The sequence below is a fragment of the Trifolium pratense genome, linkage group LG5 (genome assembly GCF_020283565.1).
Source record: "Trifolium pratense cultivar HEN17-A07 linkage group LG5, ARS_RC_1.1, whole genome shotgun sequence".
NCBI classification, from domain to species: domain Eukaryota; kingdom Viridiplantae; phylum Streptophyta; class Magnoliopsida; order Fabales; family Fabaceae; genus Trifolium; species Trifolium pratense.
Window position 1 is genome coordinate 55,640,383 of NC_060063.1, and position 70,738 is coordinate 55,711,120.

Below are 70,738 nucleotides of genomic sequence, written 5' to 3' on the forward strand. Positions count from 1 at the left end.
TACTAAGTTTTGTTCAGCATGACTTTGCTCTTGTTTCCCGTCAAGGTCAAGCAGCACGGCTTTACAAGTTTCAACATGCTCCTTAAGCCTTTCCAACTCATCCTTAAGACCATTAATCCGTGCAAATTCATGTAAGGCAGCAGATCCCAAGCTATATATATTGTAAAGAAAATTTTCAGCAAACCATATTATTATTATAATAAACAATTATGTATGATAATTTTAACTGAAAAAAGATAAAATAGATAAAAGGTTGAAAATGAAGTCACCTTTGAATGAGGCTTGAAGCAAATTCAGCCATCCTTCAACAAGAGAACACAAGGCAAGCAAGCAGATCGGAAGATTGAAAAATTTGCAGAGTTTGAGAGTGGTAGAAGTAAAGTAGAAAAGTATCCTTACATAATATAAGGACCGAGGGGAAGGACAAAAATATAATGAAATTCTACTTTTTCACTTTATCCTATCTACACGTTGCAACACAATTGTCCTATCTTTTGCGGAGTCCGGGGAACTCCGGAGTTCGGGGAACTCTGGAGAAACAATGAGCCAATGTTCCAGGTGTTGGGGTTGATTGTAATGTAAGTCTCACATTGCTAATGAAGGAAAAAAAAAAGTCAAGGAATTTGAGAAGTCTCAGATTGCTTAGAAAAGTGAAGAGTGGAGGAGCTCAATGCTATATAAAGAGATCTCAAGTTCCTTGTTCAATGCACCAAGTAGTAGCACTTGTAAACACTTTAAGTTTATATTTGTGTTGTTTTTCTTTTCTCTTATGCTCTTGTTTAAGAGTATTTGAGATGTAGTTCAAATATTTACTTTGGAGAGTGTGGGTGTACTAGGGTCATGGGGTGGTTAAGAGTGAAGTCTATGTGTTGTAACAATTTTCACATAGTGTTTATTCTCTGGTTGTCGGTTTAGACAACGGCCGTGGTTTTTTCTCCGGTTTTGGAGTTTCCACGTTATATTCTTGTGTTATGCTTGCATTCTTTTATTTTCTCTATGCCGGTTTTTCCCAACACCATGACCACACAAGAGAGGAAGATGCCACATCCCAACCCAAAACCTTAAAGTGTTAGGTTAATGGGTCATCTCTCTTGTAAATCCAACATTCTTCCCACACATAGTCGATGTGGGACTTAAACACTCACACTTGAAACCCAACACTATCTACACGTTTCAAAAATTTCTATTAGAATTCGAAAAACCTATACTCAACCACAAAAGCTAGCTTGAGAGTTGAGGTTTGCACTACATTTTATAAAGGCTATTTATGTCATATCTATAGTTAATTTGAGACTTCTAACACACCCCCTCACGTTCAGAACTGAACAAATCTATTACCAAAAAAAGAACCGAACAAATCAACAACAACGGGTGGTCCAAATATGTGAAGTCTCCACAACAAATGGATCTAGGATAAGCTCTGATAACTCAATGAATATTATCGATAATTATGTCAATGACCTAATTACATTATTTACATAATAAAATAGTATGACTACTTTGATATTTATAACCAAATGAATATAGTTAAATATAAATCTCTTAATCATAGAGCCTAAAATAACAAACTTAACCAAGTAAATATATTTAAATCTAAATCCCTTAATCATAAGGCTCAGAATAACAAACCTAATTATTGAGATGTTTTCTCAATGAATAATAACATAATATTTTATGCATATCTTAAAAGATATTTTCTATTCTAACAAGTTGAATATCGAATTTTGGTTTAAATATCATATCATCATTTAATATTGGTTTATTTAAGTGAATCACTTTAAATGATTTTGTATAGAAATATGAATTATTATTTTTTACAAAGAAATATGAATTATTTGAGAGTTGCATAATTTTGTATTATTGACTTAAAATATATATGAGGACATGAATATGGAGCACTTGTTAACTGTGTATGAAATTTAGAATGAGTTCCTTACAAAATATTCATTGGAGATACTCTAAAGAGATAAAACTACAATTAAAATTATATTTAATGTGCATTTTGTGTGAAAATATTACTAATGTGCTTTTTTCTAGGGACTTAGGTGCTTTTTTTTCTTTTTGCTATATAACCCAATGTGAACAAATATTCGTGACCACCAAAATATTATCCACATCTATGATACTTTATTATAAAGAAGAGAAGAAGACATCAGCACATGCAAAAAGATTGAAATAAATGTCCACCAAACAATTGTTTCCTTTTAACTTTTAAGACTACTAATTATTGTATTGTCAAAAAAAAAAGAGACTACTAATTATTGCACTCTATTCCTCATTATTGTACTTCATTCTCACTTTGAATGGTTTCGACTCTCAATACCATTTTTTTTAACTTCCAACAATTCATATCATTTTTTCTTTCTTTCACCTACTCATTCAAGGGGATTCTAGTGTGGGTAAGTGGATGATGTCTCCCACTGGTGAAGACTAATTTTCCACCACTAAATGTGTTGGAAATACAATGAATGGTGTGGATGATTTACAGGAAAATTGTTGCTACAGTGTATTAGTAGGTTTTTTTTTAATTTATCTTTTCTTTTATAAAATTTAAAAATTTAAAAAATTTAAAAAATTAAAAAATTTAAAAAATTACAAAATTTAAAAAATCGTCAATAAACCCTAAAATCGGCTGAAAATCCAAAAAATAGGCCGAAAAACCAAAAATCGACCGAAAACCCAAAAAATCGGCCGAAAACCTAAAATCGGCCAAAATCGAAAAAATTGACTATAAATCCTAAAATCGGCCGGAAACCCGAAAAATCGGCAAAATTTACTAATGTGCTTTTTTCTAGGGACTTAGGTGCTTTTTTTTCTTTTTGCTATATAACCCAATGTGAACAAATATTCGTGACCACCAAAATATTATCCACATCTATGATACTTTATATAAAGAAGAGAAGAAGACATCAGCACATGCAAAAAGATTGAAATAAATGTCCACCAAACAATTGTTTCCTTTTAACTTTTAAGACTGCTAATTATTGTATTGTCAAAAAAAAAAGAGACTACTAATTATTGCACTCCATTCCTCATTATTGTACTTCATTCTCACTTTGAATGGTCAACACCATTTTTTTAACTTCCAACAATCCACATCATTTTCTCTTTCTTCCACCTACTCATTCAATATTCATTCAACTTTTACCCTCTCCAATAGTTTTTTCATTCAACACTATACCCCAGCACTTTCTCTACACCACCACTTTTTATTTCATATTCTTATTTAAATTTTTATTTTTATTTTTATGATTACATAAAATTACAATTATCGATTAAAATTAAATTAAAATAATTAATATTTAATGATTTATCTTTTAGTTTTTTGTAATAAAAACAAAATTTATTTAAATAATTTATACGATACAAATCATCTTAATTTAATTTAAAATACAACACACAAGTAACGTAATTAGTACGATACAAATAATTTAAAATGCAATACAACACACAAGCAACGTAATTAGTACGATACAAATAATTTAAAATGCAATGCAACACAACGTAATTGTTGAGATTTTGATAATTGTTGGGATAATTAGAAGAATTTTGGCTGTTGAAATGATTATTGGGATCCATTTCACCAAAAAAAAGACTAATACTTCAAGATTAACACTAGTAGGAAGATAATAATAAAAGGACAAAACTTACATGCATTTCCTTACATGCATTTCTTACTTTTCCTCTCACAAAGAGGTAGTTTTTTTTATTAAAAATAATTTTCTTTTATTTTTTCAAAATGAAAAAACACAAATAACCACCTCTTTGTGAGTGGAAAAGTAAGAAATGCATGTATGGAAATGCATGTAAGTTTTGTCCATAATAAAATTAATATAGTGAAAAAATCAATTATTTTTTTTCTTTGTCCGAATCAAATGAACCAAGTCTCTATTTATAGACAAAAAAATTATGAATTTTGGTAAAAAAATAAAAAATTATTTCGCGATGAAATAATTGAGTTCAAAGTATTAAATGGATAAAAATCCAGCCACCCAATCGCAGCCAGCCACGTGGCTAGATCTTATCAAAAGTTCTTTCTCTCTCCGCGTGAAGAACCAGAACACGCACCTCTCCGCGCGTGTATTACACACGCCAAGATTAAGCCAAACAGAACGCGCCAAGTATCCCCCTATGTCAGTTTCAATTATGTTGAGTTTTCTCAACACTTATCTCAACAACCATTGGACCCCTTTTTCATTGTTGAGTTCAAACTCAACACTCTCGTTACTCTTAGTCTTAGAAGTTAGAACAATCGATTTGGGTCCACCCGAGTCACATGCAAATTTGAGCCACAAAATTACATCTCTTTACTTAGGAGGAATATTTGTCTAGCCACAACACTAAAATAAAACATGTTTATTATGCAACATATATTATTTTAAAAATTAAAAGATAAAAAGAATAATTAATATTAAATTATGTGATTAAATGATTTAATTTTTTTTATGTGTGCGCGTCCAAATATATTTTATTTAGAATTGTATACATGTAAAAAGTGCTCCATTATAGAGTTTGATAATTATTTGTCACTAACTTAATTAAAAGCTACATCGACAATTAATTAAACACTTAAATAGCGAAAAATAAATTTGGGTCGTTACACCGCCTCGTCAGGCTAATGTCGAGTATTATTATCACCGCCTCTTCAGGCCGACCTTCTTCGCAATCTCCGTGAACTCTCTATCTTCGAGGCACCGGATAACAACACTCCATGTTTTATCCATCATCTCGAACATTAAAATTGTTTTCATCTTCACTTTCCACAATTTCAAATTGCTTTCGGAAAGGCCCTCGATATCCCACTTATAAATCATGGTGCTCACTTCAAATTGTTCCTATTGCTCCACCGTGGACGCCAATTGTTGAATTCGTCAATTAAATCACACCAATGAAAACTTGATGTGTGAAGCAATAGAACGACAACCAATAATTAATCAGAATAAACAATAATAATAACAACACCGATAAATAATATAAAGGAGAAGAAAGAACGCAATGTTTGTTTACCTAGTTCAGTACAACAATGACCTAGTCTAGGGAGAGAGCAGCCCCTCTGTTCCACTAAATCAAAGAGTAATTTTACAAAAGAAATTCGGTTACAAGGAATTAATCTTAATTCTACCCAAAACCCGAATCTCTTCATGTGGCTAAGAGACTCAATTTGATAAGTGTTTCTCAAGGTTTAATCAAATTCCCTTTGCTCAACCCTAGAATCAACCCGAGAGATAACCTCTCTTGTTTCTCTCCAAAACTCTAGCCTTATGTCGGCGATAAATCCTAATTGATTCCCTACATTTCTACTTTTCTTGAGTTGCTCTATTGTTTTTCTATGAATAAAGCACTCCCTATTTATAGAAAAAAATATATGCCAAAAATTAGTAACAAATCTATTTTAAAACAAAACAAATCCAAGTCAAAGTGTCCTCCAAGAAAAGATTTTTTTTTTCTCAAAAAATCAACAAACCCGCATAATTTTGCCTGGGGCACAGAAAATTCCGTCTGGGGCAATAAAACAGAAATTTTTTATTTTCCTGCACACAAATTTCGCCTGGGGCGAAAATACAGCACCTTGAGAAAAAAACTCATGACTTCTTGTTATCGAGATTTCAAAACATATCCGACAGTACATTTATATCCTTTATTTATTTAAAAATTATAGCAATGGACACTTTCAAAATCTTCACGACAATATGACCGTATATAATACAAGTGATGACCGTATATAATCTTCACAACAATATGACCAATATAATAGAATCATAGTCCAATTACACAAGGATTAACGAAGGATCTTTAATCGTTTGGCAATGTATTCTTATTTCTGTTAAATAAAACACATCTTTTTATGGTATCAAGGGTTCAACAACTTGAAATATACTTGAGAGGAGTACTTATGAAATAAAACTAATTTATTAGGGTTACAATCTTAAATGTAGGGGTACCATTAACAATGTTCTGAAGAATAAAAGCCAAAACAGCATATGCTCAAGGCCAATCAACTAGGTTCGACGCCAAATAATTTTTTAAAATATGAGTAATTAGCTACAGTAAAAAGTATATCTACTCTTCCCTGTCATTGAGCAAATAATTACAAGATTTTTCACAAAATTGGAAATAATAATAATAGCAATCCAAGGAAAATTTTACATAAAAAGTCACAGGACACGCTGACTATAATTCTATTGAACTACTAATCTCTGTAAATGATCCAGGAAGACCTCAAAGCTAACATCATCCGTAAAGATAATATCCCCTCCGGGGAGGGAAGCTTCGGTGTTATATGTTGCAGAAGGATTTAACTTTGCTAGTAGAAATCGAGCCTGCACATTGTGCATGAACGCCAAACATATCAGATGTCGAAGAAAAAAAATGGACAAAGTCATCTTAAGCAAAAATAATATGCAAAACACAAATTCAAAGTATATGAATGTAACCTGGGATCCATGCTGATCACAAACAACCAGGCGAGGCACAGGAAATCTCTCTTTCATTATTAAATCTGAATCATCATGAGGAGCTCGTAGCAAGTGAGCAAATGCCTGCAAAATATTTGACTCAAATTAACTAAATTGGCAATGTGAAGATAATAAGATCATTACTCATTAGCAATGTTGTTAATAAAAGATGGCCACAATATTTGTTTTTTTACTGTAACTAGCAGAGACTATTTGATTTTACTAGCAGAAAAATTATACTCCCACAGAAAAATTCTGATCAGAAATAACTATTAGACACGATATTTGTTTTTTTACTGGAACTACCAGACACAATTTTTATTTTTACTGTAACTAGCAGACACAATATTAGATTAGCAACAACATGTCCGAAGGATATTAGATTAGCAATAACATGTACGAAGAATACCTGATGTTCTGGTTCATTATGATATCCAGCCTTGCGCCATTGGGCAATGGTTGAACCATGAAAAATAACGACTGTGAAAAACGAATCCAAAAGCAGCACTCTGTCGGCCGCAATGGCTGCGACATCGAGAAGAGCAGGCTCAGGACCAGAATGGAACGAATACGAAATCAATGAAGGCTGAACCATGACAACAGAATTGGTAACATTTTCCCGGTTTAGAATCATTCTAAAGTAAGCAGTCTCATCTGGGCTGTTGTTAAAGACCTGCAATAATATAATTAATGAAAAAAATTAAACAATGTTGAAGCAATAACAAACATTATTACAGGTCTGAAAAGTGAAAACGTGAAATGCATACCTGAACAAACTGAGAACGTCGTAAATGAAACATAAACTGTGGGAATATTGACAACCTGGGAGACAAACTAAATGAAGATGGGGTGTCTTTTTGAAAATCTCCGAACCGGGAACACAAATTTATCAATGCCTTATCCAACCATCTGATAGGATCAAATTCAGCCTGATACAAAAGTTGCATTGTCGCAGGATGTCAAAACAACGACATATTACATAAGCAGACAGAAAACCATATCAAGCTAATCAGCGAGAAGGAGAAAAGTATGTCCACAGTATGTGATATGCGATAAACAAACTGCCAAAGACTACTTATGTGTCAATGTACTTGTCAACAAAGTGTAATGGGTTTTGATTCCTTTTTTCTTTTTCATGAATGGAATAAAAAAACGGAAACCCTGTGCCACTATAAATGTTGTAATATTTCCATTTCTTTTGAAAAATCTCATGCTCCACTGGAATAATCAATTTACAGAACTATAATACATAATAATTAAGTAAAGCATGTTAGAGAAATGGTCCAGAAAACGTGTGTTTTTTAGGGACTAAAGCAAAATTCGAACCGCGGCCTTTCTAAAACTGATAATAATATTGTATCTTTCTTTATTATTAAATTTTATAATTTTTAAAACACTAATTATAATGTCATCTCATGATATTGTGTTTTTTGTTACATCTTGTGATATTGTTAATCAAATAAGTGTTGCTGGCCAATTTTTTAATAGCACCTGTGGAAAACAGGAAAGAATAAAAATAACAAAATGAACAAAGTAGGATTCAAACCATATAACCTCCATTCCTTTTTGATAGAACTATTACACGATTGAGCCATTGATAATTCTTTTTTATTTTTTGTGGATATATATATTATGAAACCAATTTGGAGGGCTAATTTAAAGGCACAAAAATTGAGGCTGAGATTATATCCAGCTAAAAACTACAATATACATGTGGAACAGGCTTAAGATACAATAATCTAAAATACAATTTCAAAAGGTGCAGAAAATATACAGAACACACCTCCGTTTCCATTTTGAAAGACACTTGGCGTGCCATGACTATAGCAGCTGCTTCTTGGTCAAATCCAGAAATCAAGTCCTACAAAATTTTACACATAACTGGTATAAAACAACGATGAATTTCAGAAAATGACTTAAGTGATGAATTTTTAACAAACAATTCGGAAATAATTGTAACTCCGGCAATGAATATAGAGTACTCAATTTACTCGATAGAGCAATGCGAGGAACACTCACTTATTGGGTGAAAAGAGTGTTCCTAGCACTCCTTTACTTGATAAAATCATATCATGAAATATTAAATCACTATAAGCCCTGCTGTAAAATGTCAGAGAGAAAAGGCGAAATATAAAATTCATGACAATTTTTATAAGAAATTATAATATCAACCCCAATAAAACTTTCACTACCATCAGATCATCAGGAATTAATGAAGTTTTAGATAGACAAAGATTCAAGGCTTCCCCAACATCCCAAGAAAACCAGCTAAAAGTTCCCACATTTTCTCCCATTACAACAAAAGCACATCTCCAAACACAGGTCAAACTAATAACATGTTATCATTAGCTAATTGTAAATGCTAATGAATATAAAACCAGCATTAATCATTATCCTGATAAGAACTCCAGTTCAGCAAGGACGAGTAAAATAAGAAAGGGTAATTAAAGAAAAATTGTGTATAAATTAATCCAAAACAAGCTCATAAAATGATGTCTCCATCATTTGCCCTGCTAAATATGCAAGGGAAGAAATAGAATGGTAAATTGGTAATCAAGAGAAGTCTTTGTTTTGCACGTTAATTCCTTATTTATAATGAAATGTGTGTATATCATTCTCAAGACCATTTTTTTATAATAAATTTTACAATATGACAAACCCAAATGATTTACTTTGTGGTATTAATAACGGATATCAAAATAATTAAATTTAGAGAATCAAAGGGTGGTAGATGAAAGCTTACCTGTATGCTTCCTGGTCCAGCAACCCATCTACGTGAAAGGGTTGTAACCCGAAATCTCATTTGTCCACTGTTATTCTGATAACTGAAGTAAAAAATCTGTGATGAGTGAGAAATATTTCAACCACATTACCACAACAGACAACAGATTACTCAAAAATGCACTAAGATGGTTTTCATACTAAGTCAAGAATTGGAAGTAAAATTGATTGCTTGTGGATTGCATTGTAGCGTCAGGAGTTTCCTTCCTCACGATGTCAAAAAACAGACAGAGTGATGTTGATTTGTCAAGGCCACACATCTTCCATGCACTAGTACCCCCTTGACCAATAACAATATCTGAGCATAATGGGCTTTTCTGCATATACAAAGAAGAAGCTAAACATTTTTTTTCTGATGGGGGAGTCTATAGAAAATTTAACATGCAAAAAAGGATAGAACAAAGCTTCTAGAGTAGATATACCTTTTCAAGAGAAGCACAAGGGCCAATAATCCCTTGGACTTTAATGTCCTTGGAGCAGTTTATCTCAAATATTCCACTGCACAAAGAAGATAAAATAAGGTTAAGTGTCAATCAACTCCCTCAGCTCGTTGATTTCTTTTTCCCGGTCAGAAAACATGTGTCTGGCTGGAATCAGAAGCCACAGGATATGATTCTGTTTCTGGGTAGAGGGACCTTTCAGATTTGGACAAAAGGTACTATGTAACCTATTAAACTTAGTTTATTCATAGCCAGAAATCATGTTTCTGAATCCAGATGCCACAGAATTACTTGTATTAATCCAGCAACTGTGGTTTGGGTACTCCCAATCTGTTAGTGACTATTTGCCACTGTGTTTACTATGGTATACTCCTCAAATTCCAAAATTGTTGTTATAAATGGTATCATAAAATTAATGTTGTTGTCAATATCATTATTTTATTATTTTTGGTTTGTTATCCTATCAATGTAAACAGGATATAGAATCCTCCAGTAATTGTTAATAGTATCCATTTATAATGGTTATCAACTAGTCGCTCAGTGTATAGGCCATTAAAATGGTTTCAACTTCTAGACCACCTTTGAGAATTTTCAAAAATTAAGTGCAATCATCAACTTCAAAAAATTATAGTTCGCCGCCTTTCTCTCTTTTCCTCATTCCTTAACCCTAAAACTTGTTGTCTCAGCAAGAATCAACTTGTACAGCGAGAAAGAAAAGATGCTTAGTAAAGATAAGATACTCCAATAAATGGAGGCTGGTGAGAGGATCAAGATTCAAGAACACAGTCTTTGATACAAGAAAAGCTGACTACAATGGAATTGTGGCACTGGGGAGGCCATGGACAGCAGAGGACAACGCCAAAACAGTCTGAATATTGAGCAGCAGAGAAAAGGGGAGCAAGAATGGTGGGGTTACCTAACACTTAACTACAAAAGCAAGAAATGAGAAATTCATGGCAATCGTTATCATAGAAAAATTAAAATCTTTTATGACTTACTTTGATGCTAGGCCCAGATCATAATCACCCGATTGGAAAACACGCTTAAGTGAATCCTTGAACACTGGATGGCCAAAACTTTCGGTAAGTACAACAAGGCCCCCAGTCCTTTCAACAGCAGTTTTAAGCTCAGCAATGCCAACCTGGAATGTGATTACAAATATTTGAAGCAATTAAACAATAAAACATGTCACCCTACAGACCACCTAAAAACTAAAAGCCAAGCATAACACAATTTCAATAGAAACAAAATCAAGTAGGACAGTTAACAAAATGCTCAACATTTTTAATTTCTAATCTCCTTGAAATTAGCCAAGGATTTCAAACAAGAGGAATTATGAAGTTGGACAGTCAAGTTATTTATAGTAGGAGGCGTCATTCCAGGATACCTCAAGATATAAAACAACACTTAAGCTTAATGAAAACATTATTGAAACATTATTGATAAAAAAATATAAAAAATGATTGAAACAATTTTTCCAATAAAATTACAATCTTATAATAGATGATGAGAAGGTTACAAGCAAGGAAGCTCAAGAATCCCTTTAAAACAAAGAAAACAGTTGGGAAAAAAAACATGTTCATGGAAAAGAAATTGTAATTTGTAAACATTATTATACTCAGGTGTTTCAAATTCTCTCTGTTTGGTAAACACTTTTGGTGGTTATAAAACGAGTGAACTGGTTTAAAGGTCATCTATATGGAATCCCTTTTTTAATTGAGTTGAGAGCGGCAAATAATGGTTCGTCTTTAAGCATGATTCATGATAAGGCATCATGATGTCGCTTGATTCATATGCACAACCCCGAAACAGGTTTCTGTTGTTATAGTTGTTGTTCTTGAGAGCACTTAAAGACTGAAGAACAGCAGAAGATGAAAAGATTTTGGCAGTAAAGGGAGTCTTTCAGAGCTACTATTTCCTGCATTGTTCTGTAATCTGGTGTTGTTTCTTTGTGGAATACATTGCCTTTCTTCTAACACTAGGTGTCCCCATCTCCTTGGACCAATTCTTGGTTACTAAATATAAACACTAGTGATTTCGGTGGACACGACGAGGCTAGCTTTTTATGCAACGTGCAACTCCTGTTACTATTTGGAGCATTTGGTTACACAGTCATACTATGGTCAATAAATTTTAATCCAGCCGCTATTATTGAATAAAAAGATGTGAGGCCAAGGATTTTACTAAGTTAGTGAATGAAGATTAGGTATGCATAAGAAATTTCAACATAAAATACTTTGAAAAACTTAGAAAAATTTAAGAGTATGGAAACAACTGAAGAAGAGAATTAGAATTTAAACCATTATCACAAATTCTTGATTACACTGAATGTACTCAGAATATAAACTCTCATCTAAATATTATGTGCTCAAAAGAAGTGGAAAGGTGAAGAGTTCTCTAGGTGGAAAACAGATACATTCAGTCACCAGCTTACAAACAAGCATAATGATGGATACCAACCAGAAAAGGGCAATTGAAAAAAGAGAAAATTTTACCTGATCAAGAGCACAAGCAAAGAGATCTAGCACATGACCTTGATGTACAAGCTGCTTCGAAAGCCCATCATAGAATTTCACACATTTATGGTAATGTGGCACAGAATCTTTATCCAGATCTTTGTGGGAGCGAATTGGTTCCGAAAGTTGTCTGGATACAATCTACAGTATACAGGAGTTCGTAAGAACAGAAACAATTGAGTGTCGCCAACCAACCAAATGAGATGGAAATCATTTTTGTCCATGGCATCAGTAAAAGTAAATGAAATATCTAAAACTATGTTCCTAAACAATCAAATACCACCTCCTTGATATAGGCAATGATAAAATAGAGGCCAATCATTATCATACACACTACTGTCAAAATGCCAAGAGAACAAGGGCCCGTTTGGATTGGCTTAGTTTTGAGCTTATGCGAAACAGCTTATGCAAATAAATAAGTTTTTATGTATTTTTGACATTGAAAACTTATGAATCAACATAAAAGTTTATTTATTTGCATAAGCTATTTTCATAAGCTCAAAAATAAGTCAAATCCAAATGGGCCCCAAATGCCTCCATAACATATTTTTGTCTTGATAAAGATGAATTTCTGAAGACGAAGGGAAAAACTACAAGAGATGGTACTCCGAAAGAAACAACAAAAGGACAAAACTGAGGAAGAAAAAACCCACTCAAGAAACCACAAAATTCTCTAAAATCATAAGATGAAATGTAAATAGAGCTACAACAGTTTCCATCCACTCAAAAGGATTTAGATTCTCTACATTAAAAAAATCTACATTCACTTACATTTAGTTTACTTTTAAGGTCAATTTTGTCATTACCATCTACTATACTATCTCTCTCCATTCTCTCTCCTAGCATTTTTGCACTAAACTTAAGTGAATGTATGGTTTTGAATGTAGAGAATCCATATCCCACTCGAACTAGATAACTTTGTCAGAAATAACTTAAAAGTAAAAAGGTAGATTCTAATAAGTAAATAAAGCCTAAAATAATTTTACCTTAACCTCTAAAACAAAGGCCACAAAACTACTTGTTCTTGTTTAAAGTCAATAACTAATCGTATATGTATGTTACATGTAGTACATTAAGATGCAGATTCGGAAGCTTATACATACTGCACAACACACACATACAGAACTTTTCAAATGAGAGCGCATATTCATGTTGGAAGAATTAAGCTTTACCTTACAACACGAATAGATGTCAAGTAAAATTTGCCTCGAATAGATATAAGTATAGAATAAATAAATAAACGGATTAGTTTCTAAAAGATAAATATTTTCCTGAATAACATTTCAGTCCTCCAATGTGCAATCTTTTAGTGAATTAGTTACAAAAATATTCTAACCTGAGGTCGTTAGGACTAATTTAACCAACGAAATACGCATTCAAGTACGGGCACAGTGTGTGTAATTTCAAATTTCAATTATTTATGGACTAATACCATGAATGATGATATATCATTCGCAATTAATTTGACTGTATAGTATGTGTTTGGATTTCAATGCACGCGTTTTCCAATGCATTTGAACAAAAGCTACTCTCTAATCTCTACTTCAATAGCTAGACACAAGTAAACCTACACTATATACTTCTATTGGCCAAACATACCTTCATGTCCAACACACTATCAAACTAATTACACTGTCACCCTGTAAGTAAGAAGAGAAACACTTACAGAAGCAGGTCCTTCGGTTGCTGGTCCCCCAATAAACGCCATTATTCTTGCAGCAGAACCAGGAACACACGCCCCCAACAAACTAGCCGCAATACTCAGCGCCGTGCTGGTGCACCTCGCCTCCCGCTGATCACCAGGCACCGGCCAGGGATCCCTCTGCAACTCATCTAAAACCTGCAAAAACAAACCAAACCACAATTCATACACAATTCATCAATACCAATGTTGTGAAATTGCGGCTACAGCATAGCAAAATTTAAACAAATCACCATTGCTACGCGAGTACAACGTTGTCAACCACAGATTGTAGAAAATAGCAGTTTGTTCAAATTCCGCTACACAACAATATCATAGCGCCACACCACTATAGCACCTATTTGGCAACATTTTATAATAAATAGTGTATCATGGAACAGTTGCAATTTGTTCAAATTCTACTATACTATACAGCTATATCACATTACTATAGCTACTATTTAACAACACTGCTATATTATCACGGAGTGTTGTTAAATAGTGGTTATAGCAGCGCTGCTATATCGCCGGAATTTGAACAGAACAAAACAAACCAAACCACTGTTTTCCGCAATCTGACACCGACAACTCTGATCAACACACAAACAAACTTTTCAACACAGACTAAAGTCACTAAACCAAGCAAATTACCGAATTAAGTGTGAATTCACACTCGGACGCCGGAAGCAAAAACCTAGAAATACTCTCGGACGAAAGTCCATCCCTTGCACCAGCAACAACACCAACCGCCGGCTTCGGTTTCTTTGCAAAAAAACTCATCTGTTCCAACAACTGCTCCTTAGAAATATCTTTAGATCCTCTAAACACATAAGTTTTCGGAACAATACCAAATCCAAGCTCATGAACATGAACAAAAGTTCCAAAAGTAATAAGTCCAACAAGAGAATTATCAGGTAAAAGCTCAACCGCTTGCGAAATCGCCGATCGTAGAAAACCTATTTCTTCTTCAATAACACACGTATCAACAACGAATAGAAACACAGGAGGCACGTGCGGTGAAGTATCACCTGGTGAATCATATTCAACGGTTGTATATTGCGGAAAAAGCTCAGCCGGAAGATTATCATCGGAGATTGAAGCGTAATGTGGTGGAAAATGATTCCGTTGGAAACAGAATGGACAGATCCAGATCTTGGCGGCGAAATCGACGATACAGAATGGATTGAGAATTGAACGGCAAGTGCGACAACGGAGAGGTGAGTAAGGGAGAAGTGGCATGGAAGGGAAGTGTTTGATTGGAGTGTAGATTGCGGAAACAGGAACGACGACGTTTGTTGATTCTTGTTTTGAGCCGGGGATTACGTTCCATGGCATTCGAACGCCGTCTTGAGATTCGAGATCGATGAATTCCGCCATTGATGATTTGGAATCGGAGTTGTGATGATCGGAGAATTTTGGTTTTTGAAGAACGGAAATAATGAAATTTGTTTTGTTTGGGTGTTACGTTGTGACGCACCTAGAAAAAGGACTCAATGCTGAAATAAAAATTAGACTAATGTTTTAATTTTATTTACTTAAGTTTACTAGATTTTATTTAAGTTTATGAGTAGCTTTTATTTTTATTTTATTTTTTGGTACATGAGTAGCTTTTATTTTATTGACAAAGCTAGCTTTTTTTATTTAGACATACATTAATTTTCTATATGAAGAATCCAAATAGTACTATTTTTTTAATGGTGAAATTAGCACAATTTTAGTGTTAAAATTGGAAAATTATTTATGAGTTTAAACTCGATGCTTATGAATTATGATCGAGTTGATCCTATTTCATGAAGTCGAGGATTGCTGCAAGGCAATCATCTTTTTCCTTATTTATTTATTTTGGCGGTAGAGCCATTAATTTCTCAAATTCACCAGGCTGTTGGGTGGGATGACATTCATGGTGTGAGAATTCGTCGTGGAACTCAAGAGGTCTTTCATCTTTTATTTGCATATGATTGTTTCTTATTTTGTAGGGTTAATGTAGCTGAGATGAATGAACTTATGATGATCTTACATGCTTATGAACAAACTTCAAGTCAGGAAATTAATTTAGTAAAGTCTAAAGTTTTATTAGTCGTACTATGTCTCAAGCAACTAAAGAAGACCTATCTTGCATTCTTGGTGTCAAACACGTTTTGGGTACTTGTATATATCTTGGGTTGTTGTCCATGATCGGAAGAAGCCATAAAGCAACATTTTCCTACATTAAGGATCATATTTGGGAGAGAATGAATTCTTGGAGACGGTGTGCACTGTCAAAGGGTAAGAAAATAATTATAAAGTCGGTGCTTCAGGCGATACCTTCCTATATTATGAGTATGTTTACTCTTCCCTTCTCACTTGTTGATGATATTGAAAAATTGATAAATGTTTTTTTTTTGTGGAGTGGCATTTGCCCAAACAGAGCCATAATGTCTACTAAGAATAGAAAGACTTTAATGTATATATTTGTGAAATTTGTTGAATAATTGTTAAGTTCTCTTGAGACTCGTGAGAAGAGAGATTCATGATCATCAAGAAGAGAAATGAGGTGAATGTTAAGTCAAAACTAGTAGAAAGAATGGTAGACAACATTCAAAAATAAGAAAGACAAAGGAAATTGGAAAGGTGACAAAGTTGCTGACTCATCAAAACGATCATGTTCATATACTAAACACGAGAGAAAAGGAGAATATTCAAACAATAGATAAATGAGGTTTTCTCTCAAAGCAAGAGAGGAAAAGAAATTCAATGATATAACTACATTATATATAAGTAGATTTTGCATAGGAACCAAAAAAGTAACTAAGGAGAAAATCGATGAAACTACTTATTTTTCACTTTCTTTTCTTCTTATTAAAATAGTAAATAAGTAAAAAATTGTGTTTGACCCAACTTCTCCTTATTTTCTACTTATTTACTTTATTTCTCTAATTTTAAGGAGAAATTGAGTCAAATACAATTTTCTACTTCTCTATTTCTTTTAAGAAAAAGTAGAAAAGTAGAAAATAAATAGGATCAAACGGGGCCGAAACCTACCATACAAGAGATAACGTACATATCCAATTTATTTAAGTTTTTAACAATTTATGTGAATTTTTTAAGTTGATAATGAAAGCATTTTTTTAGGATTAACCAAAAAAAATCCTTTCATTGATAACTTAAAAGGAATGTTGTATTTGTTGTTACATTTTTCATTCATTATTTTTCGAATATAAAAAAAAGTAATGATTCTTAGCCAAATATGTTTCGTTAAATACAGGCTGAACTAAATTACGTGGTGAAGATTGCTTTTTTCGCCCCCGTATTCCTCTTAAACCCCCCAAAAATTCCAAAATAACCTTGAACTTGGGGGTTCAGGATGATATGGATTCTAGAATCCGAAATACATTAGGACAAGCAAATTACAGGTTTGGATTGTACGGTCCGAAATGGACAAGCAAATTACAAGTTTGGATCATGCGAACCGAAATGGACAAACAAATTAACATGTTTGGATTGTACAGTCCGAAATCATGTTTTATGCAGAAAATTATAAAATGAACAATTTACAAAATTTTAAAAAAACTGCCCAGTTTGGCATGTAGGATCCGAAATAGTTTCGGATTGTGTGATCCAAAGGCGAATGCAATCATAAAACCATGAAAATTGAAAAAATTAACGGTTTAAAGGGCATACCTCTTGTATGACCTCGATTGAGTATTGCGACCCTCTTTGAGTGAATAAACGTTGCTTTCAAGCCTTTGATACACCAAAAAATTGCCCTAGTTCCAAAGCTCCCGATTGAGTGTCCAAGTGGTTATGAAAGTGCAACTTCTGTCATATAGGCTATATAGACTCTATTCGGATCCTACGAACTGAATATCAGCGTTTCCGGTTGGTAGAATCCGAAATGATGCAAAATTTTAAAAAGCAAAGCATTTCGGATTGTACAGTCCAAAGTCATGTTTTCCTGGGCAAACCATCAACGATGTACAAGTCAGGCATAGCCAGTGGCTGGCTTGTTTAAATTGGTTTCGGATTGTATGGTCCATATCAAACAAGTTTCGGATTCTATTCTCCAAACACATTAAAAATAAGGACGTTCGGATTGTACAGTCCAAACCCAGGTTTTTCTGGGCAAAACATCACGTACAACGCAGGCATAACCAGTCAATTGCTTGTTTAAACTGATTTCGGATTGTATGGTCCATAACAAACAAATTTCGGATTCTAGAGTCCAAACACATTTAAAGGGTCAAAATGATCACTTTGGGGGGGGGGGGGGGGGCTTGGAGGAAACAATGGGGGTGAAAAAAGCAATTTTCGATTTTAAGAAGGAGATATGTTGGTGTATTTCTTTAATGGACACGGGTTAAAAATTGGTAAAGATCGATGTATGGATCCTGGTCTTACTTTGAATATTTAAAGGAGAATGTTAACATGTGCATATATGGCACATGTTAAGGTAGTAAAAATAGAAATTATGCCTTAGAATTTGTGCATTTTAACTTTTCAAACATTAAATGTCTTGTATCATTATTAAATGTTAAATTTCTATATTAAGATACTTTATCATGTGCCCTATATACACATGTTAACAAGACCCATATTTAAATTATTTATTCATTAGCCGAAGTGCTCTTTTATTGTTTGGACTGATAGTTTACTTTTATTTTGTGAAGTAAAATGAAGTCATTCCATATCATTTAATATAAGATTCTTTCATTTTGCGTCCCCTGAGCCTCACACACGTCCCCTGACCTTCCAATCCTATACCCCTCGTAACGATAGAATGCAAGTGTGTAAATAACAAAAATTGAAAAAAAAATTAGATTAGCTTGCATTGTTAGATGCGAACAATTTTTTTTTCTTCTAGATCTTCCACCCCTGAGTTTGTTACTTAAATTCGTTCATATGATTTCTAAAATTCCAAACATGATTGAAGAAGAACCATACCTCAACAAATGCTTGTCATTCGTCCCTTATTTCTTTTGTTACTTCTACCTTGTATCCATGCTCAGTTTAATTTTATTTGTTTTTGGACTAAAATATAATTATAGTTATATTCTTTATTATCGAGCATGTCTCGATTAATATTAAATTAATTCCAACATTATATTTATATATGAGTTTAATTGTTGTGCACTATCGGTGTAAAAGTTTTTTACACATATATCCAATGACGCGTTGCCACATCACTTAATGAATATGACACATCATGTGTTTTTAATTACCATACATGATGTGTCGTAATATTATTGGACGAATGTGCAAAATAACTTTACACTAACGGAGCATATAAATACAAAATTCTAATGTATCAAAAATAATATAAAATTGAAAGACCAAAATTGACCCAAAAAATGAAAAATATGAAATTCAAAATTCCCTAAAAACCAAAATGAAAATGCAGTAAAAGAAATGTGAAATTCAAAATTAAAATTCACCCCGCTTAATTCAAATAAAGAATTTTTATTTTTGAAATACTTAAGGAAAAAAATGTTAACTTCCTCAAATAGTGGGTGAAAATAATAATTAAACTTCCATATATAACTGACTTTAGAGATACTAATGACAACATTAGCGGGAAACAAAAAACATCAAACACTTATGTCAAAAAAAAAAAACATCAAACACTTGTCGGTCAAGACTCAAGACTCCATCTTTTATCAGGATCACAAGGGTTGGTTTTTTCTTCTTCTTCTTTCTGATACTATTATTAATTAATTAATTCTTTTGTGAATTTATTTTTCAATTGTATATATTTAACAATATATTATTAGAATACTTGAATATGTGTGTCAGTTTTATTGATCTCTTTCAAGTTTACGTGATGCATGAAAATGACTAGGGTTAAATTCTAGCTATCATCTAGGTCTTCAGATCATTTTTTTTTTTGGTTTTCACACCAGTTGAATCTGGTTCGGAGGTCAGTATTTGAGATTTTTTTTATTCACTGAAAATTTGATTTTTTTGTATGTAAATGTGAACAAAGTTTGCTACACCGTAACATACTGTAACATACCATATTATAGGATAAGTATTGTTTTCCTTAATTTTAGGTTTGTTTGGTTAAAGAGAAAATATTATTTATTTATTTATTATTATTTTCTTTGCTTTCACCATCAGTTTAATTTGATTCAGTTCTGACATAAGTGGTTCCAGCCCCATCCGATCACAGTTGCGGAGATCGAATCGTGTTCCTCCCTATCAAGTTTAACATAAATCACTACGGAATCGGTTAACTATTGGTAGACTATTAATCATCCATTATTGATTAGTATAAAATCAGTGGTAAATAATTAAAATCAATTTTTTTATTCTTTTTATTAGGTAATAATAGATTTAAAATCATTTTATTTTTTCTTGATTGAAATTTAAGATTCCATGTGTTGCATTTTTTGTGAAAAAGACTTTTTTTTTTTTATATAAAATAGTTATTTTTCTTGCCAAAATAAAAATAAAATTTATTTTTAAAAGTTCCTTGTTTGTTTGATATTTTTAAAAAAACCAACAATTCGGAAAAATAAAAATATTGTTTCATGTTGTGTGTTAACTGTGAGTTAGAAGTCTCCTATTGAATAAATACTAAGTGAAAGGATCGTGTACTTAATTTTTTAAGATTTTTGGGGTAATATTTAATTTTCTTAAATTATTATCGGTTTCAATGTGTCGGTATCTTTGTCATGTCTGGTGCGTGTCTGTGGTTCATAGTTCATATTTATCATTACTAAATTTTCTCTGCTCAATAATCCATTTTTTTTACCTGAATTTCTGCAGAACATTGATCTTCCTTGGATACAACCAAATCAAGCATTGAGTTTGGTGAACTGATGCAATTGGAGTATGTATTTTTAATTTATGTAACTGAGGTTGTAATATTCAATCTTGATGCACATGAAAAATACTACTATTACTTTTCAAATTACATAATAGTTGGTCTATAGGTGTTGTTTGGATAAACAACTTATTTTACAGCTTGTATAGCATAAGCTCTTATCATAGCAAACACTTACGTATAAGCCATTTTTATAAAAAATTATAAAATAGTTAAGTTGTTTTGGTATATGCGCTATAAGCTGTTTTCATAAGTTATCTTGGAGAGTTTATGAAAATAAGCTGAAAACAGCTTACAAACATGTCATAATAAGTTGTTTTCATAAGTTCTCCTAAGAAGTCTCACAAGTACTTATGTCGGTAGATAACTTCAAATAAGTCAATCTAAACAGGACCATAATCCTTCCGGTAAATTAAGACTATGTTCAATGCACTTCCACTATTTTTTGAGAAAAATGGATTATCAGCTTTCTCAAATTGAGGAATTTTCTAAGCAATGAAGGGATAAGAGCAGAATTAAAAACTGAACTAACTCATTAGGAAAGTTCAATATGAAAATGTGATAATTTTTATAGGATAATCACTCTGAGTTTGATCCAATAAGTTGTTGCCTTTTTCCCCAATAAGCAATAATCTGTACATAGCAACAATTCTCAAACTTATATGAAAAATTATTTTCTAAAAATTGTGAAGTTTTTCAAGATTACATTAATTATTTTTCTCTCATTTATACTCTTATGTGTTTTTTATCAATACTTGAATAATGAGATGTTTAAAATGTCATTATTAATCAAACTATTTATTGATTGTATATATAACAATTGAAAAATTGAGGGTGTAATCAATAGTTTTTAAGTGTATTTTCACCTTACTTGTCGAAGAAGGTACCTTGCATAATAATCTTGATGTATTCTCTTACACATTTTGTATTTTGTGCTTAACTACCACAGTTACTTTGCAACACTTGATTTTTAGAAGTAAGATTTTAGCAAAATGGCTACACAGAAAAAACACATTGAAGAGATAAGAAGAAAAAAGTTCTCAATTGGTGGCAATCAAAACCCTTTGACTGAGGACCTTCATCATGCTGTCAAGAATCTCTCAGATGAACTTTATACCAAAGATGTTCATTTCCTCATGGAGCTCATTCAGGTACCTTACCTAGTCCAACGTTGCAATTATATTGTCAAATTATAGTGGTGATACTCATTATCGTAAAATTTTGGTTCACTTATACAGAATGCTGAAGATAACCACTATAATGAAGGAGTGAGTCCAACGTTGGAGTTCATCATAACTTCAAAGGACATAACAGCTACCGGTGCTCCAGCTACGTTACTTATTTTCAACAATGAAAAGGGTTTCTCCCCACAAAACATTGAGTCTATCTGCAGTGTTGGACGATCAACAAAGAAAGGCAATAGGAGCAGCGGTTACATAGGCGAAAAAGGTATATTGTCGGTTGTCACATTTAAATGTCTCTTAATTTATTTTGTACTTTTTCCTTGAGAAGGAATTTTATGGTTGAATTTCTTCTATGGTTGAATCTCAGGAATTGGTTTCAAGAGTGTCTTTCTGGTTACTGCTCAGCCTTATATTTTTAGCAACGGATATCAGATAAGGTTCAGTGAGAGGCCATGTCCACATTGCAGTCTCGGGTATATAGTTCCTGAATGGGTTGAGGAGAAGCCAACCCTTCATGACATAGAGCAGATATACGGTGCTGGTAAAGATTCCCTTCCAACTACAGTAATTGTCTTGCCTCTGAAGCCGGACAAGATTGAACCTGTGAAAAAGCAGCTCTCAAGCATTCACCCGGAAGTTTTACTTTTCCTTTCGAAAATCAGAAACCTTTCTGTCAGAGAAGATAACGAGAATCCCAAAAAGAACACTGTAACTGCTGTGTCTATTTCAAGTGAGATCAACTTTGTGACAAGGAAAAACATGAATGCTGAGTCTTACACAATCAATCTATCTGCGGGAGAAAATAGAAGTGATGAAAAGCAATGCAGCTACTACATGTGGAAACAAAGGTTTCCTGTCAAGTTGGAAAATGTGGTGGAAAGAAGAATGGATGTGGAAGAGTGTGTTGTAACATTGGCCTTCCCATTTGAGGAGAGGCTTCACATTCACAAGGTTAAAAGGCTTCGCACGGATAAGAGCTCTCCTGGGGTTTATGCATTTCTTCCTACAGATATGGTTACTAATTTGCCCTTCATAATTCAAGCAGATTTTGTCCTTTCCTCATCAAGGGAGACAATTCTCTTGGATGATAAGTGGAATCAAGGGATACTTGAATATGTTCCATCAGCTTTTGTAGATGCGTTCAACACACTTGTCACAGGATCAGATGCAGCTCCGGTGTCCAACTTGCCTATTATGTTCAAATTCCTTCCAATTCATCATACTCCTTTAGAGAATTTCAGTCGCGTGTGTGAAAAAATCAAAGAAAAACTGCTTGAAGAAAAAATTATTCCTATTGAGACATTCACAGATCAGAAGCACTTCTGTAAACCTAGTGAAGTACGCAGGCTACTACCTAAGTTTTGGAATATTTTGACAATGGCCAAAGAGGAAGAAGTGTACTTGCTTGACCTATCTTCTCATGATGGGAGGAAAATCTTGAATTCTTCATTTGATAAAAGAAAGTATGGTGCAATACTCAATTTCTTAGGGGTGAAACTAGTGGAGGTTGATTGGTATGCAAACTGTATACAGAATTGTAATCTTGTCGATGGAGTATCAGATAATCTCTATCTTGAGATTTTAATGTTTTTTACTAAAACTTGGTCTATTAAAAAGTTGAATAACTCCAATATCATTAATATCCCATTGATTAAATATGTTTCTTCTGATGGGACTCCGTCTTTTTTCACTATCGAAGAATGCAGACAGAAAGAAGCAGGTGCCAAGCGAGTAATACTAGCAGACTCAAGTCAGACTTCTTTTTTGATCAATTGGAACAAAACATTTGGAAATGCAGCAAACCAGTTTTTCATGCCAGAAAGCACACAGCAAGCTATCTCGAAGAAGAAGGATTTGTTAGATTGGCTTGCAGATAATGTTAATGTTGACAGGCTGAATTGGTACATTTTTGCAAATGGCCTCTCCAGTTCGATTAAAAGTAACCGCAAGCTTGCCATTGCATTTGCTCATTTCTTATACCACTCTTTGTCAGCGGGTTATTTGTCAAGTCAGGAGGTTGATGATTTATGTAGTTCTATGCCACTTGTGGACAAGCAAGGACGTGTAAAAAAAAGCAGAAACGGAGTTCTTCTGCCTGCAAATGTTAGCAAATGGGCAGACTTAATGGTTTCTAATCCATGGATAAATGAAGGTTATGTTGAACTAGGAAAGGCGTACCTAAACGCATCTTATGCAGGCCAAACTACAGATTCTGAGAAGTTTATTGAATTCCTCAAAACTCATGTTGGAGCTTCTGACATACCTCATCTATCTCCTCCAAATGCTGGATTTTCAGCTGCGGATACACGACTTACCAAAGACAATGCTTTTTTACTTTTGGATTGGATTCGGGATCTGAAGCATAAGAGAGTTCCCCTACCGGAGAAGTTCTTAGAATGCATAAAAGAAGGAAACTGGCTTAAAGTTACAGGCAATGAATACATGTCTCCTTCAAAGTCATTCTTAATTGGCTCATTGGGAAAATTTTGGCAAAGTGGTTCAGTTCTTGTTGACATTCCCTTTATTGACGAGAGTTTCTATGGGGATAGAATAAATGAATACAAAGAAGAGTTGAAAACAATTGGAGTGATGTTCAATTGTGAGGAAGCATGTGCATTCATCGGAAAAGAACTAATGACTCGTGCAGCTTCTATCTCTTTAACCAGGAGTCATGTTCTTATGATGCTTAACTTCATCCAATATCTCTGGAGAAATCATCTTCCTTTGGACGATTTTGTCAATAAAATCAAAGAGGGAAGTTGGCTAAAGACATCTTATGGTCTTAGATCACCTGAGGGATCGGTATTGAATGATTCAGAATGGGAAGTTGCATCGCAAATTAGCGATATCCCTTTCATTGATCATTCTTATTATGGTAAGGAAATATTTAGTTACAAAGAGGAGCTCAAGTTGTTGGGGGTGATTATTAACTTACATGGGAATTACCAAGTTGTCATTCAGCATTTAAAGTCACAATCCAACTTGGCCTCTTTGACAGCTGAGGCTGTTTATCTGATAATGGAATGCATCAAATGCTCAAATGTTCCGATCGGAGTCTTAAATTCAATAAAGGGAGTGAGCTGCATGAAGACAAACATGGGTTTCAAAATACCAAGTGAATGTTTTTTGTATGACCAAGTGTGGGGCTGCATTTTGTATGTATTCAATGATCTTCCTGTTATCGATCATAAATTTTACGGGGAGAAGATTTTCTCATACAAAGATGAACTAAGGAAAATCGGGGTGGTGGTTGATTTTGAGAATGCTATAAAACTATTTGCTTTTCTCTTCAAAAAAAAGGCATTGGAAATTTCAATTAACCAAGAACATGTTATTTCATTTCTCAAATGTTACAGGCAGCTGGAAGGAATGTTTCCTTCTGATTTCTTAACCATCATACGTACAACGAAGTGGTTGCATACTAGTGTTGGTGGTTTTAGGTGGCCGAGAAATTGCATTTTAAATGGTCCGGAGTGGGAATCTATATCTCCTATAACCCGTCTCCCTTTCATCGGTTACAGTGACAAATGTTATGGTTACATGAAAGAGCTGAAGAGCATCGGTGTTGTTACTGAATTGAAAGATGGATTAAAGTTTGTGTCTGATTGTCTGAATTTTCCTTCAGATCCCTCCACCATTAGTCCTCAAAGTGTGTTTTCGTTGCTTGAATGCATCCAACTTCTAATGCAAGAAAATGAGCTTGGATTAACTTATGTTTTCAGAGAAATATTGTCCGGAAATTGGTTGAAGACACATGCTGGTAAGTACCGAGAATTTTTCTTAACGTTTTCTTCACTCTCACGATTCTTTTATTTCCATCATCAATTTGTTGTTAGAAATCAGTTTTTGTTTATGAAATTATGAGAGTACAAAAAATATATTCTAGGACTACTATCCTATTTTCTTATGAATCTCTCCAACGTAACATACCTTATTATAAGTTTAGCAAATGAGAACTCAAAAAAGGTGTTTGCTGCATTCTAATTGTTTTCATTATTTACAAACAAAACTCTCTTTTTAGGCATAGTAGTTCGTTAGTTAACATTTCAAAAAATTCGGATGTTACAGGTTATAGGCCTCCAGCGAAGTGTTTATTGTTTGATTCCAAGTGGAGTTCTTACTTGAATCCAACTGATGGACCTTTTATTGATGAGGATTTTTATGGACCTAAAATTGCATCTTTCCAAAAAGAACTCAATGCAATAGGGGTCATTAGTGAAGTTGGGAAAGGGTGCTCTTTACTTGCCAGTCACGCTGAGTCTCTCTCTGATCACGATAACATCGTGAAAATATATTTGTACTTATATAAACACACCTGGAAACCTCATGAGAAAGCTGCGAGCAAGATTTGGATTCCAGATGGAAATAAAGGTGGTAAGTGGGTTGATTCTAAAGAATGCATCATACAAGACCCTTCTAAACTTTTTAGTTCAAAGTTTTATGTTCTAGAAGATATCTATGATCATGATAGCAGTATTGTTCCTTTTTTCGACTTTATAATGAAAGTCAAGAATAAGCCCTCCGTAGAAGATTATGTTGATCTATGGAATGATTGGGGGAGTTCAATGAAGCAGTTGCAATATGATGATTGCTACAAGTTTTGGACATCTATCTCAAAACATTTGAGCGCATATGAAGAGAAAAAACTTGCCGCGGAGAGTTTGATGAAACTACCTGCAACATCAGGAAATAATGAAATATTTCTGGTAGATAAGAAAGATGCTTTTATTCCTGATAATCTTCACATGAAGAAGCTTTTTGAGCAGGAGAAAGTTTTTGTATGGTATCCTCAGTATAACATGACACCATCGTCCAAGTCTGATAACAATGCACCATTGTCCAAGTCTAAACTATCCGACATTTACAGAAATATTGGTGTTAAAAATATCTCTGAATCACTATGCAAAGATGAATCATCCTTGGTGAATGATGGTGATAAACTGAACTGTGTTGATCCAAATGACATTTTCAACTTAAAGGGGTTGGTTAGGCTTATTCTTGGTTTTCTTGCATTACCTAAACTGAAAATGGAACCAAAAAAGAGACACGAAGCTGTTCAAAGTCTTACCAACTTGAGTTTCTACGAGACAATGGAGCCAATCAATGTAAGCTATAGTTTATCATTATCATCAGGAGACATCATTACAAAGAAAGCAAACAAAAGGGCGCGTTTGGAAAGTCGAAGGTTTATCATCCAGAAGATGAATGAAGTTCCCGGTGATGAATTGAAATCTGCTATAAGTTTCTCTGAAGCGGTATCTGAAGGCATTTTGCGTGAGAAACCTGATCATGTTGCTGCACTTTCTGAACTAATCACATTAGGTTTTGTTGTGAAATTTAAAAAAGAAGAAATTGATGTTCTAATGGAATCCAAGAATCTGCAGATTGAGCACGAGGATGAGGAGTTTCTCCGTTCCGCGTTTCCTTCTGGCTAAGTCTATTGCCACTGCTTATGTTTTCCTCTCAGTTTGTATGTCATTATGTTTGTTGAGCCTTGATAACTCTTCATAGCTCTTTAGCTAACTCATTCGAGTCGTAGATTTTCGTACTTTGTAATATTCCAGGCTCTATTAGTATTTGTTTCATTATTTTTATCAGCATTTAATTAGGACTTCAAATACTTAGATCTTTGTATTCTTGTTCCATCTGTGAGGAAAAAAGTTTATCATTGTGTATTTGGTTTCTTTCTTGTTCATCTTGGCCTCTCAATTGTCATGTTAAGAATTTGTTTTGTATGGATTATGTTACTGCTTGTGTTTCAAGTATCTCTTATAATTTATTAATCAACAGAAATGCTATTTAAAAACATTTTCCTACACCTAATAGGCTAATGCCTATATACCTAGGGGTGGTAAAACAGGTCTGGTCTGCTGTGCCGATCAGTTTTTACGGGTTGAATCGGAGTTTTGAACCCGATTATTCTGGTTGATCCGTCCAGCTTAATCCACTAAAAAAATAGGACGGCGCGAGCAGCCCACGAGTTTTATTAACGCTATCAATTTTTTATTTATTTTTTGTTCAGTGATGCATGTTGTTATGGGGGTTCTAGTTCATGTTATGGCTGGCTCAAAAAATTCTTATGCGTTGGAGTAGAAATCCAATCTGGCCGTAAAAATAACTTTTTAGTGGGATGACCGGGGTTCGAGCCCAAACCCAGCATATATAATGCAATGTCCTGCAGAAAATAATTTTATTTATTACATATTAATTTGTGATTGACCACATTAATTTGTTAATCAATGGCTAATATAATTTTGTTACTCCAATAATTTTGAGCACATTAATGTCCCAAATTCCTCACTACACTAGCGCTCTTTCTTTAACGGACACCATGAATCCCTGATACGTGATACGATACGACACCGATACGGAAAATTTTTCAAAATTCTAGATATGATATGTCCGGAATACGTTATTTAAAAATTAAATTTAAAATTAAATATATAAATGCACAATATATAAACATAACTAACATCGATAATGATAAAAATTAACATTCAAATTACTCAAAATAAAAAAAAAAAGTGACAATTACATATATTAAGTTAAGTACTACCCAAAAAGGGGGTGAGATGGGTAGCTCAACTGGTTAAGCTAGTTGAGTTAAGCATTAAGGAGTTGGAGGTCCAGAGCTCAAGTCATGATAAGGAGAAAAACTAATAAAGACATAGTTGGTAATATCATACTCTAACATTCAATACTTAAGAGAAAATACGAATTGAATCAGTCTCCTCTCGTACGTTTCCATCATCAAAGAGTATTAATTTTCCGATACTTTTTTTATCGATACACGTATCAGAGAAGTATCCGACAAGTATTGGTTATATTTTATTTTAGAAAATAATATTAATTGATGATATTTCTCCGATACGATACTTCTTCGATACGTGTATCGAAAAATATCGGACGAGTATACGTATCAGACACGATACTTTGCCATTTTTTGAATATCGGGGCTTCACAGACGTACACGCATTAATTAATTAATTAATTATTACTCCAATAAATAATAATTGTAATGACAACAAAAAATATACTACTGCTATCATCCAATAAGCAATAACAAACTTTATAACTTTCTCTACCAATTTTGCCAAAATAAAAAAAGAAACTTTTTCATTGTATAAAACAAAACTTCAAAACTTTTTCCCTAAAGAAAATATCTTTATAACTTTTCTTCTAGAGCAAGTATCCAATTTTCAATTTTGTCAAAAAAAAATCCAATTGTTAAAGTGCACAAATCCTAGCTCAACTGGTAGAAATGCCGAACTTGTTAGTGTCGGACGTTAGTGCCAGGGTTCGAACTCCAGTCATTTCACTTTGTGTGTGTGAGTTTTCAATGGTTTTGTCATTTCGTCTGTAGAAAAAAAAAAGAAAAGATACATGTTAAAAATTTTAAAAAATTTGCATTTTTATAGGTATACTCGTACATGTTAAGAGTTCAAAAATTTGCATTAAAAAAGTAAAATTAAAAACTTTTAAAAATTGAATGTATAACTTTTACTAAGAATATTTCTAAAATGAGTTTTTTTTTTTTTTGTTTTACAATGGAGTTGGAGAGGAGCTAAGACCTCCTGAATATTACCCAAATCTCTACCACTAGATCAAATCTAATGACTTCATGAGTTTGTTAACATAACTTAGAATTATAGAAAAATAAAAGTATAAAAAAAATCTAATATGAATGACTTCTTCAAGTGGTTTATGTGGACCGGTATTTAAAAAATATTTAAAATATTATCGATAATATAAGTTCATGTTTGAAAGTATAATTTAATGGTTATTTACATTTTCATGATTGATAATGACTTAATTAACATCGGTTTGATTAAAATAATATATAATAAAGATGTAACTCGTATTGAATTGACGTTAATAATTTCATTTTTTTAGCCGTAAAAATAAGAATTATCGACAGTGGTTAGAATTTCTAATAATTTTTAGCATTGGTCCAGCCTCTCATTTGGTCTTTAGCAAATTGTTCGCAAACCAATTCAATTTCAACAAAAAACAGATGAATTCTTCGGTACATATTATGTGATATGCACTTGTACATTTGTTAAAGTGAGTGATTCTAATTGGTTTACAAATAAAATTTATTAATTTTTCTATATTAAATACTATTTATTAACCAATCACAATCATTCACCTAAACCGTGTATCGATAGATATAAAAAAAATAATACACTAACAATACCGAAAAATAATACTAACAAATTAGTCTTTTTCATCAAACGACGGATTGGAGCGCGAAACAAATTGTGAGAGTTTCTCTCTTGTAACAGAAAAACAAAAAAAAAAAAAAAACAAATTGTGAGAGATTAAAGTTAGATATTTAGGGTCCGTTTGACCTAGATTTTTTTGAGCTTATGCAAATAGATTATGCAATATAAATTAAGTTTGAGTTTAATTGATATGCACCGACGGTGTAAAATAGTTTTACACGATCGTCTAATAAACAACCACTATTTTACCATGTCATATCAAGAAAGTGGGGTGAAGTGGCGGAAAATGTGGTTGATATTGATTGACGGCGTAAAATTATTTTACACCGTCAATGTATTTGAATTAAATCCATTAAGTTTTATGTTATTTTATAAGTTCACACCAGTGAAAATTGTAATTTTATAAGCTATTTTATGATAAACTATCTTGAAAAACTTATAATAATATATAAAAAATGCATAAGTGATTTGCATAAGCTCTAAATAAGAGGAAAAAAAGTCAGGCCAAACTATACCTTAATCTTCTTTAATTAAAAAAAAAAAAACTTTATAACCCACCTTACAGTTACTTCTCCAAGAAAGAGTCTTTTCAAGTAAACCAAACAAACACACTTTTGCTTTCTTCACTCATAACAAGATCATCAATGGCTACTCCGAAAGAACACATTGAAGAGATAAGAACAACAAAGTTTTCTATTGGCGGGAAACCTAATCCTTTGACTGAAGATCTTCATCATGCTGTCAAAAATCTTTCTGCTGAACTTTATGCAAAAGATGTTCATTTTCTTATGGAACTCATTCAAGTACATTTACCATTTTCATCTTTTTCTGTTTAATGTCTTTTCTTTGTTAGTATAATCATAAAAAATAATATTGTTTGTTAAAAAAATGTTTTTTTTTCTTCATTGTTTTGAACTTTTGATAGAATGCATGCATGTGTTACCGATTTCCATGGGCAAGTTGCGCTTCATGAACCCAACTTAGAGTCCACATCGGAAGTAATGATCCCGGTGTGAGGGTTTATATAGGATTGGACAATCCTCCCATTTGACCATGGTTTTGAGGTGGAGTTAGGTTCAATCCGTATCAGCATGATTGAGATAACATGTAAAGGAGTGACTTTCTATATGTAGAATTATGCAATCATGGTGTTTTTTATTTTTTTACGAAGCAATCATGGTGTTAAATGAGGGGTTTTATTTGATTTTTTTTTAGTATATATGTTTAGTAAAAAACCTAACATCTTATTATGCTGTATAAAAATTCAATATTTAGTATATATGTTTGGTTTTGTGGCGACAAAAATTGTGATTCTGAATGTGAATTTGGTAAAAAAAAATTGGTTTTAGTTAAAAGTGGGTTGAATGTGAAGTTAACTATGTTTGGATACATATTTGTAAAAGTGAGTTGAACAATAACTTTGAGTGTAAAAATCACATTCGGAGTCAAAAACTACAAATACTATATTCAAGTTAGAATCAATTCTACTGAAAAAAATCCAAACATGTCAAAGTCAATTCCACTGAAAAACATCCAAACATGTCAAAGTCAATTCTACACTTCTAAAATTACATGTTTAGGAGAAATAGAAAAGTAATAAAAGTCAAAATATAGTTGACTTTGATTATAGTTGTTGAAACTAATCTCCACAAAAATTATTGTCAACTTGAACAGAATGCTGAAGATAACAACTATCATGAAGGAGTGAGTCCAACACTTGAGTTTGTCATAACTTCTGATGACATTACTGGTACTGGTGCTCCAGCCACATTGCTTATTTTCAACAATGAAAAGGGTTTCTCTCCGAAAAACATCGATTCCATTTGCAGTGTTGGAAGGTCAACAAAGAAAGGCAACAGGAGCAGTGGTTACATAGGAGAGAAAGGTACACCACATTCTCACATTTAAATTTTTCTTGAAGTGGTCTGTACTTTTGACTTAAGAAGGACTTGTGCTAGTATGGTTATTTACCTTTGACAAATATGGTTGAATGCATTTAATGAATTCAATATCATTTTATCTGTTTTGTAAAATTTAAACATGTTTTACTTTTCAATAGACAACTTTATCTCTTTTGGAAATTTTGTAATTCATGGAATATAGTATTATGATTTACTATGTATATCTATTAGAGTGGCCAAATAGAAGATGATGCAAATAATTGACAGAATCTTTCTTATGTTTTAATTTCAGGAATTGGTTTCAAGAGTGTGTTTCTGGTTACTGCTAAGCCTTACATTTTTAGCAATGGATATCAGATAAGGTTCAATGAGAAGCCTTGTCCACATTGCAGCCTTGGCTATATAGTTCCTGAATGGGTTGAGAAGCCAACCCTTATTGACATAACACAGATATATGGTAAAGATTCTCTTCCAACTACTACGACAATCGTCTTGCCCCTGAAGCCAGATAAGGTCAAACCTGTTAAACAGCAGCTCTCAAGCGTTCATCCAGAAGTCCTTTTGTTTCTAACCAAAATCAGACACCTTTCTGTCAGAGAAGTTAATGAGAATCCTGAGCAGAACACTGTGACTGCTGTATCTATTTTAAGTGAGATTAACTTTGTGACTAGGAAAAACATGAATGCCGAGTCTTACACACTCCATCTCTCTGCAGAGGAGAATACTGATGCTGAGAAGGAATGCAGCTACTATATGTGGAAGCAAAAGTTTCCAGTCAGGTCGGAAAATGTGGTCGAAAGGAGAACTGATGTGGAAGAATGGGTTGTGACACTGGCCTTCCCTAATCAAGAGAGGCTTCATAGAGGCAAAAGCTCACCAGGGGTCTATGCTTTTCTTCCTACAGAGATGGTCACTAATTTTCCTTTCATTATTCAAGCCGATTTTGTCCTTGCCTCATCAAGGGAGACAATTCTCTTGGATAATAAATGGAACCAAGGGATACTTGAATGTGTTCCATCAGCCTTTATGGATGCACTCAGAACACTTGTCATAGGATCAGATGAAGCTCCAGTATCCAGTTTGGTGCGTATGTTCAAGTTCCTTCCAATTGAAAGTTCTCCATTTGAGAAGTTTAATTATGTGAGGGACAAAATCAAAGCCAAATTGGTTGACGAAAATATTGTCCCTATTGAAACATACACAAAGCAGAAGCACTTCTATAAGCCTGGTGAAGTTAATAGGCTGCTACCTGGATTCTGGAAAGTTTTAACTAAAGCCCGGGACAAAGGAGTGTACTTGCTTAACCTATCTTCTCATGATGGGAGGAAAATCTTGAATTCTTCATTTGATAAAAGTGAGTATGATCAAGTGCTCAATTTTTTAGGGGTAAAATCAGTGTCCGTTGATTGGTATGCAAAGTGCATCCAGAGTTCTAATCTTGTGGATGGAGTATCAGAAGATCTCTATCTTCAGCTTTTACTTTTTGTTGCAAAAAACTGGTCTTCAAGATTTAAGGGCACAAACATTAAGAGGATTCCATTGATTAAATATGTGGCTTCTGATGGTACTCTAGCCTCTTTCAGTCTTGATGAATGTGCACAGCCCCATCCATTTTCTAAGCGAGTAGTACTAACTGACTCAAGTGAGTCCAATGCTTGCTCTTGGCTGATCAATTGGAACAAGGAATTTTCATTTGCAGCAAACCAGTTTTTTATGCCTGAAAGCATACAAAATGCTATATTGTGTTTTGCCCATAAACAGACTTTGATGGAATGGCTTGCAAATGAAGTTTATGTTACTAATTTGAGCGTGTACACTTTTGCCAACGTCTTCTGTAGTTCTGCTAAAAATAACAACAAACTTGCCATTGCATATGCTCATTTCCTATACCACTCTTTGTTAAAAGGTTATTTGTCAAAGCGGGAGGTTGATAGTCTATGTAATTCTCTGCCACTTGTTGACAACTATGGCTGCGTCACACAAAGAAGAAAAGGGGTTCTCTTGCCTGCAAATGTGAGCAAATGGGCAGACTTAATTGTTTCTAATCCTTGGAGGAATGAAAATTATGTTGAGCTTGGAAACGTTTACCTAAATGCATCATCTTATGCTGGTCAATTTACAGCTTCCGAGATGCTTATTAATTTCCTCACAACTCATGTTGGAGCTTCTGACATACCTTATATATCTCCTCCGAATGCTGGGTTTTCCGCCGTTAATACACCACTTACAAAAGACAATGCCTTTTTGCTTTTGGATTGGATTCGGAATCTGAAGTACAAGGGAGTACACCTACCAGAGAGGTTTTTGAAATGTATAAAAGATGGAAGCTGGCTTAAAGTTACCATCAATGGATACAGGCCTCCTTCAAAGTCGTTCTTAATTCGCTCACCATTGGGGAAAATTTTGCAAAGTGGTTCAGTTCTTGTTGATATACCTCTGATTGATGAGAGCTTCTATGGGGATAGAATAAATAAGTATGAAGAGGAGTTGAAGACAATTGGAGTGATGTCCAGCTGTGAGGATGCATGCAATTTCATTGGAAGAGAACTGATGTCTCGTGCGTCTTCCTTTACTTTAAGTAAGAATCATGTTCTTTTGATGCTTAACTTCGTCCAATATCTCAGGAGAAGTGTTCTTCCTCTGGAAAAATTTGTAAACAGCATCAGAGATGAGCCTTGGCTAAAGACATCTTGGGGTCTTAGGTCTCCTGTGGGAACTGTATTGTATGATTCCGGATGGCAAGTGGCATCACAAATTAGTAATATCCCCTTTATCGATCAATCTTATTATGGTGAGGAAATATCTAATTACAAAGAGGACCTAAAGTTGCTAGGCGTGATAGTTGAATTATCTGGAAATCACCAAATTGTCATTGAGCATTTAAAATCACCCTCAAATTTGGCCTCTTTGACAGCTGAGGCTGTTCTTTTGATAATAAAATGCATCAGATTCTTGAATGCCCCTACGAAGCTGTTAAGTTCACTGAAGGAAGCAAGCTGCCTTAAGACAAATTTGGGTTACAAACTACCGATTGAATGTTTCTTGTATGACCAGGTATGGGGCTGCATTTTGGATGTATTCAACGGTCTTCCTGTGATTGATCATAAATTCTATGGAGAGAAGATTTTTGATTACAAAGACGAACTGAGGAAAATCGGTGTGGTGGTTGATTTTGGAGATGCTATAAAAATATTTGCTTCTCTCTTCAATCAGAAGGCATCACAAACTTCATTTAACCCAGAAAATGTCATGTCTTTTCTTTCTTGTTGCAAGCAGCTTAAGGGAACTGTATATAAATTTCCTTCTGATTTCTCAACCATTATACATAATCAGAAGTGGCTATATACTAAGGTTGGTTGTTATGTGTGCCCAAGAAAATGTATTTTATATGGTCCTGAGTGGAAATCTATTTCTTCAATTACTTGTCTCCCTTTCATTGACGACAGTGACAAATTTTATGGTGCGACAATACATGAGTACAAAGAAGAGCTGAAGAACATTGGAGTTGTTACTGAATTGAAACATGGAGTGAGGTTTGTGCCTGAATGTATGAATTTTCCTTCAGATAGCTCCACCATTACTCCTGAAAGTGTGTTTTCTTTGATGGAATGCATCCGAAGTCTATTGCAAGAGCATAAGCTTTCCATCGAAGATGACTTCAAAAAGCAATTATCGAGAAATTGGTTAAAGACACATGCTGGTTATAGGCCTCCAGAGATGTGTTTGTTGTTTGATGCCAAGTGGAGGACTTTCTTCAATCCAACTGATGGGCCTTTTATTGATGGAAATTTTTATGGACCTAAAATGGCATCTTTCCAGAAAGAACTCATAGCAATAGGAGTCACTGTTGACCTAGAGAATGGGTGCGCCTTACTTGCCAGTCACCTTGACTCTCTCTGTAACACTGATAATATTGTGAAAATATACAGGTACTTAATTTATACAACTACATGATTTTTCTCTCTTTATGCTTCGTTCTTGCCAGTTACCTTAAGATTCTGACTTTGATAATATTGTGAAAATACATAGGTACTTATCCGAATACAATTGGAAACCAGAGGAGGAAGCTGACAAGAAAATTTGGATTCCGAATGGAACTGAAGGTGGAAAGTGGGTCAACTCTGAAGAATGCATCATACATGACCCAGATAAGATTTTTAGCTTAAAATTTTATGTTCTTGAAGATATCTATGATAGGAAGATTCTTCCCTTCTTTACCTTTGCCATGGAAGTCAGGAGTAAGCCCTCACTTGATGATTATGTTGATGTTTGGAATGATTGGGAGAGATCATCAGAAGAATTGTCATATGATAAGTGCTCGAAATTCTGGATGTTTATCCTGAAACACTTGGGCACAAATACAGAGAAGAAACTTTCTGAGAGGCTGATCAAACTACCTGTAACAACAGGCAGCAATGAAATATTTCTGTTGGATAAAGAAGATGTGTTTATTCCTGATAACCTTCATCTGAAGAAACTTTTTGAGCAGGAGAATTTTTTTGTGTGGTATCCTCAGCAGAACTTTGGGCCATTGTCCATTTCCAAGATATACGACATCTACCGAAAAATCGGTGCTCGAAATATCTCTGAATCACTATGCATGGAAGAATCATCCGTAGTTGATGATGATGGTGTTGAACTGGTGCAAGTGGATCATAATAGTATTTTCAATTTAAAAGGTTTGGTTAAGCTCATTCTTGGTTTCCTTTCTTGTTCTAGCCTGAAAATGGAACCAGATAAGAGGCATGATGCTGTTCAAGGTCTTCTCAACCTGAGTTTCCTTGAGACAATGGTGCCGGTCACGGTCAGCTATAGTTTATCACTGTCATCAGGGAACATCATTACCAAGAAAGATGACAAAATGGTACGCTGGGAAAGGCAAAATGCCAAGTTTTTCATCCAGAAGACGGATGACTCTCATAGAAATACACTGAAGTATGCAACATATTTCTCTGAAGCAATATCAGAAGGTGTCTTGTGTGAGAATCATGATTTTGTTCCTGCTCTCTCAGAATTGATCACGTTGGGTTTTGTGCTGAAATTCAAGAATGGAGATATTGAATTTCTGATGGAGACCAAGAATTTACAGATTTTCTGCGAGGATGAGAAGTTCCTCAGTTCTGCATTCCCTTCTGACTAAGTATTCTGCTTAGGTTTACTTGCTATATGTCTGCCTCTTTACAATATGTTTTAAGTATTCTCGTTCACTTAACTTTGGTCTATTTTCAGTGTGGTTTGTGTGACTTTGTTAAGAAACCTTTATATTATTGTATCACTATATTAGTTACGAGTATCTGCCAACAATATTTTGCTTCCTTCATTTCTATTTGATGTCATTTCTATTTACCACATGACATACTAACGAAATTTATCGACCGATACAAATAAAGACCCTAAAAAACTGTGTTGTGCAAGCATAATTTGTCACGAATATCGAGGCCTAACTGATCCTTACAAAACCGGCTTGTAAGGTGAGGATTGCCTCCTCTTTATAAACTATTCTCAAGAGTCCTATCTATCCGATGTGGGACTAAATCCCACCGAGTGTTGGCCGCTAACACACCCCCTCACGCTTCAGCCCAGCCCAAATGAGCCTGAAGCGTGAATGATGTCGGAAGCCCAACGATAGACCCGATAGGCTCTGATACCATGTTCACGCTTCAGGCCCATTGGGCCGGGCTGAAGCGTGAGGGGGTGTGTTAGCGGCCAACACTCGGTGGGATTTAGTCCCACATCGGATAGATAGGATTCTTGAGAAGAGTTTATAAAGAGGAAGCAATCCTCACCTTACAAGCCGGTTTTGTAAGGATGAGTTAGGCCTCGATATTCGTGACATAATTAATGATATTAATTTGGATTTTTCATATAGTACATCCTTTTACCTGTAATTGCGTACTTTATGGAAATATCAATGCATGATACTTATTTGATTTGGTCAAGTGAACCATGATGTCTTATAGTAGCAACTTTCTTTCTGCCAAATGGGAAATACTGTACCATCATAATAAGCTCTGGTGGAACTAAAATTAATTTCTTTAAATTATATAATTTTTTAACAGTACTTTATTGGGATTATCAAATAAATAATATGAAAGAGTACTTATGTTTTTGTGATTCAAAACAAATACAAGAAGAAACTCTTTCATTAGTCTAGCATCTATTGAGACTTGTATCGATATCATTCACTTTGATTACAATTCTTGGATTTAGACAATTAAGAAGGCCAAATATTATATTCTATTTTCTCAAATAGAGAGTCCCCACACAAAATATAACAATTTGGCTAGTTTGCTAGTTTTGTGTTGTTATATTGCTGGAAATTACAAAACTATGTGGCCATGACAGTGCTACCAAGTGGTCTTGCCGAAAAAGATTGGGTATGTAATGAGGGAAAGAAAGAATGTGGCAGAATCTGAGTTTGAATGTAAACATCCTATGAAACAATGGTATATACACGGACACCAGAAACGTGGACACCAGTAACAAGGCCCAACTTTAATTTGAAGTGTCGGTGCCATTCAAGGAGAGCAAGAAAATTTCAGCAACATAGTGCATATGGTAATTGATTTACTTGCCCCTTAATTTTCTTGCATTCTAATCTGATGCAGTGTACAATCAACCTAAGGAAGAATACAGTCCTAAAAAATCAAAGCGGAAAATTTACATCATCTCTGCAGAATAGTTTACTGGTTCTGCGAGACAAACTTTTCATTCAGTGATTAATGGATCTCTACATGGAAAACCTCAGGTCCATCAACTTAGAGAAAATCACAAGCAGTGAATTTTGACATCTATGTTTCTTGAGATGAGACATTTACCCCAGAAAATTGAATATACCATGATTTTACTATCATCAGAAGAATAATTACCTCAACAAAGTTGTAGAAGCTTTGACTCATTCAAAGGGATACTTGTTGTCCCACAGTAGTAACCACACAATAGAAAGATGGTTCAGAGAAAACTTAAGTCATCAACAATTTCATATGCCTCAAATCATATATGGTAAAAGAGCTTGATATGATTTGTATGAAAATGTTTTAGTTAATTGGTTTCCTTGTTAGTCAAGTTAGTTTTACAGCTCAATTGTTTGAAAAATTGTATTATTTGAACTCAGTTAAAAATTTGGAGTTCTCTCTCTTTAACACAAAGGAAAGAGTTATAATATGTCACACATCAACAATACTCTTTCTTTCCAAATTTTTGTGATTTTTATGAATTAATTAGTTTTGTAATCGATCGATGACCCATTAATGTCATTACAGAAATTCAAATAAAATATAGTAAAATTTGTCGTGTTCCGATTAGTCATACATTCAGATAGAGAATCACATCCAACCAATAGACTAGCAACAGTAATTTATACTCATCTTTACTTTTCTAAAGTATAATAATAAATAGAGATTTTACAATAATTGATGTGTGTAGTGCTGGGTAGGTCCACCTATGCTTTAACTACACCAATGCTTTTCCTGCATTCTTTTTCACTCTCAAACTCTTCAACTTTTCAATCTGCTCTTTTGAAGGATGGCTGAACAAATTCCATATGGCCTTGCTGAAGGCCTCATTAAAAGGTGAACAACTTTTCAACTTTTGCATACATAATTTTATTTTATTTTTTAATATCATTTATAATAAATATAAGAGAAGTGTCAAAATAGAAAAAGTATAAGAGAAGTGTCAAAATAGAAAAAGTTTAGTTGCTGTACTGAAATTTTTCTTTTGACAGGCTGGCTTCTGCAGCCTTTCATGAAATTGGACGGATTTATGGTGTAAGGGATGAACTAGAAAGGCTTAAAAATACAGTTGAATCCATCAAAGCTGTGCTCCTTGATGCTGAGGAGAAGCAAGAACAAAACCATGCTGTTCAAAATTGGATTACAAGACTCAATGACGTGCTTCATCCTGCCAATGACTTGCTAGATGAATTTTTTATTGAAGATATGAGACAGAAAATCAAACAACATAAGAATAACAAAGTGTCAAAGGTACTGCATTCCTTATCTCCAAATAGAATTGCTTTTCGCTGTAAAATGGCTCATGAGATTGAAAAAATAAGAAAAAGTTTTAATGATGTAGTGGACGAAATGTATAAGTTGAATTTGAGCCAAAATGTTGTGGTGGTTAAGCAATGTGACAATATAAGGAGAGAAACTGGTTCTTTTGTATTAGAATCAGATATCATTGGTAGAGAAGATAATAAAAAAGAGATAATAAATTTGTTGAGGAAACCACATAGAGACCACAATGTATCCTTGATTGCTATTGCCGGTATTGGCGGTTTAGGCAAGACAGCTCTTGCTCAACTGGTATATAATGATGAGGAAGTGCAAAAGTTTTTTGAAAAGAAGATGTGGGTATGTGTCTCTGAAAACTTCGATGTCAAAACTATTTTGAAGAACATATTAGAGTCATTATTAAATGGAAAAGTTGATGAAAACTTATCATTAGACAATTTGCAAAATAACCTCCGTGAAAATTTATCTGAAAGAAAATACTTGTTAGTCCTAGATGACATTTGGAATGAAAGTCATCAAAAATGGATTGATTTGAGAACTTACTTAATGTGTGGTGCTAAAGACAGTAAGATTTTAGTGACGACTTGTAGTAAAACTGTGGCACATACAATGGGTGTAGGTGACCCCTATGTTTTGAATGGTTTGACTCCAGAAGAATCATGGGGTTTGTTAAAGAGCATCATTACATATGGGAATGAGGCCGAAGGAGTGAACCAAACTCTTGAATCAATTGGTAAGAAGATAGCAGAAAAATGTAGTGGAGTTCCACTAGCTATCAGAACACTAGGAGGCCTGTTACAAAGTAAAAGTGAAGAGAGTGAATGGAACAATGTTTTACAAGGTGACTTTTGGAGATTATGCAAAGACGAAAATAGCATCATGCCGGTTCTGAAACTGAGTTACCAAAATTTGTCGCCTCAGCAACGACAGTGTTTTGCATACTGCTCAGTATATCCTAAGGATTGGGAAGTGCTGAAAGATGAGTGGATTCAGATGTGCATGGCACAAGGTTATCTCGAGTGTTCACCTGAAACTAAGGTCATCGAAGATGTTGGTAACAAATTCGTGAAGATTTTCTTGACAAAGTCATTTTTCCAAGACGCGAGAATGGATGAAGATGGTGATATATATAGTTTCAAAATGCATGATTTAATGCATGATCTCGCAATGCAAGTTGCTGGCAAAAATTGTTGTTTCTTAGATGGCGAGGTGAAAGAACCAGTAGGAAGGCCTGTGCATGTATCTTTTCAACGCAATGCCATTGGTTTGTTGGAATCTTTGGATGCAAGCAGGTTGAGAACTTTGGTTTTGTTGTCCTCGTGTCCCCAGTGGACAGGATTGGATGGGGAGGAATCGTCGGTTGTTTCAAATTTCAAATACTTGCGCGTCTTGAATCTGTCAGATTCTTCTTTAACCAAGCTATCTGGTTCAATTGGAAAGTTAAAGCATTTAAAATGCCTTAACTTATATGATTGCAGGGCTTCAATAGATATTTTCAAAGCCATAAGCAACCTTGTTTGCCTAAAAACATTGAAACTGCAATTGCGTGAAACCACTCCTTGGGAATTTAAAGCATATAGGATTAATAATTCAAAATGGCTTTCTTCACTAACAAATATTGTTCAAATCTCTATCACTTATTGTGGAACTTTGCGGTTTCTCCCCCCGCTGGAACGTCTCCCATTCCTTAAATCTCTTCATATAAGTCACCTAGGTTTTCTAGAATACATACATTATGAAAAACCTATTTTGTCTGAAAAATTCTTCCCATCATTGGAGATCCTCAGGTTGGAGTATTGCCGACAGTTAAAGGGATGGTGTAGGATAGGAGGTTATATTCACTCTTCGCAATCACATCATCCATCCTTCCCTCCCTTTCCTCTTCTATCTCAACTATCAATCACAGGATGTAAGAACTTGATTCGCATGTCTACTTTCCCAAAACTTAAGAGATTGGAGTTAAATGGTAGTCCAGTGGAGGCATTGAATTCAACACTAAACAATCAGAGTCCCTCATTGCCTCCTCTTTCACTGCTCAAATCCCTGTGTATTGGCGGACACGAACTTTATGTCTATAGCATCCCAGTAAATTGGATGCAAAATCTTACATCTCTCAAACACCTTCAAATTGAATACTTTTCAAGGCTACAGTTTCAGAAAATTGCTAGTTGGTTTAATGACAGCTTCAACTATCTTCCTTCTCTACAAAAAATCACCTTACAACATTGTGATGACCTAACGGAACTGCCTGACTGGATATGTAGCCTCTCACCGCTTCAACATGTGACCATAAGGTATTTCCCACATTTAGCATCTGTGCCTGAAGGAATGTATCGTCTTACCAAATTACAGACCCTAGAAATCGTTGGATGTCCCCTGTTAGTAAAAGAATGTGAGATGCAAGCAAGTGCAACTTGGGCCAAAATTGCTCACATCCCCAACATAATCTTAAAGGACTACATTTAGAAAGGTACCAATATATCCTCTTAAAACAACTATTTTTACTCTTTGATTTTCTGTATTATTGTAACATCAAGAGTATATTATGGTGGTCTTCTTTTGTAGTGTTTTAGAACTTTTTGGCTTTGTTATATTTGTGATTTTATCCTCTGATATTTTTTTTTTTCCATTCATGACTAGCATGAAAGAAGTGTAGTCAATGCAAGAGTTCTTCAAATACAAGTTTTTCCACTGCAAGGCATTTCTTGTAACAAAAGTCATCAAAGCTGAAAGGCTTCAGGAGAGAGAGAACATTTACATCACAGAGGAAGTTTCTAACTGTTCGGAGTTTTTGATATTTATCGATGACTTCTCCAACACTCATAAAGATCTAGGATCAATTGTTGGTATGCATGTATAGCTGGTTTGCACATCAAGGAGAAGCTTTTCTATATGCAGCAATTGTTTATTTGTATGCCTGTTGCTATAGATTAGTTATGTTAAATAACTCTGCAAGACAGCGTCAAGTTCGTTTATCAATAAAATTATTCATTGTTTGTTTATCGTATAATCGAGATTAAAGTGAGTGAACTCTATGAGAAAGTAGTTCCATTCAAGTAATGCATGCATTAAGAGTATCTGTTCTTGATGCCTCAATCTTCTGTGCAACATGTATTCAACTTTTGAATCATTGTTTATATACTTCATTTTATAATGCATGATTTAATGCATCTTCAAATTCAATGGTTTACAAGTCAACAATTTGAAGAAATTAAAATTTAGTTTAAAGAAAATCTCAGCTATCTCCCTTCTCTACAAAAAATCACCTTGGCTCATTGTTCATCCCTAACAGCATTGTTAGATTATATTTGCAACCTCTCATCGCTTCGCCATATCACTTTCACAACAGATTTTTGCAGCGATTTAGAATGGCTGCTAGATAGAATGACTCGTCTTACCAACTTACAGACCCTACAAATCATTGCAAGTCTCGTAATTGAAAAATGTCGGGCGCAAAGAAGTTCAATATCTAATGTAGTATAATGGCCTGTAGGTCTGTTGGTGGTGTGATAGAATACTGGTCTGTAATACTATACAACCAAAAATAGCCTAATGGCTCTATGAGATAATACTTTTGAGTTTATTTTCATTCAGTGTTTAGTTGATCTCTATATGGAAAACTTCAGGTCCATCAACTTGGAACACACCATAGGCAGTGAATTTTGACATCTATCTAACTATTTATATTCCTTCATATGAGACATTTAGTCCCAACAAATTGAAGAAGTTCAAATTAAATTTTATTGATACCATCAGAGGCAGAATTATTACCTCAACAATTTCAAGCTCCTTTACCATATATATATCCCTTCAAATGAGTGGAAGCTTCTACAACTTTGATATGGTTTGTATGTAAATATTTTAGTTAGTTGGTTTCCTTGTTAGTCATCTAGTTACTTTTGCAACTCAATTGTTTAAAGAACTAAATAAACCTTTAATGACACATGGTAACTCAGATGATAGAGTGTGAGTTGCTCCATATTAATCATTTTAGTGATGACTTTATACTTTAGATCAAATAAAATCAATGGATGAGATTTAATGTCAAATAAATTATTGACACTTTTGATCCTAACGCTAACAAAATTTGTATTAAAAAGTGAAAATGATATTTATTTTAAAACAAATTATTACCGCTAAAATGACACTAATGTTGTGTTAGCTCCTATTTATTTTCTATTTATGTACTTCTTTTAAGGAGAAGTATGGTCAAATACAATTTTAACAAAGTTGAAATGTCTTTTTTGTAATGAAGAAAACACAAAATAAATAACTATAAAAAAAGAATTTATGATAATTATATTTTTTTTTATGATTATTATATTATATTTTTTTTTGTTTATCCAAATATTGTTTACGTCGCTTTTTAATTTTGTTATTATTAAGATAATTATCTTTAAAAATCACGTCTCTGCATATTATATTTTTTTATTAAAAAAACATGAATTTCTTAAGTCTATTATTTATGATAAATTTATATTAAAATATCAAAACTTTAATAAAAATATTTTACCAAATAGATTTTAACTTAAAAGTGATAATTAAGTTGAAAAAATAATAAATACCAAATAACTTCAACTTTAATTTTAAATTTAAATTTTTTATCAACTTTATTTTAAAGTAGCTTTTAAGCCTTAAAAAAGTAGGGTAAAATGCAACCTCATTCTAAAACGAAAAAAGTCGTAGTATAAGCTATGAGCTAGATATTATGTTGGCCAAACTGAACGTAAGCGTGCAATTGTCGCACACAGTTTCACGCAATAATCAATCTTAACCATTAAAAAATAATGGCTTAATTAGTCTTTTAGTCCCTTAAAGACATTTTAGGTTTCACAATGGTCCCTTGAAGAAAAAAAAGGTCTGGATTGGTCCTTAAAGACAAGTCAATTTCTCAATTGGTCCTTTCCGTCAATTTTTTACAAAAAAACGTTAGTTTTAGTTGACTGAATTGTGGATGTCATTAAGTGTAAGTGGTGCACCAAAAACCTTATTAATTTTTAAAATTTTAACCATTGGAATTTTTTGTTATATTTGGAGTTAAAATTTAACGGAAAGGACCAATATGACAAACATATATGTCTTTAAGGGATCAATCCGAACCTTTTTTTCTTTAAGGGACCAATCCGAGCCTTTTTTTCTTTAAGGGACTATTGTGAAACCTAAAATATCTTTAAGGGACCAATAGATTAATTAAGCCAAAAATAATCAAATACTAGCTGTAATTTATTCAAAATACTGTAGTTTTACACAATTTTAATTTCAACCGGTTGTTTCTAATTGGATGGTCTACGACAATTACCCGTTGGAAATTGAAAGAAAATGTGTCGGAAATTTAGAAAGACAGTCTCACAGTCACACTACACTAACACTAGTGTCTAGTAATCTTTCTTTAACGTACATTTCCCATTAATTAAAGTTCTTATATCCGATTGGTTCAGAAAAAAAAAAAGTTCTTATATCCGATGAGCAATAACTAACTTTATTATCATTCTTTTCCAAAAACTAATAACTCTTTCTTTTTTTGAAAGACTAGTAACTTCTTTTTACGGTAGAAACTAGGGATATCAATCGATATCCATGGGCGCAGATATTATGATATCTGTGTCCACTCTATTAGATAAATATGATATTTGTATCCGCTCCATATCCATGCGGGTATTCACTATGCGGGTAATCCGCGGTTTTTTAGGTATCCGCGAATATTAATAGATATCCATGGATGATAATTTTTTTTAAAAAAAAATTCTAATTATACCTAAAATTTCTTAAATTAAGTAGTAAAAAAAATATATTAACACATAATAATATTCATGCATTTCACTTTCAATTTACAGAAATGTCACCACATTCATTTTTTTTCGTTTTACCAAAACTTAATCTAATATCCATATATTTCTCTTTTAAAAAATAATATAGATACATTTCTAAGTAAAATAAAATTCATCATAAAGATGAGTCAAAAAAAAAAATTCATCATAAAGTTGTACGGAATATAAAAGCCTCTTTTATATTTAATAACTAAGGATATTTAAGTAATTTTCTTATTTATTAGCAGGTATGGATATCCGCGGGCGTGGATACCATTAAATCCGTATTCATATCCATCAAGTATCGGGTAATTAAAATATTCATTTATTTCATCCATGGATATCCATTAAATTATCCACCCCGTATTCACGAATTTTATCCACTAATATTTACAGGTATGAATATTTTTCTCATCATAGTAAAAACTAGGGGTGTGCAGGAAAAAAATGGCCGACCGAATCCGATAAACCCGGGAGCCAAAAAACCGAACCGGGCGGTTTAAATCGGTTCAGCGGGTCTTCGGTTCAAGCTGTACACAACAAACGCGGTTTTCAATGGTCGGTCTCGGTTCCCCAAATATTAACCCAGCGGTACTCACAACCGACCGAGTAAAAAGGCAAAATATGTACCATATGCATAAAAAAACTAATACTCCTCACTAGGGGTGGACAACGGGCCGGTTTGGGTCGGTTTGGGCCCAAAACCTCAAACCGGCCCAATCCACGGGTGGTGATTACTAGCCCATATCAAACTGAATCTGGAAATCGGGTTAGACGGGTTCGGGTTTGACGGGTACCGGGTAAGGCGGATGGATTTTTGCGGGTTGAGCTAATTGTAGCCCAATTGATCTTTTTTTTTGTTTTTCGTTTTACTGGGCTTTTTTTTGTTTTTTTCTTCTTATAACAGTCCAATTATTTTTTTTGCTCTTTTTTGGCCAGATGAGTCGAAATCGAGCCTTTTTATATCTTGGATAGATTTTTATTTATGATCTTTTTTGCTGTCATTTTTTCATTTGACACTTTTGGCCAATATTAATTATAAGTAAAATACAATATAAATAACAAGTAACATAAAATACTCAACAAACCACTTGTTGAGATAATAAACATATAACCCTGTTAAGTTTTGGTTACAACTAATTAGATAATAAACACCTACTAATTGTTTAATTTGATTCTACAACTAACTATATTATATAATATATTACAATAAATGGCTGCATGGTTTATGACTTCAGATCGGAGTCATTTTTAATAACACCTACTAATAGATATTACAAAGCCACAGATTCAAGAAGCAACATGCCCAGGGATTCATCTTCATCTTGCATTCAATCAACAAACTGTGACATTAAATATTGCATTCAATCAGCAAATATAAAATAACATTCTCAATGAATAATTTAAGCATTTTAATCAAGGAATCAATAGTTATAACTTAGTCCCTAAACTATCTTAAAATTTCCTTCGTCTAAAATTAGATCATGGTCCATGCAGTTCACATCAGAGAAGAAACATGCCAAATAGCATACCATGCTTTGTAATCATTAAGAAATGATGCATTCTATTTTTAGGGGATACATATTTCTAAATAGCATACCATGCTAAGATGCTTTGTGCATGAACAAGGTTTGGGTTTCCTAAGTAGTCAAGTCCACCTTCTGAGAATATTTGTGATCCTGCTTTGAACCAAACTGGTTCTTTGAAGTCAACTCTCACCCATTTTTCAAGTACTTCTGGTGTGATGCATCCTAGTGCTCCTAGCATAGCCCATCTTCCATGAATCACCTTCATTATTCAACATAGTTTAGTATCATTATTTATTGGTCTTGTAAAACCTCATCATGAAGGAAAAACATTATTTTTTTAAAAGAGAAAATTGAAGTTTAAGCCTTAATTTTTTTTGTATTTGAGCATTTTTAAGTATGAAAATTAACCTCAAGAGCCCTGTTCTTGGCAAATGCCTCTGGGTCAGCAGATAATCCAGCAGTGTCCCATCCATAATCATTGATCTTTCTAAGCCAAATAAAAAAAAATAAGGAACAAATAGAAAACAAATAGAAGTAAATTGCAATTAAAAAAGCAACAAACTCTAACTCTAAAACTCTAAAAATCGAGTGAAGAATGAGAATGGTGAAATAGAGAACTCCTCGCTTACGTCCTCCTTGATTAACAGCTTGTTGCAAACTACTACTACCTTCTCCTTGTTCCATCTTTCTAAGTCAAATCAACAAAAAAATAAAATAAGGAACAAATACAAAACATATAATACAAGACTAAAATTAAAAAAGTATACACATATAAACATTATTAATACCTCTCAAGTGTCAACTTTTACCACAGCTTGAATTTTTTTTAATTCACAAACCCCTAATCCAAATCAACAAGATTATTAGTAAAATAGTAACATTAAAACACTATCTTGAAAGGAAAAAACTAACACTTACAAACAATGATCTTGCTCTACATGCTCCTTCAACCATGCTCCATCTCTGCAGACAAAAGAAAAACAAAAACAAGTTGAAATAAAATTGAAATAAAGTTAACAAAACTCTCAGGGAAACAAAGTAATAAAAACTACAACACCTAAACTAGGTAAAACTAAATACAAGAACAGGATATTATGATAGTAACAAAACCAACCACAAATGTTCAAGGAAAGATATCACAAATAAATCCAATAACATAGAAATACCAAGGGATGAAAGCGTTGAACAAAGCAAGGTCCAAAGATTTAGCACAACAAAGCCAAAACACAGGACCATACAAAAGCTACACTACAAAACATAGAGCAGCAAGAAACAAAAAAATACACAGGGCATTAATTGAACCACACCGAAAGCCTAGCCAAAGGGAAACAAAACCAACAACACCAGCAGCTGAAAACCAGAAAAACTGCACAGCAAAACAGGAGCAGGCCGCAAACAACACAGACGAAGAAAACACACAGTTCCGAAGAAAACACACAGTTCCACTACGAACACAGCCGAAACAGCAGAAAATAGATAAGTTGAAAAACAAAGAATTTTAAGTTTTAATAACAAGTTGTAATGATTTTAAAAACTACAGAAAATAATAACAACTTTGAATAAAAAACCCTAACTCAAAAATCCTAAAAATCGAGTGAAGAAGAATGAGAATGGTGAAATATAGAAGACTGGGAAGGATGAAAAAGAATGAAGAACACAGACAGAGACATCTCATGGAAAGAAAAGGCGTGATACATCTTGCAAAGAAAACCATTGAATAAAGAAATAAAACACAAAGAAAGAAAGGATGAGAATCATACATTCTTTGAAGACGGTGGCTGAGTGTGCGAAGATGGTGGTGGATCGGAGTTTCAGATCTTCACTCTCTCTGACTGCGGCGTTGCTAGGGTTTGAGTTTTGAGAGAAATCGTTAAAGTGACTGCTGAAGGCTAAGTAATCGTCCAAAACGACAGCTATAACGGTAATATAATTAATTAAAATAAAAATAGTGTAAGTAGTACGGGTCGGTTCGGGTATCCGTGGATCCCATTTATTGAACCGGACCCGACCACATGAACTCACTTGAAACCGTGAAACAGACCCGCGGGCTCAAAAAACCGCCCAAATCCAACCCAAATCAGTTTTTTTTTTCGGTTTCAAGTGGGCTGGGCTGGTTTTGCGGGTTTTGTCCACCCCTACTCCTCACACTCTAATTTTCTTGAGACTCAAAAGACTGACAAAAGTGGTTTTACTTTAAAGACTTTCTTGGTTTTAGAAAGTCACACTCTGACAAACCCATTTTTCTAAATTTTCTTTGCTTTTTTCACATGCTTTCAATTTATTACAAGTAAACTAGTACTCCATTAAATTTCTCATGTGACAGTGACACATATTAAACTAGTTTTCTACTAAACTTTGTTTTCTTCACTTTTTGTTTTGCTTTATGGCCTAAAACGTTTCCATTAGAAATTTAGGGTCCGTTTGGTGCACAGGATAAGAGACAGGATAGGATAACTGTATCATATCATGCCGCAATCCAGTGTTTGGTGATACAGCAGGATATGATAAGTTAATCCTGAAGCTTATCCTATCATGTCTCTCTAGTTATAATTCTTATCCTGAATTTGAGCTGGGTTACCAGCAGGATAGGATAAGAAAAAAAATTATTGATTTATTTTATAAAATATATTTTAAAATACATAAAATAAAATTAATAAAATATAAATAATAAAATAATTATTTTTTAAATATATATGTGATTTTCTCACTGTAGTAATTTTGTAATTTATATATTCTAAAAAATCAAAATTTTACTAAAATTATAATATTTTAAAGTAAAATAATTATTGAAAAATTGACAAATAGGAAACTGATTTATATTTCTTATTTTAAAGTAAAATGATTATTATATAAAGTTATTTGATTACTTATTTATATTTTTTATTTATAAAATTCAAAGTATTACAAAATAATTTTAAAAAAATAACAATTGTTTTATAAGAGTAATTTTGTCAATTGAATATGTTATATATCTTATCATATTATTATGAGCAAGTATGTATTAAAAACAAAATATAATAGTTATCATGTTTGTTATCCTGTGTACACCAAACACAGGATATGATAACTGAGTATAACTGTTATCCTGCTGTTATCCTATCCTATCCTTATCCTGTTTTATATCATATCCTGTCACTATGCTATCCTGCGCACCAAACGGGCCCTTAGATCTCAGATCTTAAAATTATTTTCAGTTTATATTTCACAAACTTCTAACTTTCTCTCCTAAACCCAGTCAAGTTCCAAATATACGCAGATGACACATCCACTGTTTGTGAAAAAGGGAGGCAATGGCTTTGCATCTGTGTTTGAAGAGGAAACTCGGTGCTTGCTCCCTCAAATCTCAATGGTGATAGTTATGGAGACGATGTTGTGGTATCTGTCATCTTCATGTGGCCAGTGCAGTAGAGAAGCAAGAAACGATTTTCTCTGCTCACACCCGAAACAAACCACCCGCAGTATCCGTCACCCGACAGGACCGTCACCCGTCATATCCGCTGTCCCAAACGGTCGGAGATGGTTCCATTTTTAGTCTCTTCAGTTTTCTGCGGATTTGGACTTTCAGGCCCGAACCCGGCCGTACCCGCCCGATGCACAGCCCTAGTAAAAACCTTACTTCTCCAAGAAGGACTCTTCACTTCTGCATACTGCTTTTTCAAAAAAGTAAAATGACACTAACAGTAAAAAAAAAGTACAATGACACTAATTTTAAAATAAAAAAGTATTGTATAAGCTATCAGCTAGATTGTGCTAGCCAAACTGAGGGTAAGTTTGCCGCACAGTTTCACAAATAGTCAATCTCAACCATTAAAAGATGATCAATCAGCTGTGATTTACTCCCTCCTTGCTAAAAAAATTTGTACCAAATTATAAATCGTTTTACATTATCGATAAAACATGTAATGTTATTTTTCCTATGATCTGATTTTTTATTATATTTGATATTTTATTATTATTTTATACCAATAGATATTATTTACTCCTATTGAATATTTGATGTTTAAGTAAAAAAAATTATTCAGCTTATTCAGCCCATTTTTTATACCAATTAAAATATTAAATCATTTTATTTTATAAAAAACGTGTATACTAATTTTATTTTTCTTAATGTTAATTAAAAATATAAAATTATTTGTTTTATAAAAAATGCATTTGCTTTCCAAAAATATTTTTTTCATTTAAATATAACGTGTATGTATTTTATCATGTCAATATCAAGTGTGGACCAAATATCGGATATGATAAAACAATGATATCCTCTTTCTTATCATGTGTGCACCAAACACATGATAGGATATGTGTTTATCCTGTCACTATTTTATCTTATCTTTATCCAGCTTCTTATCATATCCTATCCTTATCATATCCTGCGCACCAAACGAGCCCTTAACTATTTATTACTTATTTTCTTTCAATTCTTCAATTTATTTTTTTCTTATCATAAATGAAGGACAATTATATAAATTAACTCATAATTTATTTTTTCAACATTAATTATATTTCTTAATATACATAAAACTGTCAGGGCCCGTTTGGTGCGCAGGATAGCATAGTGACAGGATAGGATATAAAACAGGATAAGGATAGGATAAGATAACAGCAGGATAACAGTTATACTCAGTTATCATATCCTGTGTTTGGTGCACACAGGATAACAAACATGATAACTATTATATTTTGTTTTTAATACATACTTGCTCATAATAATATGATAAGATATATAACATATTTAATTGACAAAATTACTCTTGTAAAACAATTGTTATTTTTTTAAAATTATTTTGTAATACTTTGAATTTTATAAATAAAAAATATAAATAAGTAATCAAATAACTTTATATAATTTAAAATAAAAATCATGAGAAAATAATCAAGTTTAATTTTTTATATGAATCATGATCAAATAAATAACTCAATAATATATACATGTTAGATAAGCCAAATAAATATATGATATATCTCATACGTAAATAATAAAACTACTATTGCAAAAGAATTATATTTAATTTTTTATAAAATTTAAATTAATATCCCTATTTGTCAATTTTTTAATAATAATTTTACTTTAAAATATTGTAATTTTAGTAAAATTTTGATTTTTTAGAATATATAAATTACAAAATTACCCCTGTGAAAAAATCACATATATATTTAAAAATTAATTATTTAATTATTTATATTTTATTAATTTTATTTTATGTATTTTAAAATATATTTTATAAAATAAACCAGTAATTTTTTTTCTTATCCTATCCTGCTGGTAACCCAGCTCAAATTCAGGATAAGAATTATAACTAGAGAGACAGGATAAGATAAGCTTCAGGATTAACTTATCATATCCTGCTGTATCACCAAACACCGGATTGCGGCAGGATATGATACAGTTATCCTATCATGTCTCTTATCATGTGCACCAAACGGGCCCTCAAAGTGACTTATATCATGATACGGAGAGAATATTCAAAATTGTTTTACACAATTTTAATCTTAACCGTTTGTTTCTGATCAAATGATGTACAACAATTACTACGTAAATGCAATAATTGCATATAATCTATTACTCTCTTCGGCCTTAATTATAAGCAAATTCTATTTTTTAAATTCATTTGAATATCAATGTATCTAAACTTACTTAAAGTCAAATACGTTGATTTTTTAATGAATCTAAAAGGTAAAATTTGCTTATAATTAAGACGGGAGGAAGCTTGATGGATGGTGTTTGAGTTGAGTTGAGTTGAGTTGATTAACCACCCGTTGGTTGGTAATTGAAAGGAAATTTGTTGGAAATTTGGAAAGACAGTCTCACAGTCACACTACACTAGGGTCTAGTACTCTTTCTTTATTAAAAGTTCTTGTATCCAATAAGCAATGACTAACTTTATTATAACTTTTCTTTTCCAAAAAATATAATCTATAAACCTTACTTCTCCTAGAAGGACTCTTCACCTCTGCATTGTGTCTGCTTTTTCTCTTCAAAACTCACATTTTCATTTTTCACTTCCACTTCATTACAGAAAAACATCATCAATGGCTACTCCAAAAGAACACGTTGAAGAGATAAGAACAACAAAGTTCTCTATTGGAGGGAAACCTAATCCTTTGACTGAAGATCTGCATCATGCTGTCAGGAATTTATCTGCTGAACTTTATGCAAAGGATGTGCATTTCCTCATGGAACTGATTCAAGTACATTTTCTGTCTCACCTTTTTTCTTTGTTAGTATAATCAATGATCATGCATATCTATGAATAAATAATATCAATGTTGTAAATTTTTAATTTCATGGATGTTTTTGGTATATGTTGTTTGTTAAGTTACACATTATGAACTTAACTTTTTAAGACCATGATTGAGGCCCGTTTGTTCCATATTTTTTTACCAAAAAAATCTATTTTTTTTTCAAAAAAATCACTTTTTTTTATTTTAGGGTAGCTTATTTTTGAGCTTATGCAAACAGTTTATACAATATAAATTAGGTTTTATGCAATTTTATAAAAAAATTGTATTTTTATAAGTTATTTTATCATAAACTACCTTCAGAAACTTATATTTTGATTTTCTTAAAAAAAATTATTTTAGTAAAAAAATTAATTTTTCCCTTAAAATGAAAAGCGGTTTTCAAAATCTATTTTTTTTTTTAAATCACAAACCATGTGCAAAGTGAAGTCAATGGAAGGATATAGATTTTTATTATCGTAAATAAACCGAAGGTAGTTTTAGATTTTCATCAAAATCTCTCCAAAAGAATCATAGAGATTTTTTTTAAGGCCGAAACAAACTCACCCTGAGTGACATGTAAAGGGTGATTTTTATATTTAGGTTGTTTCTTTTTGTTTACAATGAACTAATGCATATTACTCAAACCCTCACCTACCTACCAGATCAAAGCTAGTAGTTTATTTTTAATATTTTTATATCACTATTATTATTACTATTTTTTTTTAAACTTGGTATCCGGCCCTAGAACCGGGATGTTATTTCAACATCAAAAACCAAACATGTATCATGAGGGATGTTATTTCAACACTGACTAGAGTCTAACTGTTTATATAGATTTGGTGTTTGACACCAATTTTGTTGGCTAAGTAATATTTCTCTTTCCAAATTATAGTGGTTGAAACTCATCTCCACAAATGTTTTATTGTTAACTTGAACAGAACGCTGAGGATAATCACTACAATGAAGGAGTGAAGCCAACGTTGGAGTTTGTCGTAACTTCTGATGACATTACTGGTACTGGTGCTCCAGCTACATTACTTATTTTCAATAATGAAAAGGGTTTCTCTCCAAAGAACATTGAGTCCATTTGCAGTGTTGGACGATCAACGAAAAAAGGCAATAGGAGCAGTGGTTACATAGGAGAGAAAGGTACATTAACATCACATTCATATATTTAAATGTTTCATAGTGTTTTGCACTTCTGAGTCATCAAGGACCTGTGATGTGTTTTATTTGGTATTTTAATATCTGAATTGTTTGAATGAATTCGATTTTTATACCTGTATTTTCATATCGGAATTCATTTTGGTAATCCTTGTTAATCAAGTCATATAAAGTTATGCTTGACTATGGAATATGATTATCCATTAGAATAGCTAAATTGAAGATCATGATGCAAATCTTTAACATAATCTCTCTTATGGTTGAATTTCAGGTATTGGGTTCAAGAGTGTGTTTCTGGTTACTGCTCAGCCTTATATATTTAGCAATGGATATCAGATAAGGTTTGATGAGAAACCTTGTCCACATTGCAGTCTCGGGTATGTAGTTCCTGAATGGGTTGAAGAGAAGCCAACACTTGTCGACATCAAGAAGATATATGGTAAAGATTCCCTTCCGACTACAACATTTGTCTTGCCTCTGAAGCCGGATAAGGTCAAACCTGTTAAACAGCAGTTATCAAGCGTTCATCCAGAAGTGCTTTTGTTTCTTACTAAAATCAGACACCTTTCAGTCAGAGAAGTTAATGAGAATCCCAAACAGAACACTGTGACTGCTGTATCTATTTCAAGCGAGATTAACTTTGTGACAAGGAAAAACATGAATGCTGAGTCTTACACACTCCATCTCTCGGCGGAAGAAAATAGTGATGCTGAGAAGGAATGCAGCTACTACATGTGGAAGCAAAAGTTTCCAGTAAGGTCGGAAAATGTGGTTGAAAGGAGAACCGATGTGGAAGAATGGGTTGTGACACTGGCCTTCCCTAATCAAGAGAGGCTTCATAGAGGCAAAAGCTCACCAGGGGTCTATGCTTTTCTTCCTACAGAGATGGTAACCAACTTTCCATTCATTATTCAAGCCGATTTTGTCCTTGCCTCATCAAGGGAGACAATTCTCTTGGATAATAAATGGAACCAAGGGATACTTGAATGTGTTCCTTCAGCCTTTATGGATTCATTCAAAACACTTGTCATAGGATCAGGTGAAGCTCCAGTATCCAGTTTGGTTCGTATGTTCAAGTTCCTTCCCATAGAAAGTTCTCCGTTTGAGAAGTTTAATTATGTCAGGGACAAAATCAAAGCCAAATTGGTTGATGAAAATATTGTCCCGATTGAAACATACACCGAGCAGAAGCACTTCTATATGCCTGGTGAAGTTAGCAGGCTACTGCCTGAATTCTGGAATATTTTGACAAAAGCTCGTGATGAAGGAGTGCACTTGCTTAACCTTTCTTCTCATGATGGCAGGAAGATATTAAGCTCAGCTTTTGATAAAAGCGAGTATGATCTAGTACTCAATTTTTTAGGGGTGAAATCAGTGAATGTTGATTGGTATGCAAAGTGCATCCAGAGTTCTAATCTTGTGGATGGAGTATCAGAAGATCTCTATCTTCAGCTTTTACTTTTTGTTGCAAACAACTGGTCTTCAAGATTTGAGGACACAAACATAACTAGCATTCCAATGATTAAATATGTGGCTTTTGATGGAAGTCAATCCTCGTTCAGTCTTAATGAATGCACACAGCAGCATGCTGGTTCCAAGCGAGTAGTAATAGCAGACTCAAGTCAGTCTAATGCTTGTTGGCTGATCAATTGGAACAAGGAATTTGCATGTGTGTCAAACAGGTTTTTTATGCCAGAAAGCACACAAAAAGCTATCTTGCGTTTGGCCCAGAAACAGACTTTGATGGAATGGCTTTCACAGGATGTTTATGTTACTAATTTGAGTGTGTATGATTTTGCAAATGTCCTCTGCAGTTCTGTTAAAAATAACAGCAAACATGCCATTGCTTATGCTCATTTCTTATACCACTCATTTTTAAAAGGGTATTTGTCAAGCCGGGAGGTTGATTGCCTATGTAGCTCTATGCCACTTGTGGACAACTATGGATGCATCACAGATAAAAGAAAAGGAGTTCTTGTGCCTGCAAATGTGAGCAAATGGGCCGACTTGATTGTTTCCAATCCATGGAGACATGAAAATTATGTTGAGCTTGGCAAGGAGTACCTAAATTCATCATCTTATGCAGGCGAATATACAAGTTCCGGGAAGCTAATTGATTTCCTCAAAACTCATGTTGGAGCTTCTGACATACCACATATATCTCCTCCAAATGCTGGGTTTTCAGCGGTAGATACACCGCTAACCAAAGACAATGCCTTCTTACTTTTGGATTGGATCCGGAATCTGAAGTATAAGGGAGAGCACCTACCAGAGAGGTTTTTAAGAAGTATAAAAGAGGGCAGCTGGCTTAAAGTTACTGTCAATGGATACCGGCCTCCTTCAAAGTCGTTCTTAATTAGTTCACCATTGGGAAAAATATTGCAAAGTGGTTCTGTTCTTGTTGATATTCCTCTGATTGATGAGAGTTTCTATGGGGATAGAATAAACAAGTACAAGGAGGAGTTGAAAACAATTGGAGTGATGTCCAGTTGTGAGGAAGCTTGCAAATTCATTGGAAAAGAACTCATGTCTCGCGCAGCTTCCTTCACTTTAAGTAAGAATCATGTTCTTTTGATGCTTAACTTCATTCAATATCTCAGGAAAAGTCTACTCCCTTTGGATGAATTTGTGAACAGCATCAAGGAGGGAAGCTGGCTAAAGACATCACATGGTTTTAGGTCTCCTGTGGGATCTGTATTGAATGATTCTGGATGGCAAGTTGCATCCCAAATAAGTAATATCCCTTTCATTGATCAATCTTATTTTGGTCAGGAAATATATAGTTACAAAGAGGAGCTCAAGTTGCTTGGAGTGATTGTTGGATTATCTGGAAATTACCAAATTGTTATAGATCATCTAAAACTGCCCTCAAATTTGACAGCCGAGGCCGTTCTTTTGCTAATGCATTGTATCAGATTATTGAATGCCCCTAGCAAACTCTTAACTTCACTGAAGGGAGCAAGCTGCTTTAAGACAAATATGGGTTTCAAAATTCCAAGTGAATGTTTCTTGTATGACCCAGTGTGGGGCTGCATTTTGGAGGTATTCAACTGCCTTCCTGTGATTGATCATGAATTTTATGGAAGTAAGATTTTGGATTACAAAGGTGAACTTAGGCAAATCGGTGTGGTTGTTGATTTTGGAGATGCTATCAAAAGCTTTGCTTCTCTCTTCAAAGAGAAGGCGGCGTCAAAAACTTCATTGAACAAAGAAAATGTCATGTCTTTTCTTTCTTGCTGCAAGGGAACTGAGTATATATTTCCTTCTGATTTCTTAACCATTATACATAATCAGAAGTGGCTGTATACCAAGCTTGGTTGTCATACATACCCAAGAAAGTGTATTTTATATGGTCCGGAATGGAAATCAATATCTTCAATTACCTGTCTCCCTTTCATTGACGACAGTGACAAATTTTATGGTCCTGCAATACATGGATACAAGGAAGAGCTGAAGACCCTTGGTGTTGTAACTGAACTGAAAAATGGAATGAGGTTTGTGCCGGAATGTCTGAGTTTTCCTTTAGATCCCTCAACTATTAGTCCTGAAAGTGTGTTTTCTTTACTGGAATGCATCCAAAGTCTATTGCAAGAGCATAAGATTTCAATCGATGATGACTTCAGAAAGAGATTGTCCAGAGATTGGTTAAAGACACATGCTGGTTATAGGCCTCCTGAGATGTGTTTGTTGTTTGATTCCAAGTGGAGTTCTTTCTTTAATCCAACTGATGGACCTTTTATTGATGAAAATTTTTATGGACCTAAAATGTCATCTTTCCAGAAAACTCTCAAAGCGATAGGAATCACTGTTGACCTAGAGAATGGGTGTGCCTTGCTTGCCAGTCACCTTCACTCTCTCTCTAACACTGATAATATTCTGAAAATTTATAGGTACTTAATTTATACAACTATATGATTTTTCTCTTTACGTTTCTTTCTTGCTAGTCATCTTTAAACTCATTCTGACTTTGATAATATATAGGTACTTGTCCGGATACAATTGGAAACCAGAGGAGAAAGTTGACAAGAAAATTTGGATTCCGAATGGAACTGATGGTGGAAAGTGGGTCAACTCTGAGGAGTGCATCATACATGACCCGGATAAGCTTTTTAGTTTAAAATTTTATGTTCTTGAAGATATCTATGATAGGAAGATTCTTCCCTTCTTTACCTTTGCCATGGATGTCAGGAGTAAGCCCTCACTTGATGATTATGTTGATGTTTGGAATGATTGGGAGAGATCATCGGACGAATTGTCATATGACAAGTGTTCGAAATTCTGGATGTTTATCATGAAACACTTCAGCACAAATACAGAGAAGAAACTTTCTGAGAGGCTGATCAAGCTTCCTGTAACAACAGGCAGCAGTGAAATATTTCTGTTGGCTAAAGAAGATGTGTTTATTCCTGATAACCTTCACTTGAAGAAGCTTTTTGAGCAGGAGAAGATATTTGTGTGGTATCCTCAGCAGAATTTTTGTCCATTGTCCATTTCCAAGATATACGACATCTACAGAAAGATCGGTGCTCGCAATATATCTGAATCACTATGCAAAGTAGAGTCATCTGTAGCTAATGATAATGCTGTCGAACTGGTGCAAATTGATCATAGCAATATTTTCAACTTAAAAGGTTTGGTTAAGCTCATTCTTGGTTTCCTTGCTTGTTCTAGCCTGAAAATGGAACCAGAAAAGAGGCATGAAGCTGTTCAAGGTCTTCTCAACCTCAGTTTCCTTGAAACATTGGAGCCGGTCTCGGTAAGCTATAGGTTATCACTGTCATCAGGGTGCATCATTACAAAGAAATATGACAAAATGGTGCGCTGGGAAAAGCAAAGTTCCAAGTTTTTCATCCAGAAGATGGATGAGCCTCAGAAAAATGCACTGAAGTATGCGACATATTTCTCTGAGACGATATCTGAAGGTGCTTTGTGTGAGAATCATGATTTTGTTGCTGCTCTTTCTGAATTGATCACACTGGGATTTGTGCTGAAGTTCAAGAATGAAGATATTGATTTTTTGATGGAGTCGAAGAATTTACAGATTTTCTGCGAGGATGAGAAGCTCCTCAGTTCTGCCTTCCCTTCTGACTAAGGATTCTGCATAGGTTTACTTGTTACTATGTCTGTCTCTTTACGGAATGTTTAAGTTTTCTCGTTCTCGTAACTATGTTCTCTTTTCAGTGTTTTGTGAGTCTATGTTAAGACACTTAACGTTATTATTGTGTCACTGAATTTCTTATAACTATCTGTCAACAATATCTTGCATTGGTTTACCTTTGTTATTACTGAAGTACTCTTAAAACAACTGTTATGTTTTATTATTTTCTTTTGGTTACTGTTCTTTGATTATCTGAAATTTCAATTGTAACCTGAAAAGTAAATGGTTTCAAATTTAAGGATTTCAAATTAGTTAGCTGTGAATATTTTTCTAATCCTATATTAAAACTTGTTTTCAACTGGTTTATATCACAATCATAGTAGTATTCCTGTTTTTGGATTAATGAATTTTTCTAACCTGGGGAATATTGCACACCATAAGGAACAATTAATGCAGTATTTTATGGGAAATTGAAAGGGAGAAAATGAAAAGGGTATTGCGAGGAGAAGAGGACTCCTGCCTTTTTTCTGTTTTGCTTTTGGAACCATATCACAGTTCCCTTTTTTTTTTTTTTGACAGCAAACATACTTCATTAGATGAAAGTGAACATAGGTACAGCAGTATGGCTATTAGACTGACTTGGGACATGCCCCAACCAAGTTCTACAACCAACTTCTTTTGACAATTTAACTAGACTATGAGCTACAGAATTCAAACTACGCTTAACATAAACTACATGAGATCTATCCATGTCTAACAAAAGCTCCTGACAGTCTTGAATAATGTGATCAATTGCAGCAAAAACATAATTTGAGTTGACACAATTAACTACCACTTCCGCGTCTGAGATTATGGTGACAGTGTTCCAATTAAGGTGTTTTGCCATTTGTAAACCCCATCTAACACCCAAAGCTTCAGCAAGCACAGGGTCGGTTACTGTCCCCTCTTTTCGGCAGGCTGAGAGCACTACTGAGTTGGATTGATCGATAGCAACCAACCCCCAACCTGTACAGTCATCCAGAAAACAGCCACAGCATCAACAAAAATTTTATAAGTATTAGCATAGACAGAATTTGACATAGTTCTTAGATTTGGGACAGAGTTGTTGTGATTGACAGGAACAGGAACCATATCATTCAAATCTTGCACAAAAAAATTAATTATGCTAGCTAATTCAATGGGGTTAGGTAATTTGAAGTTAAAAACACAGTCATTTCTAGCTGCCCACAATTTCCACAAAGTTATGCAGACAAATTGTGCTCCAAGTTTTTCTTTGCAAGTTAGGCCCTTAAGGAGCCATTGGGAGGTTGTGAGGTCTTGTGGGATATGTGCTCCTAAAGGGGTTGAAAACCAAACAGTTTTTGCAAAATCACATTGAAGAAACAAGTGATCTAAGGATTCAGTGGTTTTATGACACATGGGACAACTCTCATCTAATTGGACTCCATTTTTCAGTAAGTTTAATTTGGTGGGGAGGATGTTCTTGGATAATAGGGGAGAGAAGGGAAAAAAAAAAGAAGCAATTCTCAAGGAAAAAAACTCATTATTAAGATGTTGAGAAACCCATAAAATTTTGCATTAATTTAGAATGGATGGGTAGGAGGTATGTGTGGGTAGATTTGATTGGAGTTTCTCCGCTTGTGAGACTGGAGATCGGAGAATTTATCGTTGGACAGGCAGCCCTGAAAGTCGCTTACAACAAAGTGGCAAAATACTAGAAAGCGTGCTCCGACAATCAATATGTTTTTATCCCATTTGATTTCGACACTTTGGCTTCCGCACTAGAGGCTGTGGATCTCCTTGGGAGAGTCCAAAAGTTTTTTTTTTTTTTTTTGTATAAGCGGAGAGTCCAAAAGGCATAGTAATATTGTGACTCCTAGGTCAATGAATGTGGTTTTTAGAAGGATTGGTTTTGCCATCCAAAAAAGTTTAGCGAATGTGCATCATGTGCATAAGATAGTGCCTCTTTTGCACTTGAAATAAAACCGTTATTTTTTTTTAATAAAAAAATGCAACCAACTTGAATAAAATTCGGTCGATATATACTGAAAATGTAGCTTATAGTTGATGGCTGGTAGCTTATAACTGAAAAGTTAGTAGAATAAAATAAAAGTGTTTGACAAATTTAGTTGTTGTAATTACAAAATGACATAAAAGTATATGGTTAATGAGTATGGTTAATGGGTAGTTATTATATTTTTTTAAAAAAATAAAGAAATAATAAATAAAAAATAATATGGGTAAAAATGGGAAAAATTTAAAAATCTATAAGCTATAAGCTCACACGCTATTTGAAATATAGAATCTCAAAAAACGCTATAAGTTGGTTAGAGAAACTCGTTACCAAACATTTTTTTTATTAGACAAGCTTATAAGCTAGTTCAATAAGCTATAAGTCAGCTTATTGGACTTACAAAACAATGCATTAATCAGGCCCGGCCCAGAAGCAAGTGCAACAAGCTCTGAAGGCCTCAAAATTTTTTTATGGGGTAACAGTATTAGTAAAAGTGGGGGTGTAAAAATTAATATATTGCTGCAAAATATAAAGGTCCAACTGCCAAGGTCAATCCCTCAAAAAAAGAGGAAAAAAACTGCTAACAAAGTTAAAAACAGAACAAGTGAATTAAAAAAAATTAATTATGAAAAGTCCGCACCAAAATTTTTTGTATCCTCTTTATATAGGTATAGATTACTAATTAATATATAAGTGAATAAATAAATAAATTTGTTTTATTATAAAATAAGAGTTTAATTGATATGCATTGGCGGTGTAAAATAGTTTTACACCATCGTCCAATAAACAACCATTACTTTGCCATGTCATATCAAGAAAGTAGAGTGATGTGACGGAAAACATCGTTGGTATTGGTTGACTGTGTAAAATTATTTTACACCGTCAGTGCATATCAATTAAATCCTATAAAATAAATAAATATGTTGTAAAAAGAGTAGATAAGAAAGAAAAAAAAAAGAAACTAAAACTTTTAGAAGGTATAAACTCATAAATAAAATGTACGTATTTATCTCCAAAAAAAAATGATCACTTATACTACTTGTACTAAGGTCTCATTAGCATTTTTTTATGCATGGTTGGTTTAATTTTTTTGACAAGTGGTTTCACTGGACATGCCCATATATTAAAATGTTGGAGATAAATTTGATAGTAGTGGGATATTATTAGTTTCGCCAAAAAAAAAGTAGTGAGATATTAGCAAAAAAAAGCACATAGTTTTGACACGTTCATAGCCATGACTTATTGAAAATGCCCACGTTTTATAGTTAATTAATTTGCTTGTGATAGGTTAGATTTTTCTATTAAAAAAAATAACATGAATTATATATAATTTGAGGTGGAAACTGCCTGCCAGTATCTAAAACCATTTTAGTTTTCTCCTTAATACTCATCCTTGTTTTGCTTGTAGTCATTCCTTTTCAGTTGGAGAATCTCCAAAAGTTCAAGTAAGGGTCAATCCTTTTCTTTCTTAGTTTCTTAGTTTTCTAATCTTTTATGTCCATTCTTTTCAATCTTGTATGTATTATGATAAAGACTTAGCAAAAATATTAACTTATCCCAACAAAAACTTGTAAAAATGGTAACAAATATTATAGTTGGCAAAATTACAAACAACAACAATATTAAATTTCGTTGCAAAACTTTTTGCAACAGAATTTATCGCAACAACATATAGCGACTTTTTGGTTGTTGGTGTAAAACTCTTTTGCAGCAACTTTATAAATGTGCCAACGACTTTTTCCACCATGAAAAATCTATTTTCTTATAACTAGTTCCTTGAGACACCTTTTAACATTTTTCTTAAAAAAACAAATTATTTCTGCTAAAATAAAACTAATTTTTAAAAGAAATTATCGACTAGAATATTAGATTGTGCTAGCCAAACTGAACATAAGCTCATTTTTGGCAATGGAAAACCCGTTGGAAATTGAAAGGAATTTTGTTGGAAATTTGGAAAGACAGTCACCACACCACACTAGTGTCTACTAGTACTCTTTCTTTAACGTACATTTCCCAATAATTAAAGTTCTTATATCCAATTTAGTCAAAAAAAAAAGTTCTTATATCCAATAAGCAATTAACTAACTTTATTATAACTTTTCATTTCTAAAAAAATAATGTAACTGTAATACATAAACCTTACTTCTCCAAGAAGTACTCTTCACCTCTGCATTGTGCTTTTTCTCTTCAACAAACATTTTCATTTTTCACTGCTTACAGAAGAAGATCATCAATGGCTACTCCGAAAGAACACGTTGAAGAGATAAGAACAACAAAGTTCTCTATTGGAGGGAATCCAAATCCTTTGACTGAAGATCTTCATCATGCTGTCAGGAATCTCTCTGCTGAACTTTATGCAAAAGATGTTCATTTCCTCATGGAACTCATTCAGGTACATTTTCTGTTTCACCTCTTTTCTTTGTTAGTATAATCATTGATCATGCATATCTATGAATAAATAAAATCAATGTTGTAAATTTTTTATTTCATTGTTTTTGGTTACTTGGTATATGTTGTTAAGTTACACATATTATGACCATGCTTATTTTTCTAATTTTTTTCTTTCATTATTTTGTTTTAAAGTTTTGATACAACCCAACCCACCTCAAACCCGTCCATTTGTAGGTAGAACCCGGCCCAACCCACCATACCCACAAGTAACCAGTTCGGTATGGATTTGAGTTTTTGAACCCGTGTATCCAACCCGGTCATGGAAATTATATGTTGTGTGGGAATTTGCTACTCTTATTTATTTTATTAAGTGTTATGATTATGGATGAATTTTTATTTGAAGTTGAATGAGTGTGTTTTATTCAATTTAAGTGCTAGAATTGTGTCACAACTCACAATTGCGTTAAATTGTATTATAGATTTTGTAGAAGTTTTTTAGAAAAATGTATTTTTTTCTATTAAAAAAATATTTTTAATTTTATGAACAACCCGCGAACCCAACCCCTTAATAACCGGGTTCGTTCGGTTCAGATTTAATAGTAAAAGTGAGGATTTGTTGATGAACCTAACCCAATGAATATTGAACTGGTTTGGTAACGTATTAGGCCAAATCCGACCTAACCCAACCTGCGTACACCCTACGCATGATTGAGATCGGAATACGATTTTCTGTAATTGCTTCACTGTAGTTAAACACAGACGGTCCTGATTGATCAATGTAGATTGAACACAGTTTAAATCTAGCCCTTGATTTTTTATCGGACCAGGAATGATTACAATGCTAACGCAGTTACAACATATAATCTTTTTCCATCACATGTAAAGAAGTGATTTTCTATATTGAGTTATATCACTATCATTATTCCTATATCTATACAATCATATCATATTTTTAAATGAGGATGTTATTTCAACATAAAAAACCTAACATGTATCATGCATGCTGTATAAAAATACACTCTTAGGTCCAGTAAATACAACTCAGATAGTAAAATACTACATTAACATTTGATAAGATGGGATATGGGTTCAAAACAGCATATATTAGGCTCTTTGTAAAAAGACACTCACTAGAGTTGCTGATGTGACTGAAAAAAAATTGTAATATATAAGTCAAAATGAAGGAGTGAGCCTAACACTGACTAGAGTCTAACTGTTTATATAGATTTTGTGTTGGACAACAATTTTGTTTGCTAAATACTATTTCTCTTTTCAAATTATAGTAGTTGAAACTCATCTCCACAAATTTTTATTGGTAACTTTAACAGAATGCTGAAGATAATCACTACAATGAAGGAGTGAAGCCAGCATTGGAGTTTGTCGTAACTTCTGATGACATTACTGCAACTGGTGCTCCAGCTACATTACTTATTTTCAATAATGAAAAGGGTTTCTCTCCAAAGAACATTGAGTCCATTTGCAGTGTTGGGCGATCAACGAAAAAAGGCAATCGGAGCAGTGGTTACATTGGCGAAAAAGGTAAATTAACATCACATATATTCTTTATATTTAAATGTTTCTTAAAGTGGAAGGGCCTGTGGTAATTTATTTACTTTTATTGAAGATGAATTGAATGTTTTATTTGGTATTTTTAATAACTGATTGTTTGATTGAATTCAAGTTTATGATTTCTGTATTTTCATATCTGAATTTATTTTGAAAATCGTTGTTAATCAAGTCATATAAAGTTATGCTTGCTAAATTGAAAATCATGATGCAAATCTTTAACAGAATCTCATTCATTGTTGAATTTCAGGAATTGGATTCAAGAGTGTGTTTCTGGTTACTGCTCAGCCTTATATATTTAGCAATGGATATCAGATAAGGTTTGATGAGAAACCTTGTCCACATTGCAGTCTTGGGTATATAGTTCCTGAATGGGTTGAGGCGAAGCCAACTCTTGTGGACATCAAGAAGATATATGGTAAAGAATCCCTTCCCACAACAACAATTGTGTTGCCTCTAAAGCCGGATAAGGTCAAACCCGTTAAACAGCAGCTCTCAAGCGTTCATCCAGAAGTCCTTTTGTTTCTAACCAAAATCAGACATCTTTCTGTCAGAGAAGTTAATGAGAATGCCAAGCAGAACACTGTGACTGCTGTATCTATTTCAAGCGAGATTGACTTTGTGACTAGGAAAAACATGAATGCAGAGTCTTACACACTCCACCTCTCTGCAGAGGAAAATAGTGATGCTGAGAAGGAATGCAGCTACTACATGTGGAAGCAAAAATTTCCCGTCAGGTCGGAAAATGTGGTCGAAAGGAGAACAGATGTGGAAGAATGGGCTGTGACACTGGCCTTCCCTAATCAGGAGAGGCTTCATAGAGGAAAAAGCTCACCAGGGGTCTATGCATTTCTTCCTACAGAGATGATCACTAATTTTCCTTTCATTATTCAAGCTGATTTTGTCCTTGCCTCATCAAGGGAAACAATTCTCTTGGATAATAAATGGAACCAAGGGATACTTGAATGTGTTCCTTCAGCCTTTATGGATGCATTCAAAACACTTGTCATAGGATCCGATCAGGCTCCAGTATCCAGTTTGGTTCGTATGTTCAAGTTTATTCCCATTGAAAGTTCTCCATTTGAGAAGCTTAATTATGTGAGGGACACGATCAAAGAAAAATTGGTTGATGAAAGTATTGTTCCAATAGAAACATACACAAAGCAGAAGCACTTCTATAAGCCTGGTGAAGTTAACAGGCTGCTGCCTGAATTCTGGAATATTTTGACTAAAGCTCGTGATGAAGGAGTGCAATTGCTTAACCTTTCTTCTCATGATGGCAGGAAGATATTAAGTTCATCTTTTGATAAAAGTGAGTATGACCAAGTACTCAATTTTTTAGGGGTGAAATCAGTGAATGTTAATTGGTATGCAAAGTGCATTCAGAGTTCTAATCTTGTGGATGGAGTATCAGAAAATCTCTATCTTCGGCTTTTACTGTTTGTTGCGAAAAACTGGTCTTTAAGATTTAAGGGCACAAACATAACTAGCATTCCAATGATTAAATATGTGGCTTTTGATGGAACTCAATCCTCGTTCAGTCTTAATGAATGCACACAGCAGCATGCCGGTTCCAAGCGATTGGTAATAGCAGACTCAAGACAGTCTAATGCTTGTTGGCTGATCAATTGGAACAAGGAATTTGCATGTGCATCAAACAGGTTTTTTATGCCAGAAAGCACACAAAATGCTATTTTGCGTTTCCCCCAGAAACAGACTTTGATGGAATGGCTTTCAAATGATGTTTATGTTACTAATTTGAGTGTGTATGATTTTGCAAATGTCCTCTGCAGTTCTGTTAAAAATAACAGCAAACATGCCATTGCTTATGCTCATTTCCTATACCACTCTTTGTCAAAAGGGTATTTGTCAAGTCGGGAGGTTGATTGTCTATGTAGCTCTATGCCACTTGTGGACAACTACGGATGCGTCACAGATAAAAGAAAAGGAGTTCTTGTGCCTGCAAATGTGAGCAAATGGGCAGATTTGATTGTTTCCAATCCATGGAGACATGAAAATTATGTTGAGCTTGGAAAGGAGTACCTAAATTCATCATCTTATGCAGGCCAATATACAAGTTCCGGGAAGCTAATTGATTTCCTCAAAACTCATGTTGGAGCTTCTGACATACCAAATATATCTCCTCCAAATGCTGGGTTTTCAGCGGTAGATACACCGCTTACCAAAGACAATGCCTTCTTGCTTTTGGATTGGATCCGGAATCTAAAGTATAAGGGAAAGCACCTACCAGAGAGGTTTTTAAAAAGTATAAAAGATGGCAGCTGGCTTAAAGTTACTGTCAATGGATACAGGCCTCCTTCGAAGTCATTCTTAATTCGCTCACCATTGGGGAAGATTTTGCAAAGTGGTTCTGTTCTTGTTGATATACCTCTGATTGATGAGAGCTTCTATGGGGTTAAAATAAATAAGTATGAAGAGGAGTTGAAGACAATTGGAGTGATGTCCAGTTGTGAGGAAGCATGCAATTTCATTGGAAGAGAACTGATGTCTCGTGCGTCTTCCTTTACTTTAAGTAAGAATCATGTTCTTTTGATGCTTAAGTTCATACAATATCTCAGGAAAAGTCTGCTCCCTGTGGACAAATTTGTGATCAGCATCAAAGATGGACCTTGGCTAAAGACAACTCGAGGTCTTAGGTCTCCTAATGGATCTGTATTGAATGATTCCGAATGGAAAGTTGCTTCACAAATTAGTAATATCCCTTTTATCGATCAATCTTATTTTGGTGAGGAAATCAATAATTACAAAGAGGAGCTCAAGTTGCTAGGTGTGATAGTTGGATTATCTGGAAATTATCAAATTGTGATCCAGCATTTAAAATCTACCTCAACTTTGTTCTCTTTAACAGCTGAGGCTGTTCTTTTGATAATGCAATGCATCAGAGTCTTGAATGCCCCTAGTAAACTCTTAACTTCACTGAAGGGGGCAAGCTGCTTTAAGACAAACATGGGTTTCAAGATACCAAGTGAATGTTTCTTGTATGACCCAGTGTGGGGCTGCATTTTGGAGGTATTCAACTGCCTTCCTGTGATTGATCATAAATTCTATGGACATAAGATTTTCGATTACAAAAATGAACTGAGGCAAATCGGTGTGGTGGTTGATTTTGGTGAAGCTATCAAAAAATTTGGTTTGCTTTTCAAACAGAAGTCATCACAATCTACATTTAACCCGGAAAATGTCATGTGTTTTCTTTCTTGTTGCAAGAAGCTTAAGGGAACTGTATATAAATTTCCTTCTGATTTCTCAACCATTATACATAATCAGAAATGGCTGTATACTAAGGTTGGTTGTTATACGTGCCCAAGAAAGTGCATTTTATATGGTCCAGAGTGGAAATCTATATCTTCAATTACTTATCTCCCTTTCATTGACGACAGTGACAAATTTTATGGTACTGCAATACATGGATACAAAGAAGAGTTGAACAACATTGGTGTTGTAACTGAACTGAAAAATGGAATGAGGTTTGTGCCGGAATGTCTGAGTTTTCCTTCAGATCCCTCAACTATTAGTCCTGAAAGTGTGTTTTCTTTACTGGAATGCATCCAAAGTCTATTGCAAGAGCATAAGATTTCAATCGATGATGACTTCAGAAAGAGATTGTCCAGAAATTGGTTAAAGACACATGCTGGTTATAGGCCTCCTGAGATATGTTTGTTGTTTGATTCCAAGTGGAGTTCTTTCTTTAATCCAACTGATGGACCTTTTATTGATGAAAATTTTTATGGACCTAAAATGTCATCTTTCCAGAAAACTCTCAAAGCGATAGGAATCACTGTTGACCTAGAGAATGGGTGTGCCTTGCTTGCCAGTCACCTTCACTCTCTCTCTAACACTGATAATATTCTGAAAATTTATAGGTACTTAATTTATACAACTATGTGATTTTTCTCTTTACGTTTCTTTCTTGCTAGTCATCTTTAAACTCATTCTGACTTTGATAATATATAGGTACTTGTCCGGATACAATTGGAAACCAGAGGAGAAAGCTGACAAGAAAATTTGGATTCCGAATGGAACTGATGGTGGAAAGTGGGTCAACTCTGAGGAGTGCATCATACATGACCCGGATAAGCTTTTTAGTTTAAAATTTTATGTTCTGGAAGATATCTATGATAGGAAGATTCTTCCCTTCTTTACCTTTGCCATGGAAGTCAGGAATAAGCCCTCACTTGATGATTATGTTGATGTTTGGAATGATTGGGAGAGATCATCGGACGAATTGTCATATGACAAGTGCTCGAAATTCTGGATGTTTATCAAGAAACACTTCAGCACAAATACCGAGAAACAACTTTCTGAAAGGCTGATCAAGCTTCCTGTAACAACAGGCAGCAATGAAATATTTCTGTTGGCTAAAGAAGATGTGTTTATTCCTGATAACCTTCACTTGAAGAAGCTTTTTGAGCAGGAGAAGATTTTTGTGTGGTATCCTCAGCAGAATTTTGGTCCATTGTCCATTTCCAAGATATACGACATCTACAGAAAGATCGGTGCTCGCAATATATCTGAATCACTCTGCAAAGTAGAGTCATCTGTAGCTAATGATAATGCTGTCGAACTGGTGCAAATTGATCATAGCAATATTTTCAACTTAAAAGGTTTGGTTAAGCTCATTCTTGGTTTCCTTGCTTGTTCTAGCCTGAAAATGGAACCAGAAAAGAGGCATGAAGCTGTTCAAGGTCTACTCAACCTGAGTTTCCTTGAAACATTGGAGCCGGTCTCGGTAAGCTATAGTTTATCACTGTCATCAGGGTGCATCATTACAAAGAAATATGACAAAATGGTGCGCTGGGAAAAGCAAAGTTCCAAGTTTTTCATCCAGAAGATGGATGAGCCTCAGAAAAATGCACTGAAGTATGCGACATATTTCTCTGAGACGATATCTGAAGGTGTTTTGTGTGAGAATCATGATTTTGTTCCTGC

General features: G+C 33.9%; 8 protein-coding genes across 10 annotated transcripts in view; 5 read left to right on the plus strand and 3 right to left on the minus strand.

Moving 5' to 3' along the window:
• Nucleotides 1–471, minus strand: part of LOC123882948 (disease resistance protein RGA2-like) — a 4,117-nt gene extending 3,646 nt beyond the window's left edge. For both annotated transcript variants that reach the window (XM_045931605.1, XM_045931606.1), the window contains exons 1-2: nucleotides 270–471; nucleotides 1–151 (exon numbers count right to left, since the gene is read on the minus strand). The exon at nucleotides 1–151 is cut by the window's left edge and continues 2,681 nt beyond it. In XM_045931605.1, coding sequence (XP_045787561.1) covers nucleotides 1–151; nucleotides 270–301 — 183 coding nt within the window. In that variant the 5' untranslated portion in view covers nucleotides 302–471. The remainder of the gene's footprint in view (nucleotides 152–269) is intronic.
• A 5,511-nt stretch (nucleotides 472–5,982) lies between these two features.
• LOC123884248 (protein transport protein SEC23-like) lies at nucleotides 5,983–15,410 on the minus strand. The gene is made up of 12 exons (XM_045933315.1): nucleotides 14,525–15,410; nucleotides 13,859–14,032; nucleotides 12,172–12,333; nucleotides 10,675–10,817; nucleotides 9,659–9,734; nucleotides 9,378–9,553; nucleotides 9,199–9,280; nucleotides 8,239–8,316; nucleotides 7,223–7,384; nucleotides 6,865–7,128; nucleotides 6,435–6,539; nucleotides 5,983–6,320 (listed from the first exon to the last, which is right to left on the minus strand). Exons 1-12 carry the CDS (start codon nucleotides 15,248–15,250, stop codon nucleotides 6,180–6,182), a joined length of 2,289 nt encoding a protein of 762 aa, XP_045789271.1. The 5' UTR covers nucleotides 15,251–15,410; the 3' UTR covers nucleotides 5,983–6,179.
• A 6,257-nt stretch (nucleotides 15,411–21,667) lies between these two features.
• Nucleotides 21,668–27,294, plus strand: LOC123887558. Its single transcript, XM_045936888.1, has 4 exons — nucleotides 21,668–21,826; nucleotides 21,914–22,124; nucleotides 22,227–25,619; nucleotides 25,928–27,294. Exons 1-4 carry the CDS (start codon nucleotides 21,668–21,670, stop codon nucleotides 27,292–27,294), a joined length of 5,130 nt encoding a protein of 1,709 aa, XP_045792844.1.
• A 3,365-nt stretch (nucleotides 27,295–30,659) lies between these two features.
• Nucleotides 30,660–37,305, plus strand: LOC123887421. Its single transcript, XM_045936743.1, has 4 exons — nucleotides 30,660–30,887; nucleotides 31,759–31,969; nucleotides 32,278–35,914; nucleotides 36,015–37,305. The coding sequence occupies exons 1-4, from the start codon at nucleotides 30,729–30,731 to the stop codon at nucleotides 37,123–37,125; spliced, it is 5,118 nt and encodes a 1,705-aa protein (XP_045792699.1). The 5' UTR covers nucleotides 30,660–30,728; the 3' UTR covers nucleotides 37,126–37,305.
• Nucleotides 37,306–39,399: 2,094 nt separating this feature from the next.
• LOC123887423 (disease resistance protein RGA2-like) lies at nucleotides 39,400–43,198 on the plus strand. Its single transcript, XM_045936744.1, has 3 exons — nucleotides 39,400–39,556; nucleotides 39,712–42,470; nucleotides 42,641–43,198. The coding sequence occupies exons 1-2, from the start codon at nucleotides 39,510–39,512 to the stop codon at nucleotides 42,464–42,466; spliced, it is 2,802 nt and encodes a 933-aa protein (XP_045792700.1). The 5' UTR covers nucleotides 39,400–39,509; the 3' UTR covers nucleotides 42,467–42,470; nucleotides 42,641–43,198.
• Nucleotides 43,199–46,862: 3,664 nt separating this feature from the next.
• LOC123884966 (chlorophyll a-b binding protein 3, chloroplastic-like) lies at nucleotides 46,863–48,020 on the minus strand. Its single transcript, XM_045934199.1, has 2 exons — nucleotides 47,745–48,020; nucleotides 46,863–47,595 (listed from the first exon to the last, which is right to left on the minus strand). Exons 1-2 carry the CDS (start codon nucleotides 48,018–48,020, stop codon nucleotides 47,395–47,397), a joined length of 477 nt encoding a protein of 158 aa, XP_045790155.1. The 3' UTR covers nucleotides 46,863–47,394.
• A 5,095-nt stretch (nucleotides 48,021–53,115) lies between these two features.
• LOC123883387 lies at nucleotides 53,116–59,961 on the plus strand. Of its 2 annotated transcripts, none has more exons than XM_045932170.1 (4): nucleotides 53,116–53,522; nucleotides 54,494–54,704; nucleotides 54,991–58,609; nucleotides 58,701–59,961. In XM_045932170.1, exons 1-4 carry the CDS (start codon nucleotides 53,364–53,366, stop codon nucleotides 59,809–59,811), a joined length of 5,100 nt encoding a protein of 1,699 aa, XP_045788126.1. In that variant the 5' UTR covers nucleotides 53,116–53,363; the 3' UTR covers nucleotides 59,812–59,961. The 2 variants fall into 2 exon arrangements, with proteins under 2 accessions (XP_045788126.1, XP_045788127.1); XM_045932171.1 differs by lacking the exon at nucleotides 53,116–53,522 and adding an exon at nucleotides 54,018–54,046.
• A 3,959-nt stretch (nucleotides 59,962–63,920) lies between these two features.
• The window catches only part of LOC123883386, a 7,088-nt gene continuing 270 nt past the window's right edge, over nucleotides 63,921–70,738 (plus strand). Inside the window, exons 1-4 of the mRNA XM_045932168.1 lie at nucleotides 63,921–64,223; nucleotides 65,551–65,761; nucleotides 66,039–69,672; nucleotides 69,764–70,738. The exon at nucleotides 69,764–70,738 is cut by the window's right edge and continues 270 nt beyond it. Coding sequence (XP_045788124.1) covers nucleotides 64,065–64,223; nucleotides 65,551–65,761; nucleotides 66,039–69,672; nucleotides 69,764–70,738 — 4,979 coding nt within the window. The 5' untranslated portion in view covers nucleotides 63,921–64,064. The remainder of the gene's footprint in view (nucleotides 64,224–65,550; nucleotides 65,762–66,038; nucleotides 69,673–69,763) is intronic.

What these genes read in the sequence shown, in the direction of transcription:
- LOC123887423 (XM_045936744.1), top strand. Translation starts at nt 39,510, where the DNA reads ATGGCTGAACAAATTCCATATGGCCTTGCTGAAGGCCTCATTAAAAG. An exon ending in GCTGAAGGCCTCATTAAAAG is followed by an intron (nt 39,557 to 39,711) that starts GTGAACAACTTT and finishes TTCTTTTGACAG; the next exon opens with GCTGGCTTCTGCAGCCTTTC.
- LOC123883387 (XM_045932170.1), top strand. Translation starts at nt 53,364, where the DNA reads ATGGCTACTCCAAAAGAACACGTTGAAGAGATAAGAACAACAAAGTTC. An exon ending in TCCTCATGGAACTGATTCAA is followed by an intron (nt 53,523 to 54,493) that starts GTACATTTTCTG and finishes TAACTTGAACAG; the next exon opens with AACGCTGAGGATAATCACTA. An exon ending in AATATTCTGAAAATTTATAG is followed by an intron (nt 58,610 to 58,700) that starts GTACTTAATTTA and finishes GATAATATATAG; the next exon opens with GTACTTGTCCGGATACAATT.
- LOC123884248 (XM_045933315.1), bottom strand. Translation starts at nt 15,250, where the DNA reads ATGGCGGAATTCATCGATCTCGAATCTCAAGACGGCGTTCGAATGCCA. An exon ending in GTGAATTCACACTTAATTCG is followed by an intron (nt 14,033 to 14,524) that starts GTAATTTGCTTG and finishes TTGTTTTTGCAG; the next exon opens with GTTTTAGATGAGTTGCAGAG. An exon ending in TTGCTTGTGCTCTTGATCAG is followed by an intron (nt 10,818 to 12,171) that starts GTAAAATTTTCT and finishes ATCACATTCCAG; the next exon opens with GTTGGCATTGCTGAGCTTAA.
- LOC123887421 (XM_045936743.1), top strand. Translation starts at nt 30,729, where the DNA reads ATGGCTACTCCGAAAGAACACATTGAAGAGATAAGAACAACAAAGTTT. An exon ending in TTCTTATGGAACTCATTCAA is followed by an intron (nt 30,888 to 31,758) that starts GTACATTTACCA and finishes CAACTTGAACAG; the next exon opens with AATGCTGAAGATAACAACTA. An exon ending in AATATTGTGAAAATATACAG is followed by an intron (nt 35,915 to 36,014) that starts GTACTTAATTTA and finishes GAAAATACATAG; the next exon opens with GTACTTATCCGAATACAATT.
- LOC123887558 (XM_045936888.1), top strand. Translation starts at nt 21,668, where the DNA reads ATGGCTACACAGAAAAAACACATTGAAGAGATAAGAAGAAAAAAGTTC. An exon ending in TCCTCATGGAGCTCATTCAG is followed by an intron (nt 21,827 to 21,913) that starts GTACCTTACCTA and finishes TCACTTATACAG; the next exon opens with AATGCTGAAGATAACCACTA. An exon ending in CGGTTACATAGGCGAAAAAG is followed by an intron (nt 22,125 to 22,226) that starts GTATATTGTCGG and finishes GTTGAATCTCAG; the next exon opens with GAATTGGTTTCAAGAGTGTC.
- LOC123884966 (XM_045934199.1), bottom strand. Translation starts at nt 48,020, where the DNA reads ATGGAACAAGGAGAAGGTAGTAGTAGTTTGCAACAAGCTGTTAATCAA. An exon ending in CCAAGAACAGGGCTCTTGAG is followed by an intron (nt 47,596 to 47,744) that starts GTTAATTTTCAT and finishes TGAATAATGAAG; the next exon opens with GTGATTCATGGAAGATGGGC.